The sequence below is a fragment of the Oncorhynchus masou genome, chromosome 11 (genome assembly GCF_036934945.1).
Source record: "Oncorhynchus masou masou isolate Uvic2021 chromosome 11, UVic_Omas_1.1, whole genome shotgun sequence".
Lineage (NCBI taxonomy): Eukaryota > Metazoa > Chordata > Actinopteri > Salmoniformes > Salmonidae > Oncorhynchus > Oncorhynchus masou.
In genome coordinates, this window is record NC_088222.1 from 24,576,817 (window position 1) to 24,648,905 (window position 72,089).

The following is a 72,089-nucleotide window of genomic DNA, read 5'->3' on the forward strand; positions in this document are numbered from 1 at the left end:
ATTTACAAAGTCGAACAACAATGATTATAATGTCACCAAATAGCCATTTAACTACATAATCCTATTAAACTGATACAGTATATACTGTACCTGTACATCTGGTATAATAGAAGCAATTATTGGTACCATGATTGTCTTCAAAATGTTTTTGTTTTTTAATTTACACTAATATTCATGACGAAGATTGGCATTTCCCAGTCACTATAATGGGGGACCTTGCTTTCTGGAAACAACCGCCTGTAGTACCACGGTCGGCCTTGAACTTCATGGCTTCAATGAGAGGGGGGAAGTCGTTCTCCTGGAAGTAATATAAACTACGCATTATACACACACTTCACCATACAAAGCCATCGTTTAGCAGCACCTGCTAAAATATTTTTTAAAGCACAGGATAGGGCTACAATAAAGATATTGCAAACATAGCTAAATGTCCTCACCCTAACCTGTGTTCCTAATTCCTGAAAGCCCCTGTTTGGCCAAGTTTCTATTCAACCCCTTCGTTACACAACCAAACACCCTGACCCTCCTTCAGTTACATTTCTTGCTTGGTAAATTACAGTGGCCTTCCTCTTCACTGTAATTGCTCCAAATGCTAATTGGACTGTGGAAGCAATCCCCTGAAATGCATTGGGGATTTCCACAAGTATGAAGTTAAAAATAACAAGCAAAAAAAGCTTTTAAATTCCAATTGCTACTAGACATCTGGATGGCCTTGCCCTGAATGCATTTTCATAATTAATACAAAGTCTAGAAGAAGGGGCCTTTTTTGATTGAAAGGTCCTTATGCATTCCCCTGGCTAAATACGGCATAGAAAATGTAAACTTGGCATTCACAGAAGATGACATTTGAAACAGCATGCAATATTAATTTAATTTCAAAGTAAGGGCCTAACACAATATATCTGCAAAGCCTATAGCAGAATGTGAAGGGCCAAATGCCCTTTGGAAGTGCTTTTGCTTTTGTTATGCTTCTAGCACTTCAACCCCATCACGAGGTTGCCACTTCTCTCCTCAGAGTATTTACTCTTGCCTCATCTGGCAGTCCTGCATTCTCCAAACAATAATAATGACCTTTTAAAATTAAATAGTTGTCTTTTCCCACCTGGTTGGTGTACACCTAGATGGTTCAAACTATCTTCATCCACCTTCACATTATATCCATGGCTGTGGGAAGATGTATTGGGTTGGGGGTGCTGTCAAAAAAATTGACGCTCATAGAGGAGTAATAAAGGCCTAGTTCACAAATTTTGAATTGAAAATATATGTTTTATGTATTTTTTTATTATTATTTATCAGGGGGTGCTGAAGCACCCGCAGCAGCCCTACTTCCTGCAAGTATGTTTATGCCACATAATATCAGACTTGGAGAAAATTGCTTTGTTAAAATTTTGTTCAAACAGTATGGATTAGAGGGCTGAATTTTTTTGAATTTGAACCTTTGCACTTCACACGTCTTTGACCTATGAAGAGAAGACGCTGATATGAAAACAATGGGGCATATGTCAGAAAAAAGCCATGGGTTTCAGCATGTGGAAAGTGATGCACCAGGTAAAAGGTCTTTGTGACGCTATCCAAACACAGCGCAGGGAAAGCAGATGCTCAGGCCATTAGGAAAAGGGCATATGTTGCTGCCACTGCCTCTGTTCTTGGAAAGTGTAGCAATATGGTTGCAGTGGCTGCTGTTACTGACTGGCGTAACAGAGAGGCAGAGCAGTCTGATGGCGACTGGGCCTGTCCTTTAAGACACCATCTGCTCCACTGAACAATGCTGCTGGCAGGTTCATCTATTGGAGGGAGAGCTGAAGATCAGACAAAGGTTTCAATCCCTCTGCTCTCCAAAGGCCTGATTGAACCACTAACTGTACACCTCAGAGATCTGATAGCCCAGACTGAATGATTCTGGGTTGAGAATAGACCTGTCTGTGTAGGCTGAGGCACTGGTGGCCTTCTGCTCACTGGGTGTTCAGACTTCTCAGGTCCGGCTGTTTACAGCTCTGCTGAATGCAGGCATATCATGTGTGTGCGAACTTCATTTGTCAGTGGAAGCAAAACATTTGAATGTGTTTATTTTTCATCATATTCACTGATATTTCTCATCATTGCAAAGTACAGGAAACAAAAAAGTATTTAAAACAAACTAAGTGTGTTAGGGTGATCATTTCTTACAGGGAAAAAAATGAACATGAAAACGTGTAACTGGTTGGACATAATGTGTTGATTTTGGATGAGGATTCAACTGTAAAATCGTGTTACTTCATGAAACATTTATTTATCCTAATTCCTCCAGCAGAAACCTTTGAGCGGTAATAACGTGTTTCTTTCCACTTGGCCGTGCCGGACAAGCGACAGATAGACCGTAGGCCATAATTATCCTGTTTGCTCAGAGGGCCAACGCATTATATTATATAAATCTCCTTGGGTAAGGAAAGCGCTGAAAGGAAAGTCTTTGTGAGCACTAATGCTACTCTGTGTAATTTGTTGATTATTTGTTTTCTCTGAATTCATCTAGAATGAGAGATTGATGGATTCCCCATGAGAGAGGTAAGTGGTATCATGGACAAAAAATGCAACTGCTACAAATTGCCTGATGTGGGCATAAAGAGGGGTGAAGGAGGGACATAACACCACAGTGTTATGGGGAATCAAACCTTGCACGCACACAGAACTGGCAAGCTCTCTCGAACGGATCCCACACTTTCTACAGGCCCTATGGTGGTGGCATTTCCCTCCTGATATCTCCACCATACAGAGTTGTTTTGTCAACTGTCTCTCTGCCCTACAGCCTGATTTCACTATATTCTCCTCTCTGACATACATGTATCTCTGCCCTACAGCCCTATAGTCATAGCTTCCCTTTTCATCTGTGCTATCTATTATAATCATATTTTGTCATAGTCTACGAATAGGACCCAGACTTTGTCATGAGATCAGGAAAACCTCCAGGCCCCAGAAAAGACGTGTACAACTTTTGCCACAACATTTTTGAACCTGAGGTGCCAACTCTGTACTGTATCATTTATTTCAGTATCTTTCCTCCTACAAGGCATTAATTCACATACCTACACACAGAGCCCACTACATCATTTCAACGTGGATAATGAGGTAATATTTGGTTCAGATGTTATTCAATGAGATTACAACCTACAGTATATCCACCCACTCAAAAATGTGTTATCCCTATACTTTCAACCATCTAAAAGCAAAACCAAATTCCAATGGAAAATCTGTCTTATTTGTTGTTTAGCTAGTCACCTACTGTAAATGTGATATTAATGAGCTTTCAACCATTTCAAAGCCCAGCAAAGTTCAAATGGGAATAGAATCATTTCAAGGTCCTGGAGTGGCCTAGCCAGTCTCCAGATCTCAACCCCACTGAAAATCTTTGGAGGGAGTTGAAAGTCTGTGTTGCCCAGCAACAGCCCCAAAACATCACTGATATAGAGGAGATCTGCATGGAGGAATGGGCCAAAATACCAGCAACAGTGTGTGAAAACCTTGTAAAGACTTACAGAAAACGTTTGACCTCTGTCATTGCCAACAAAGGGTATATAACAAAGTATTGAGAGAACCTTTTTTCATTGACCAAATACTTATTTTCCACCATAATTTGCAAATAAATTCATAAAAAAATCCTACAATGTGATTTTCTGGATTTTTTTTCTTATTTTGTCTGTAATAGTTGAAGTGTACCTATGATGAAAATTACAGGCCTCTCATCTTTTTAAGTGGGAGAACTTGCACAATTGGTGGCTGACTAAATACTTTTTTGCCACACTGTATGTTGGATTCACATCTCTATCTCACCCAAAAAGCTAAGTCATAGAAAAGTACTAAATCAAATCAAACTTTAAATACATTTTTATTTGACTTAGTCCTAATCTTTAACTGTGATTTTTGTTTCAGATGAAGACGTGAATCCAACATAAAATATTTTTTATTTGTAGACAAACTGGAATTAAAGCCAGACTAAGTCAGTGGCACAGATGGAAATATCAAAGCAGAAGATGCATCTCCTTCAAATGTTGATATTTGTCGATCTGACAACTAAACACAATTCAATATCACTAAATAACATTATATTTGAAATCAACCAGAGCTTGAAACCATAGTACTATTATATAGTCTATTTATAGTTGAATTCTGGGTTGAATACAAACAATTGCTGTTGATGGAATAGGCCCAGTGTTTCAAGCTCTGGTTGATTTAAACTGTAATGGTATTTAGTTATATTGAATTGTGTTGAGGCCTAAAGCATCATTGATGACTGATAAAGTATGGCCACATTTAATTTGCTCTGTTAAACCTTCCCTTTGGATTGACTTCAATAGCAACAGTGAATCTCTCAACAATCATTCAACAATCAATCAACGTTATATAAAGTTGAAAATCTGACATTGTTTTAAAGGTACAAATTCAACATATTTTATACAATGTTGGTCTATGTTTGGCTACCATGATGACATAATCCTGTGGTTGAAATTTCACACGCAAAAAAACAGTTGATTACTTTTTGAAATCCAATGTATTTTCCACATAGATTCCACGTCACAATATGTTGAAAATTACATTTGAAACAACGTTGTGTGGCAAACCTCTTCAAGGTTAGGAGCGTTTGTCACAAACTAAGTGGTAAACTGTCACCAAATCACCCAAGAATGAGAGTTCTTTCGAACAGGACAGTACCTGTGTGTTTGTTTCCCCGTCCTGGTCCACCCAGGCCGTAGGCGAGGTCAAGGATAGCAGGGTTCGGTACACGAATCGGGTTCTCGGTAGGTCCAGGTCCAAAACAGTCCAGCTCATACACGGTAAATCCAGCCAATCTCTATTGTCTCTTTCTCTATTGTTCATAGATCCTTCCAGCACTCTCTTCTTCTCTTCCTGGTTTTTCTTGACCCTTTATCTGTGGGTTGGCTCCACCTTCTGAGGGTTCCCCTTGCTTCTGGGACTTGTAGTTTTGGTGGTCGGCCATTTTGTGATCTGTAGTTCTGACAGGGGTGGCCATTTTAGTGATCGGGCAGAGCCCGTTTATTAGTTCTGCTCTCACATATCTGCCAACCCCCTTCTTTGCCACAGTTGATTAAACCAGCTTGTGCCCAGTGGGTACATACATTTGCTGTATTCTAGTAACTCAACCCTAATGATTAATTTGAATAACTATAACCAATGAATCTCAGCTTCACTGCCTCGTCATTTGAAATTATTTCTTAATTTTCTGTGGACATTCCTCAATTCAAAAAAGTGTTTCCTCAACACTAGTATCATACAACCAATTTCTGATATTTTGGCACAAATTCAAGTCATAGGGCGATTTAACTTCTTATGGCTGCAGGGGCAGTATTGAGTAGTTTGGATGTAAGGTGCCCATATCAAACGGCCTGCTCCTCAGTCATAGTTGCTAATATTTGCATATTATTATTAGTATTGGATAGAAAACACTGAAGTTTCTAAAACTGTTTGAATTATGTCTGTGAGTACAACAAAACTCATATAGCAGGCAAAAACCTGAGAAATTACACTTCCTGTTTCTTTCTTTCTGGAGGTGGCAGATTTTCAACCAAGGCATCATTGAAATTACAGCGAGATATGGATGAGTTTGTGGTCAGCCATTTTGTGATCTGTAGTTCTGACAGGGGTGGCCATTTTAGTGATCGGGCAGAGCCCGTTTATTAGTTCTGCTCTCACATATCTGCCATTTACCACTCGACCCCCTTCTTTGCCACACTTCTCTCCCCCTAGATCTGACCCCCTAGGTCGGGCTACCGCAGCAAAATATGCGTGCATGCGGGATAACCCATCCACGTTTCCCATTTCCTTCACTGCTCTGTGTTTCAAGTCAAAATGAAACGGTTGGAGACTCAAAAACCACCGCATCACCCAAGCCTTCTTCTCTTTAGCCCTATGCATCCAGGTGAGTGGGGCATGGTCACTGATGAGGGTGAAGTGGCGCCCCAGCAAGTAGTATTTCAGGCTTTCTAGAGCCCACTTTACTGCCAGCGCCTCTTTTTCAACGACTGAGTAGTTGGTTTCCCGTGGTTCCAGCTTCCTGCTTAAAAACAGGATGGGTGTTCCACCCCTTCTACCTCTTGGGATAGCACTGCTCCCAAGCCGACCTCTGAGGCATCCGTCTGAACCATAAACTCTCTCTCAAAGTCTGGTACCACCAGCACTGGATTACAGCAGAGAGCCTCCTGTAATGTCCTAAATGCTTTGGTGGCCCTTTCATCCCATTTGACCATGTTTGGCCCTCTGGCTCTAGTCATGTCGGTAAGTGGGGCTGCCACTGTGGCATAACTTGGGATGAACTTCCGGTAGTAACCCGTCAGCCCTAGGAAGGCTCGAACCTGCTTCTTATTTACTGGTTTCGGCCATTCTCTAATTGCCTTCACCTTCTTATGTTGGGGTTTGATTAACCCTCTTCCCACAGTGTATCCCAGATACTCTGTTTCCTCTAACCCCACATAACACTTGGTAGGGTTTGCCGTGAGCCCTGCCTTTCTAAGGGCGTCTAACACTGCCTGTACCCGGGGTAAGTGGGATTCCCAATCTGGGCTGTAGATCCCCACGTCATCTAAATAAGCTGTGGGTGAGATATTTACTTCGGCTGTCTCCTGAGTGTGTGTGGGGTATGTGACCATTAGTGTTTCTCTCTCTCTCCATGATTTTAACAGATTTATGTGATAAATCTGTTCCTGGGGCCGTCGACCTGGCTGTCGGATCCGATAATTGACTTCTCCTATTCTCTCCAGTACTTCATATGGTCCTTTCCATGTGGCCAGTAGTTTACACTCTACCGTGGGGATCAGCACTAACACCTTATCTTCCGGTTGAAATTCCCTCAGGGTAGCCTGCCGGTTATAAGTGTGCCGCTGGTGCTCCTGTGCTTGTCTCATGTGCTCTCTGACGATGGGCATGACTGTGGCTATCCTGTCTTGCATTGCCGTGACGTGCTCTATGACACTAATATACGGGGTGGATTGGTGCTCCCAGGTTTCCCGGGCGATGTCTAAGATTCCCGGGGATGCCTCCCATATACCAGCTCAAAGGGAGAAAACCCCAGCGAGGCTTGAGGAACCTCTCTAATGGCAAACATCAGATACGGCAACATGCAATCCCAGTTCTTCCCATCCTTATCGATTACCTTCCTGAGCATTGACTTCAGGGTCCGGTTGAATCTCTCGACCAGCCCGTCCGTCTGAGGATGGTAAACCGATGTCCTCAACTGTTTCACCTGCCACAGTTTACAAAGGTCCGCCATAATTCGGGACATAAAGGGGGTCCCCTGGTCAGTAAGGATCTCCTTTGGAACCCCTAGCCTGGTGAACAAGAGCACTAATTCCTTTGCAATATTCTTGGAAGCCATTGTCCGAAGGGGAATGGCTTCTGGGTAGCGAGTGGCATAATCTAGAATGACCAGAATGTATTGGTGCCCTCTGGCGGATTTGGGTAGTGGGCCCACTAAATCCATCGCTATCCTCTCAAATGGTGTTTCGATTATGGGGAGTGGCTAACGGGCTTCTAACAGCTGGTCGGGGAGCTGTTAACTGGCACTCTGGGCACTCTCCACAATGCCGAGCCACTTCAGCTTGAATTCCTGGCCAGTAAAACCTCCTTACAATCCGGTCTCAGGTTTTATCGATAGCAAGGTGTCCACCCAGAATGTGCCCATGAGCTAGATCCAGTACTGTCCTCCAGGAACCGAGTGGGAACCAACAACTGTTCCACCACATCAACCCCTATTTTCGAGACTCTGTACACCAAACCCTTTTTCATGATGAAGTGGGGAAAACTATTAGGCATCATACCAACATTTATGGGAGTACCATCTACGACCTGCACATCTGCTCTGGCTTGCTGCAGGGTTGGATCCTGGTTTTGGGCCGTCCCAAAATTAGTCAAGCAACCTGCCAGGTCTGCGGGTTCTAGATCGTCGTCCTCTGGATTCAGACCGACCCCAGCCCCACTAGTACCGGGCTGTTCGTTATCAGCGAGGTTTGCCACTTCATCCTCCTCCTCCCCTACTAGCACTTGTGATGTTGTCCCCTAGGAAACCTCTTTTCCTGGCTTTGGTTGAAGGCCCCATGGTTCTTCCTGCTTGGTCAGGGTTGTTGGCTTCTCAAATATGCCATTCTTGTGGCCTAACTTCGCAAAGTTAAGAAAGTCTCTACCCAATATTACATCATATGGCATCTTTGGGACCACACCGACCTCATAATCCAGCAGACCGTCATCTGTTTGTATGCTCACTAAGGCCGTGGGGTACAGACGGGTATCCCCATGAATGCATGTAACACTGATATCCTGTCTTGTATCCAGTTTATGATTCGGCACTAGGCTTGCAACGACCAGGGTTAGCATACTGCCGGAATCCAGCAGTGCTTCAACCTCTTTCCTTTCAACCTTCACCCTGCACATATGTTTGTTTCTTGATCTTTCAAGTACAGTGGTTACAACAGGACATGCATACCGTATATCATCTTCATTTTCACCGAGGTTACATTGCATTGGCTCTCCTTTAATAGGGCAGTAGGCTGCAATATGTCCTGGTTGATTACAATTGTAACAGATAATAGGGGTTCGGGGGAGACCCCTCGACACCCAGTCCCGGTTTCCGTTTTTCCCTTAGTGTCTCGGCCTGATTCTGATTCTTTCCTCATGGCCCCACGCTGCTCTCTTCCCCTCTATATGCTGGGACAGCCTTACCCTGTCCGCTGGTTTGCCCATGCCTGGGGAACGGGAATCTTTCCTCCTGTGCCTGCTCAGCTGTTCCTGCCATACAATACCGTTCAACCAGGCCCACGAGATGGTCGGCGGAAAGTACCTCGTTCTGGCCAACCCATCATCTCACTTCTTGGGGTAGACCTCGCTGAAACTGGTTGAGGGTCTCTGGTCGCAACCATTTCCGTGCCAGGTGAATCAAGTCGAACATCTGTGTTTGTGGGGGTTGTCCCGGTCGGTAGGACCACTGGTGGAAGCGGTGTGCCCTCACGGTATTGGTCACTCCCAGTCTAGTCAGGATCTCTCCCTTTAGTTTATCGTAATCCTGTGCATCTTTCAACTCCAGGTCGAAACACGCTTTTTGAGCGTCCCCTGCCAGGTATGGTGCCAGAAGCCCTGCCCATTCTCCTTTTGGCCACTTCTCCCTCTCTGCCGTCCTTTCGAATGTGGTAAGATATGCTTCCACATCATCCTGCGCTGTCATTTTTTGAAGAAAATGATTGGCCCTCCTGTGGGTATTTGCAGCTGGTAATTGAGCCCCAATTTGGTCCGTTAGACCCTTTAGGCCTTCTCTTAACTCCCGGGTGTTTCTCTCTTGCTCTTCTCTGAGCAGCTGGTTGGTGCGGTGCTGGACCTGTAACGTGTCCTGATACATTCGCATTGCATCCTGATGAGCTATTTGTTGAGCTCTAGTTGCCTCTTGTTGGGCGGCCACCGCTTGTAACAGGGCCTGTATGGCTCCCTCCATACTAATTTTCCTGAGAAACTGTCCTAACCAAACAAAGCCACAAAAAAAACCTGACTCCCCTTTGGAGTGCTAACTGAACATTTTTTTCTTTTTTCTTCTACCTGACCAGTGGTATGGTTAGTCCATTGCACGCATCCTCCACCACGTGTGGCAAACCTCTTCAAGGTTAGGAGCGTTTGTCACAAACTAAGTGGTAAACTGTCACCAAATCACCTAAGAATGAGAGTTCTTTCGAACAGGACAGTACCTGTGTGTTTGTTTCTCCGTCCTGGTCCACCCAGGCCGTAGGCGAGGTCAAGGATAGCAGGGTTCGGTACACGAATCGGGTTCTCGATAGGTCCAGGTCCAAACGCCAACAGGTAAGTCCAAAACAGTCCAGCTCATACACGGTAAATCCAGCCAATCTCTATTGTCTCTTTCTCTATTGTTCATAGATCCTTCCAGCACTCTCTTCTTCTCTTCCTGGTTTTTCTTGACCCTTTATCTGTGGGTTGGCTCCACCTTCTGAGGGTTCCCCTTGCTTCTGGGACTTGTAGTTTTGGTGGTCGGCCATTTTGTGATCTGTAGTTCTGACAGGGGTGGCCATTTTAGTGATCGGGCAGAGCCCGTTTATTAGTTCTGCTCTCACATATCTGCCAACCCCCTTCTTTGCCACAGTTGATTAAACCAGCTTGTGCCCAGTGGGTACATACATTTGCTGTATTCTAGTAACTCAACCCTAATGATTAATTTGAATAACTATAACCAATGAATCTCAGCTTCACTGCCTCGTCATTTGAAATTATTTCTTAATTTTCTGTGGACATTCCTCAATTCAAAAAAGTGTTTCCTCAACACTAGTATCATACAACCAATTTCTGATATTTTGGCACAAATTCAAGTCATAGGGCGATTTAACTTCTTATGGCTGCAGGGGCAGTATTGAGTAGTTTGGATGTAAGGTGCCCATATCAAACGGCCTGCTCCTCAGTCATAGTTGCTAATATTTGCATATTATTATTAGTATTGGAGAGAAAACACTGAAGTTTCTAAAACTGTTTGAATTATGTCTGTGAGTACAACAAAACTCATATAGCAGGCAAAAACCTGAGAAATTACACTTCCTGTTTCTTTCTTTCTGGAGGTGGCAGATTTTCAACCAAGGCATCATTGAAATTACAGCGAGATATGGATGAGTTTTCACTTCCTACGCCGTCCACTAGATGTCAGCAGTCAATAGAACGTTGTCTGATGACTCTAATGTGAAGGGGGGTTGATTGACACAGGAAATAGTCACCACAGCCATGAGTGGACCATGCTTTCACCAGGTGCGTTCACAGGGGAAGGACTTGCGTTCCACCGCTCATATGAAATAATTCTAAATCTTCGGTTGGAACGTTATTCAAGATATATGTAAAAAACATTCTAAAGATTGATTCAGTACATCGTTTGACATGCTTCTACTGACTGTTACGGAACATTTCGTCATGTTATAGTGGATGCGCTTTGTGACTTTGGAATTGTTTACCAAACACGCTAATCAAAGTAGCTAATTGGACATAAATAATGGACTTTTTGAACAAATCAAGCATTTATTGTGGACCTGAGATTTCTATTACTGCATTCTGATGAAGTTCATCAAAGGTAAGGAAACATTTATCATGTATTTTCTGGTTTCTGTTGACTCCAACATGGAGGCTAATTTGGCTACTGTTCTGAGCGTTGTCTCAGACTATTGCATGGGTTGCTTTTTCCGTAAAAGAAAAATTAAATCTGACACAGTGGTTGCATTAAGGAGAGGTATATCTATTATTCCATGTGTATAACTTGTATTATCATCTACATTTATGATGAGTATTTCTGTTGAATCAATGTCGCTATGCAAAATCACTTGATTTTTTGGAAATAGTGAATCTAACGCGCCAATGTAAAACTCAGGTTTTTGATATAAATACGAACTTTATCAAACAAAACATGCATGTATTGTGTAACATGAAGTCCTATGAGTGTCATCTGATGAAGATACTTCAAGGTTAGGGATTAATTTGATCTTTATTCATGCTTTTTGTGAATGCTATATTTTTCTGGAAAATGGCTGTGCTTATTGTGGTTTGGTGGAGACCTAACATAATCGTTTGTATTGCTATTTGAAATTGGACACTTTGTTGGGATTAACAAAGAGAATAGCTTTAAAATGATATAAGACACGTATGTTTTAGGAATTGTAATTATGAGATTTCTGTGGTTTGAATTTGGCGCCCTCTATTTTCACTGGTAGTTGTTATATCGATCCCGATATCGGGATTGTAGCCATAACAAGTTTTAACTGCGGTACTTCAAATATGTTTTGAGTTATCCCAATGGCAAATATATCATATATAACAGCCTCATATATTTGCTATAATGTATCATTATTCCTTTTTACTCAGCTTTTTTACCTACTATGTTTAATCCCTCGGGAGATTAAGAAACAAGTGCAAATATTGTACCTGGTGCAAACGCTTAGTAAATCGGTCACCTAGTGTCCGAGGGTTGAGCCTGTGGGAATCCCATACATTTTAAACTCATGTCAGAGTTTTTCCCTGTGGTATTACCATCCAGGAAAGACAAAACTCTGACAATGTATCATTACACTCATTTGATAGAGTGTAATGGTACATTCAGAGCATACTACTGTATATAGGGTTATCTCTGAGATAACCCCTCCACCACTACTATATCTGTTGAGCTGTATTCATCAGAGCTCCTTCACCAATGCTCTTTCTACCTCACATTGATGCCGGACGGCTACAGCTGATTCTGACTTCTCCACTGCCTCCTCGACACTCATCAATGGATATATTGAGTGTTTTAATGATGTCAGAGTGAACGCCTCATAACCTCAACACCTCAACGTGTCGTCCGAGTCTCAATGGTTGTGGATGAGGTGAGTTTCTCCCTTACTATGTAAAGCACTTTGAGTACCTCAGTTGGTTAAAATCCAATCCATTCCACAGTCAGTGGATAAAGGACTGTGTTATGTTTTGGTTGGGAACTTGGATGCAAAAACATAATTGTTTTTCATGTTGTTTCTTGTGGAGGCTGCTTGCTGATTGCTTTTGTTTTGACGTTAGCCCAACTGGATAAATTCACCCCCTCTGTCAGAACCTCACATTAGCTGAATGTGTTTAACTGTGCTTTGTACTGTATAATGAGCTTGATAAGGAAAGTCTTGTCCATGGCCCTATTCCCATAAAATTAGAGCAGGGAAGCTGGCAGATTGCCAGACACTTGCGCACTGGCCTATCTTGGACTGCCATCTAGTGGCCAGAATAACCTTGCCAGCTCCCATCGCTTACCCTAAAAGAGGAAGATTGGAGAGCCTGTTAACAAACATATTATTAGCTACTCATCTATTGTGCACTGCATTCACAGTAATGATCTGATGCAGGAGTCTATTGATATGCCAATGAGACGATGTTCAACAAAATGTTTAAGCAACTTATTATTCAAAATGTGTGTGTGTGTGCGCTCATGTATGTGTGTGTGTGTGTCTCCATGTCGAAGATCCAGGCCTTCAAATGTCTTACTTGACTATCACAAAGCCTGCCAATTAAATAAAGTGGTGAACATGCTTCTTGACTAGGTGGCTCTGAAAATGTCAGAATCCAACTGCTTTGGGGGATGAGCGAGATGAGGGAAAAGGTCATGTGGGGTTGGAGTAGAAACCAGTTATGTACTATCTGGGTGGACCAACTATACGCCACTGTGTGAGTTAAAAGCCCCATTTAAACCTGGTTCTGACATACGTCTTTGTCTTGATCTTGTCCACATTCTGATTGAGCCCACATTTTTAGACAGGTTTAGATGATTACAGGTCTAGTTGTTTAAAAGACGCATTGAGATCTGATTATGGTCAGATCTTCCTGACCACCTTGAAAGCCCTGTGGCATATGGCGCAGTCACACAACGCCTGGGACCAGACACTTGTCTGTGACTATACGGCTTAAGCTAGAGTCACATGGGATGTTTTCAGACTCTGAACATAGACAGACAGTTCAATCATAGACTCAACCAGACTCGTTCAATTAGGAGAGTGGGAACTAGTAGGTGTCAATCTTTAGGGAGGGATATCTCTGAGACGAGAAAATGGCCATATTCAAGACATGCAGTAAATCACTAATCATTATCGTCGTATCACTCCACTTGGCGAAGGACTCAGATTCAGAGATCCATACTGAACTTCTGGAGAGAGTTTGCTGCACTGAAAGTAAATGGGCTGAATAATTTTGCACGCCCAATTTTTCCGTTTTTGATTTGTTAAAAAAGTTTGAAATATCCAATAAATGTCGTTCCACTTCATGATTGTGTCCCACTTGTTGATTCTTCACAAAAAAATACAGTTTTATATCTTTAGGTTTGAAGCCTGAAATGTGGCAAAAGGTCGCAAAGTTCAAGGGGGCCGGATACTTTCGCAAGGCACTGTATGTTAGCACCTGGTGTAAACGAGGCTACTGACACTTCCCATGCAGAAATGGAGAAACACCATTAACCATAAATGACAGAAAGCACTTACTTTACAAGTTTCTCAACATGATCCTAAAATATAAAACGACTTTTAGTGATACTTTGAAACCACTGCCTTGACTCATGTGTTTCATCATTGGTACTCAACCACACTACAACATAGCACAGTACAGCATATCTGTGGATCCATTGAATCTGTCTGGGTGGACTGACAGGAGAGTCCCAGAGAGTATGTATCCCACAAGGCAGTGGGGCTCTTCGTGGTGCTGTGCAATTCTCCCTGACATTTCCCTCTCTGTTTGTTCTGTCATCACTCCTGGTGTGAGGGGTCCTCTCGCTGACCTGGGTGCCTGAGGCCCTCACTGAAATGTCACTCTCCCTGGGTTCCAACCAAGCGTGAGACAGAGTCAGGACATCAGCACAGGCCTGGAGAGAGGACCAGGTTTCAGGTCAGCGCCTAATAGAGTGCTGTACTGTCGATTATCTTACCCAGTCCTGCCTGGCAAACTGGCACAACTATCAGCTGGTCCTTGACAATGACTTTAATGAACATCAATATCCCACTCCTTTCACTCCTTAAGTGGCCAAGAAATATGATTCCTGTTCCGTGCTGTTTAACCAAATTTAGTTAGATCGAAAAAGCCCTTTAGGTGATTCCATTATAAAATAAAATGTAAATCAATTTAGCCCGCCTCAACAGCTTCAACTACAGCCTCCAAACCTCTTTAGGAAATAATTGGATGGCCTTTTTCATCATCTAGATATCAGCAAGATATTCTATCCAACTTTGGCAAAAGGAATATCTATAGTACAACTTTTGTGACGATAACCAGATCAATCCTCTCAGATCAATCCAATCTCTTTTGGGGCATGAATATTTCTGTCATTTCATACTCTACAGATAGCCATCAAATACTTACACATATAATTGAGTTAGATTCAACTTTGTCCTCAAAATGTACTATTTGAATACTGTTCATTACACAACAGAGTTATCAGAGGATTTGATAATTGAAAATAAAGTAGTCTGTGTGACTTAATTTGAATGTGTAATTTTGAAAATATCTTTGAACTTGCCTGCCAAATTGTTCTGAATCAACACAACATGTATCTACGATGACAACAGTTAACTGATGTAATGTCAGTTTATTGCTACATGAAAGAAACAATTACATCAACAATATACTGTAGTTGAACATAACAATGACAAACCCTTGTCAAATTTAGGAATACAAATGTAGGAACTGTGAATGCCTCAACTTCAGAGTTAAAATATGTTTAGCTGTCACTTTGAATCATAGTTAACAGAAAGCTGAAATAATTGTTTTTCTAAAGGAAATAACAACCGGCAGAAAGCTTAAGAAATATGATTAATCAAAATTTTGCTAAAGAAAAAAAAAATGGAATCTAACAATTTAGATAGGTGAAAAAAACAACAGCTGGAGTCGTTGCTTTTCTCTCAGTCTTATTTGCCTGTACAGTTTTAAAAATATTGGTGACAGTGTCTTTTGAAAATGATTTTCTGGCCTGTGATATGGCCATCACAAATATGTTCAAATAAAGTGTTATAATAATAGAGCACGGGAGAACCCGCGGCCTTTTACCATCATGGCCTTTCTCTTGCATTTCAAAGATCATGGTACTTTATTATCTTTTACCTGATCTATTGCCCTATATTCTACTACATTCCTTTCACATTTCCATAAACTTCAAAGTGTTTCCTTTCAAATGGTACCAATAATATACATATCCATGCTTCAGGGCCTGAGCTACAGGCAGTTAGATTTGTGTATGTCATTTTAGGCGAAAACCAAATCAACATCAAATTCTGAATCAATACCGACAGCTGTTAACTGAACCTATCTCAGAATGAAATTCTATGTCAGTGTATTGTTACATGAAATAAGTAATCTATATTTGTCAAACTTAGGAATAAAAATGCAGGAACTATGACCGCCTTAACTTCAGAGTTAAAATATGTTTAGCTGTCACTTTGTACCATGGATAAAAGAAAGCATAAATTATTGGATTAATTAAGGAATTAACACATGGCAGAAAGCTTAAGGAAAATGATGATTGGTGAGAAAAAAACTGGATAAAAAAAATTGGAATCCAACAAGTGAGATAGGTGAAAACTACAATAGCTAGAGTTTTTGCTGCTTTTCTCTCAGACCTATTTGACTGTACAGTTTTAACATCAGACTTGGTGGCAGGCTCTTTTTTTACCTTTCTGGCCTGTGATCTGGCGACAACAAATATTTTCAAATAAAGTGTTATAATAATTGAGCACGGGATAACACTTGAAAATAGAATGTCAATGATGCTCCTCCAGTTAAATCCTACAACAACAAAACATTCTTCCAAACACTGTCTGGGTACCTTCATATTAACATAGTTATGTAAAATAACAGCATTGTATATGATACAACAACACCAGGTAATTGATATACAACCAATTATTCTTGTTATAGTTATTTTTGAGTTGTACTTCAAGGGATCACACACAGCAACATAGCGGTCAATAGATATCAAGATCAAATTGCCCATAGATAAAGAGAGACATAAATAATTGATATATAGAGAAATCACACAGAAATATTTCCCATAGAACCAGCATGATTCCATTACTGTTACAGCCACTACTGGTATCACAATCAGTCCCACCAGGAGATCTGCCACCGCCAGAGAAAGGATGAGCAGGTTGGTTGGAGTGTGGAGCTTCTTGAAGTGAGAGACGGAGATGATCACCAGTATGTTCAAAAATACTGTAACCGCTGAAATCAATGAGATGAAGATGTACAGTGTTATGTAAATAGATGTCGATAGCAAAGCCTTTCTGCAAGAAGAGTTTTGGTCTGGAAAACAGTATTGGGCATCTTCGTGTTCCTCCATTTGTAATGGGTAAAAATGGGCGAGTTCCTGCTTGGTCCTGTGTGTGACACTGTCAGGTCAACTTTCTGACAAACTCTGAGCTCTGTCTCTCTATTTATCCCAGAGTAACTGACAGACACTCCCCTCCTCAGAGTCTCTCTGCACACACACTACGAAAACATAAACACGTGAGCACAGTAATGCTCGAATAGTCTGATTAGCAAATTTGTGAAACCGTGATGTGATGCATGACAGGAGTGGATGTTGCTGTGTACACACAGCCTGTCGTTCAGCCTTACTGATTAGTTTAGATTAAATAGTTTAATAGCCACATGTACAGTGTACAGTGAAATTATTGAGCTCCGAGCTCCAACAATGCAGGATAAAGTTAAGTAAAACAATGTAAATTATAAAAAAATAACATTTGATATGTTTTAATTGTACTTATTAACAACTGTAGCGATGATACATGTCCACTGGGATGGGGGCATGGTAAAATGTCTGATGGCGGGAGGAACAGCAGAGGGGGTGGAGGAAGACTGGGGTTGGGGGAATGGTAAATGTCCATGGAGAAGCAGCAGAGGGGGTGGGGGAGGAAGACTGGGGAGCAGAGGGGAGAGACAGAGGGCGAAGGTAGCTGACGAGTGACCTCTATTCAGCAGCCTGATGGTCTGTATTTAGAAGATGTTTGCCAGTCTTACAGTTTTTGCATGGTACTCCTATACTGCCAGTGTCTGATTGATGGAAACAGGGAGAACAGGCCATGGCTCGGGTGGCTGGAGTCCCTGGTGATCTTCTTGGGCTTCCTGCGACACCTGGTGTTGTAGGTGCCTTGGATGGAAGGCAGTGTGCACCCAATTGCGTATTTGGCTGAGCGTACCATTGTCTGTATCGCCTGCAGTGCACTTGCTGAAGAAGACACCACAGCAATTTGTCAACCTCAGGATTCTGAAGAAATTTGGCTTGTTCCCGAGGGCCCTCACAGTTTTCTACAGGAGCACCAACGACGGCATACTGCATCACAGCCTGGTACTGCTGTCTGTGGTTTGAATACTTTCAGAATATACTGTATGCACACATTAGGGGCAAGAACAGCTCAAATAAGCAAAGAGAAATGACAGTCCATCATTAATTTAAGACATGAAGGTCAAAAAAAATGTCAAGAACTTTTTAAGTTTCTTCAAGTGCAGTCACAAAAACCATCAAGTGCTATGATGGAACTGGCTCTCACGAGGCCACAGGAAAGGAAGACCCAGATTTACCTCTGCTGCAAAGAATAAGTTCATTAAAGTTACCAGCCTCAGAAATTGCAGCCCAAACAAATGCTTCACAGAGTTCAAGTAACAGACACATCTCAACATCAACTTTTCAGAAGAGACTCCATGAATCAAGCCTTCATGGTCGATTTTAAAATAAAATAAATATATCCCATTTAGCAGACGCTTTTGTCCAAAGCGACTTACAAGTCGGCTGGGGCCACTACTTTTACATATGGGTGGCCCCAGCGGGAATCGAACCCACGACGCTTGGCGTTGCAAGCGCCATGCTCTACCGACTGAGCCACACAGGACTTTCTGCAAAGAGAGTACTGCTAAAGGACAAACATAATAAGGAGAGACTTGCTTGGGCCAAGAAACACGAGCAATGGACATTAGACCAATGGAAATCTGTTCTATGGTCTGATGGGTCCAAATTTGAGATTTTTGGTTCCAACCACCATGTCTTTGTGAGACGCATAGTAGGAGAACGAATGATCCCCACATGTGTAGTTCCCACCGGGAAGCATGGAGGAGGAAGTGTGGTGGTGTTCAAGGCACAGCATTCTGCAGTAATACACCATCCCATCTGGTTTGCGCTTGGGACTATAATTTGCTCTTCAACAGGACAATGACCCAACACACCTCCAGGCTGTGTAAGGGCTATTTTACCAAGAAGGAGATTAATGGAGTGCTGCATCAGATTACCTTGCCACAATCACCCAACCTCAACCCAATTGAGATGGTTTAGGATAGGTTGGGCCGCAGAGTGAAGGAAAAGCAGCCACCAAGTGCTCAGCATATGTGGGAACTCCTTCAATACTGTTGGAAGAGCATTCCAGGTGAAGCTGGTTGAGAGAATGCCAAGAATGCGCAAAGATTTCACCAAGGCAAAGGGTGGCTACTTTGAAGAATCTCAAATGTTAAATATATTTTGATTTAACCCTTTTTTTGGTTACTACATGATTCCATATATGTTATTTCATAGTTGTGATGTTTTCACTATTATTCTACAATGTACAAAATAGTACAAATAAAGAAAAACCCTGGAATGAGTAGGTGTGTCCAAACTTTTGCCTGGTACTGTATATTGTCACGCCTTGGAGCTTGTGGTTACACCCACCGCTCGTCCCGTTGATGGAAATAGAGCGTGTCTATTTGCTTTGATGAAAGCGAGAGTATTGCGCTAGAGTGGAAACTAACTCTGTGTTTTTGGACACCTCCCTGCAAGTGGAGGCCCCGGCATCTGGGAAACTAAGTAAAACACCATCCTGTGTGGATAACCAATGTGACATATGAGAGGTTAGAAATGACCGACTAAGCAATCTTGGTATCAGCTATATAAAAATTGTGCATCGTCTGTAAAGGCTGCTCATCTCAACAGTCAAGATTGTTGGGCTGACTGGGTTCATTACTGCAATAATTAATCAAAATTAAAAAAGATGATTGTTTGAAGAAATGACCAAGTCTCTCTCAGTACTGAATTTCCACAACAGATGTGTCACCACTTTTCCCTGCTCACAAGAGTGCAAGGAAGAGAGGCATGCTCAAGAATGACCACTTGGCGGGTGAATGGATCCCTCGACCTGTTGGTCTCCAACTGACGCTATGTGATTGGATACTTAGAGCTTGTGATTCTCCGATAAAAGTAACATCTCACTCATATTCACATAGAACCGGGGCTGCGCAAGTAACCCAAAGTTTTGGGTCGACTTCTGAATGAAAGATACACTGAACAGTGTTACTTGAGATTTCGTGCATTATAGAGGCTTTCATCTCACCTTCCATCTCAGTCATCAATTATGCTTGTAGTTCCTTCTTCCATTGCTCCATGTCAGTGGGCATGGGGGTTGCCCCTCTCTGGGTTGAATGCAATACAGCCCCAGCACACTGGGCCTCCCCATGGATGTCCGACCACCTCCTTCCAAGGCTCTCCTTCGTTGCATCTGCAAATGACATGTTACGGTTATGACGAAGTTCTTGACTAACTGGCCTGCCACTAACCCATGTAACCAGGTTTCTAGTAGGACTACCTCTGAAGTCGATGTCCGCATCCGCCTGGAAACCCAATTAGGGTTATCTGTATAAGCTAGAGGTATCTGTAAAAATTGGAACGTTTACTTGGCTCATCGAGCTCTAGCGACTCCTTGTGTTGGGCTGGGCACCTGCAGGCTGAACTCGGTCGTCAGTTGGTGTTCCCTCCAACACATTGGTGTGGCTGGCTTCTAGGTTAAGCAGGCGGGTGTTAAGAAGCGCAGGTTAGAAGGATGCATGACTTGACATGCACCTCCCGAGCCTGTTGGGGAGTTACAGCGATGAGACAAGATTGAAATTGGGGAGAAAAGGGGGGTAAAAGAAATAAAATTAAAATAAGCACATTGTGTGAAAAATTATTCATCTGTGGCTACTTTGAAAAAAGAAAAAGAAAACCATTGAATGAGTATGTGTCTCCAAACTTTTGACTGGTACTGTATATGTATAGGAAGTAGAGGCAAGCTCGTCTTCGGAAAACCCTGGAATGAGTAGGTGTGTCCAAACTTTTGACTGGTACTGACTGCAAGATATGTCATCAAATTGAGAAGTGTGTTTTTCTTTATTTTCTCAGAATGGATGTTGTGGCAATGGATGCAAATGCAATGTTCCTCATTTCATGCCATTAAAGATGTTGAGTACATTATTGGTTTAAGCTATTACACCATTGATACTTTTTTATCCACTTTATAATGTAATAATCAAGGAATAATGTAATGGTTATTAATTAATTAATTAAAAACGTTATTTTGTTATGCATGAAGCATATTTTTAATCCTACAGATCTGTCCATGCCGTAAAGCCAAGGTAGGTGATTTAGTTCCACCTGCAGTTATGAAATGTTTGCTCAGGAGTATAATTCATTGGCTGACTCCTCCAACTGACCTGAATGGACTTCTATGAATCTTCTTTAACCCTTATCAAGTCCCACCCAGTTGACTACTAAAAAATGGTGAACGTCCTGAATGGTGCTACCGATGCTAAAACATGCTTTGGGCCAAGATGGACCTCTATCCACCTTGATAATCAGCTCAGACACCTGAGTTCCAGAAAACAGAGGGGGCAACAAGCTAGCGGTGATAGGATACAAAATTAACAGTGAATGATAACAGCCAACCCTCCCATAAAATACCACACTGAAGTTCTCCAGACTTTCCATAATAGAATTAACCAAACAAGATTTGGAAAGATGGCTCTGCGAGACTACAGGAGTCACCAACAACATGTCAATATGTCATGGAAAATGTGCAAAGGGAAATTCAGGAAGTTGATAAGATGGAATAATGTTATGGTGTGTGCTCTTATGGCATGCCATAAGAACATTCCATAGACTTGTAAAATTGTCCATTTGAACTCAATTATGAAATAATTACTGAAGTTGAGGGAGACAGTTACATCATAGGAACAAATATTATTTGACAGAAATCATCCTGTGATTTTCTGACCCAATCTTCATTTTCTGGTTTGTTGTTGTTCTGCAAGACTCTGAAATAATAACACATAGCGCTCAACTAATTAAATGTGTCAAACACGCACGCACACACACACACAATTTCACCCCTGTAGACCTCATTACACCAACAACCTTTGCTCTGTGACTGATGTCACTATGACCATAGCATCTCTAATGGGTAGGTGAACAACTCCTTAATGATGTTCGCTTGACTTTAAGTTTCTCACACCAGAGGATAATGGTATAACCTGTATTCAAAGCTCTGGCATAATGAGGTCCAAAACTCAAAGGAATTATTCCAATTAAAGGTGTTGGAGACAAACTCAAATGCTATACTCCGAGGCATAAACATTCAGAGTTAACCTGACAATGAACCCTAGTGCACCTTTGTAGTTTCATTTGTGGGCATGCACAAGAGTACAACTTTCATTAGGACACTCTCAGTCTGGCTCAGTACAACACTTACCCCTAAAAAAAAGTCTGCACAGGTCAAACATCCCACCTCTGAATCATGCCTCTGTCACAGCTGGGATCTGAACCTTGGTCTCCTGCATGGAAAATGAACATCTTAGGCATAGAGGAAATTTCCACTGATTTTGAAACCACATGCAGGCATACCTCATCACCATCACGAGAGGGTGAGTCTGACTCAACTCTGCTTAACCTCCCCCTTATAGAGGTTTATAAAGGTTTATAAAATGAGGTAACTTTCCCGAAAATTCCATGTTTTCCAGCATTCCAGTTTGGATAATTGTGGAAGATCCTGCTTATACCCTCCTGATTTCGGGTAATTTTCCTACCAGGTTTTCTGGAAAACCAGGGAATTATGTGAAAGTTAGCAGATTTTTGCAACCCTACCCTTACCTCACTCAAATCTCAATCATACACGCCTCTCTATAGTTACTTTATTTAATAATACATTATTTTCATTTCACGGATCATTGTTTATCAACACAGCTAAACAATGATCCAGGATCATCACTGCTAAATTATTATCCAGGGTCAACACAGCTAAATTACAATCCACTGTCAATATAGACACATCTTATATGCTAACTGCTTGTTTCAGAAATGTTGCATTGAATTTAAAATTCAAATCAGGCCTCTGATAAGACCTTCCTAAGATGTGAACTGAAAAGAAGAGGTGTTATGGCACTATACAACCTTGATACTGTGACAGCAACTTATTTATCTATCACCTTCTCCGAAGGGCCCATTGTTTCTATGATAAATAGTTGGGCAACAAGTAAGTGTTCAATAGATTAATCAGTCCAAATAGCAGCCGCACAAACTTTAGTGGCACAACAAGTTCCAACTCCATCTTTCACGTGAATCCCTCCTCACGTGCAGGGGATTCTGGGAACAGTATTCTCCCAAAAAATGGCCCAACAAGATCTCTATGGCGATGCCATAATAAAAGTCACAGATTACAAACCATACATTTCTGATTACAAAACATAGGCATCTTATTGCAAAAGAAGAGCTACAGTCGCCCCCTTCTAGAAAACAAAATGTTCCTGTTTCTATTACCTCAACAGAAGCAGCTAGACTGTGCAGGAGAAATAACTGTCTACTTAGTAAAATGTAAGCAACATATAAAAACAATACCAGTAACATACACATTACAACAATAATTAAATTGTATGCAAGAACAGCCCAAACTCTAGTGGATCATGTGCTGTGTAGCCTTATTTAGAATGGTAAATATATAGGAGATGCTGTACCCACTGTGACTATTAAAACCTACCCTAACCAAAAACCGTGGATAGATGGCAGAATTCGCACAAAACTGAAAGTGCAAACCACCGCATTTAACCATGGCAAGGTGACTGGGAGTATGGCAGAATACAAACAGTGTAGATATTCCATCCGCAAGGCAATCAAACAGGCAAAACATCAGTACAGAGACAAAGTGAAGTCGCAATTCAATGATTCAATCACGAGACATATGTGGCAGGGTCTACATACAATCACAGTCTACAAAAGGAAAACTAGCCATGTCGCTGACATCTTGCTTCCAGACAAGCTAAACACCGTCTTCGCCCACTTTGAGGATAACATAATGCCACTGATGCGGCCCGCTTCCAAGGACTGTGGGATCTCCTTCTCCGTGGCCGATGTCAGTAAGACATTAGGGGAAAGGGAGAAGGGCCGGTTTTGACACCTTAATACACGGTTGTAAATTAGACAGGAGGTGAATCTCAGCCTTTTCACAAAGGCCTGGGCTACCGGCCCAGATGGCATCTCAAGCCGCGTCATCAGAGCATGTGCAAACCAGTTGTCTGGTGTGTTTACAGACATATTTCATCTCTCCCTATTCCAGTCTGCTATCCCAATATGCTTCAAGATGGCCACCACTGTTCTTGTACCCAAGAAAGCAAAGGTAACTGAACTAAATGACTATCATGAAGTGCTTTGAAAGACTAGTGTCATGACTCTCCTTGCAGAGGATCAAAGAACTATATCAGCTTGGTAAATAGCTGACAACAGTCAGACCTTCTTACCGACTGACAGAAGAGGGGAAGAGGGGGTGGGCCGGTTTTGGCACCTTAATACTCGGTTGTAAATTAGACAGGAGGTGAATCTCACCCTTTTCACAAAGGCCTGGGTCCAACAGAGATACCAGAAGAAGACCTTCAACACGTAAATACATGTATTACTTCTTACCCAAAAGAGCGGCAGTTTGGGGCAAGGTATTAGGGTTACTGTGAAAGTAGTTCCCAAAAGTATCCAATTGTTACTTCTCTCTCGCTCTTGAACTCTCCATCTTGTGTAACGAGTGTCATATTGTGTTAGTCCGCTAGGGATCTGTCATCGTATTAAGTTTCTAACCTATATCGTGTGTGTGTATCCTGTGTTATCATTTAGTTTGTTCGTAAATAAATAATCAAAATCAATTTGTGTGATATGGAACGATCAGTAAGACACGGGTTTGTGCAGATTCAAAAAGTATGCGACGTTCAGAATGAGACTGATATGAGGTAATTCATTAATAAGTGACTGTTATCGATATACAGTTGAAGTCGGAAGTTTACACTTAGGTTGGAGTCATTAAAACTCGCTTTTCAAACACTCCACAAATTTCTTGTTAACAAACAAGTTTTGGCAAAGCGGTTAGGGTATCTACTTTGGGCATGACACAAGTCATTTTTCCAATAGGTTATTTAACTTATAATTTAATGTATCACAATTCCAGTGGGTCAGAAGTTTACATACATTAAGTTGACTGTGCCTTTAAACAGCTTGGAAATTTACCCAAAATTATGTCATGGCTTTAGAAGCTTATGAAAGGCTAATTGACATAATTAGAGTCAATTGGAGGTGTACCTGTGGATGTATTTGAAGGCCTACCGTCAAACTCAGTGCCTCTTTGCTTGACATCATGGGAAAATCAAAAGAAATCAGCCAAGACCTCTGAAAATAAATTGTAGACCTCCACAAGTCTGGTTCATCCTTGGGAGGGTGAACGGGTTGAAGCGAGCGGTCGCATCTACACTTCGGTCCGCAGGTAGTATAACTTTTCATTACATTTCATTATAGTACAACGGTTTGATTTGTCTAATCTTAGCAATTTCTTCTTAGCTAGCTACATAGCCGTCTTTGTATCAAAGATAATTGCATAATTATCGTATTTCGTCGTCCTAACGTATCTGCCCAGCAGCTAGCTAAGCAGCTAGCTAACATCCACTGTCCACCAGCACTGTAGAAACTATTACACTCAACTGAACGACTCGATTAGCGTAGTGTCAGCTAGCTACATAGTTGTCTTCGCTGTCTTCGTATCCAAGATAATTGTGTAGTTTAGAGTGTGTAGACTTAGAGTGATTATCTTAATTCACCGAGGTTAGCTAGCCAGCTATTTGTCGTCCTTAACGTAGGAGATGCTGCTAGCTAGCTAGCCAACAGCTAGCCAACCTCTACCGAATTGAACTTCAACTACCCGGTCAACATTCCACGTCGCTCCACAGGTAGTATCACATTTTCATTTCACTTCATTACAGTACAACGGTTTGATTTGTTTGATCGTAGCTAGCCAGCTACATAGCCGTCGTTGTATCTAAGACAATTGTGTAGTCTAGAGCGATTTTCTAGGTTAGCTGGCCAGCTAATGTCGTTCTTTTAACGTAGCTAGCCAGCTAGCCCCCGAATAGCAGCACTGTAGAAACTATTACAGTACAACGGTTTGATTTGTTTGATCGTAGCTAGCTAGCTACATAGCCGTCTTTGTATCTAAGACAATTGTGTAGCCTAGAGTGATTTTCTAGGTTAGCTAGCCAGCTATTGTCGTTCTTTTAAGGTAACGTAACGCAATCAACCTGCTAGCTAGCCAGCTAGCCCCCGAATAGCAGCACTGTAGAAACTATTACACTCGACGGAACGACTTGATTAGTGTAGTGTCAACATCGCAGCCACTACCAGCTAGCCTACTCCAGCAGTACTGTATCATTTCAATCATTTTAGTCAATAAGATTCTTGCTACGTAAGCTTAACTTTCTGAACATTCGAGACGTGTAGTCCACTTGTCATTCCAATCTCCTTTGCATTAGCGTAGCCTCTTCTGTAGCCTGTCAACTATGTGTCTATCTATCCCTGTTCTCTCCTCTCTGCACAGACCATACAAACGCTCCACACCGCGTGGCCGCGGCCACCCTAATCTGGTGGTCCCAGCACGCACGACCCACGTGGAGTTCCAGGTCTCCGGTAGCCTCTGGAACTGCCGATCTGCGGCCAACAAGGCAGAGTTCATCTCAGCCTATGCCTCCCTCCAGTTCCTCGACTTCTTGGCACTGACGGAAACATGGATCACCACAGATAACACTGCTACTCCTACTGCTCTCTTCGTCCGCCCACGTGTTCTCGCACACCCCGAGAGCTTCTGGTCAGCGGGGTGGTGGCACCGGGATCCTCATCTCTCCCAAGTGGTCATTCTCTCTCTCTCCCCTTACCCATCTGTCTATCGCCTCCTTTGAATTCCATGCTGTCACAGTTACCAGCCCTTTCAAGCTTAACATCCTTATCATTTATCGCCCTCCAGGTTCCCTTGGAGAGTTCATCAATGAGCTTGATGCCTTGATAAGCTCCTTTCCTGAGGACGGCTCACCTCTCACAGTCCTGGGCGACTTTAAACTCCCCACGTCTACCTTTGACTCATTCCTCTCTGCCTCCTTCTTTCCACTCCTCTCCTCTTTTGACCTCACCCTCTCACCTTCCCCCCCTACTCACAAGGCAGGCAATACGCTCGACCTCATCTTTACTAGATGTTGTTCTTCCACTAACCTCATTGCAACTCCCCTCCAAGTCTCCGACCACTACCTTGTATCCTTTTCCCTCTCGCTCTCATCCAACACTTCCCACACTGCCCCTACTCGGATGGTATCGCGCCGTCCCAACCTTCGCTCTCTCTCCCCCGCTACTCTCTCCTCTTCCATCCTATCATCTCTTCCCTCTGCTCATACCTTCTCCAACCTATCTCCTGATTCTGCCTCCTCAACCCTCCTCTCTTCCCTTTCTGCATCCTTTGACTCTCTATGTCCCCTATCCTCCAGGCCGGCTCGGTCCTCCCCTCCCGCTCCGTGGCTCGACGACTCATTGCGAGCTCACAGAACAGAGCTCCGGGCAGCTGAGCGGAAATGGAGGAAAACTCGCCTCCCTGCGGACCTGGCATCCTTTCACTCCCTCCTCTCTACATTTTCCTCCTCTGTCTCTGCTGCTAAAGCCACTTTCTACCACTCTAAATTCCAAGCATCTGCCTCTAACCCTAGGAAGCTTTTTGCCACCTTCTCCTCCCTCCTGAATCCTCCTCCCCCTCCCCCCCCCCTCCTCCCTCTCTGCAGATGACTTCGTCAACCATTTTGAAAAGAAGGTCGACGACATCCGATCCTCGTTTGCTAAGTCAAACGACACCGCTGGTTCTGCTCACACTGCCCTACCCTGTGCTCTGACCTCTTTCTCCCTCTCTCTCCAGATGAAATCTCGCTTCTTGTGACGGCCGGCCGCCCAACAACCTGCCCGCTTGACCCTATCCCCTCCTCTCTTCTCCAGACCATTTCCGGAGACCTTCTCCCTTACCTCACCTTGCTCATCAACTCATCCCTGACCGCTGGCTACGTCCCTTCCATCTTCAAGAGAGCGAGAGTTGCACCCCTTCTGAAAAAACCTACACTCGATCCCTCCGATGTCAACAACTACAGACCAGTATCCCTTCTTTCTTTTCTCTCCAAAACTCTTGAACGTGCCGTCCTTGGCCAGCTCTCCCGCTATCTCTCTCAGAATGACCTTCTTGATCCAAATCAGTCAGGTTTCAAGACTAGTCATTCAACTGAGACTGCTCTTCACTGTATCACGGAGGCGCTCCGCACTGCTAAAGCTAACTCTCTCTCCTCTGCTCTCATCCTTCTAGACCTATCGGCTGCCTTCGATACTGTGAACCATCAGATCCTCCTCTCCACCCTCTCCGAGTTGGGCATCTCCGGCGCGGCCCACGCTTGGATTGCGTCCTACCTGACAGGTCGCTCCTACCAGGTGGCGTGGCGAGAATCTGTCTCCTCGCCACGCGCTCTCACCACTGGTGTCCCCCAGGGCTCTGTTCTAGGCCCTCTCCTATTCTCGCTATACACCAAGTCACTTGGCTCTGTCATAACCTCACATGGTCTCTCCTATCATTGCTATGCAGACGACACACAATTAATCTTCTCCTTTCCCCCTTCTGATGACCAGGTGGCAAATCGCATCTCTGCATGTCTGGCAGACATATCAGTGTGGATGACGGATCACCACCTCAAGCTGAACCTCGGCAAGACGGAGCTGCTCTTCCTCCCGGGGAAGGACTGCCCGTTCCATGATCTCGCCATCACGGTTGACAACTCCATTGTGTCCTCCTCCCAGAGCGCTAAGAACCTTGGCGTGATCCTGGACAACACCCTGTCGTTCTCAACCAACATCATGGCGGTGGCCCGTTCCTGTAGGTTTATGCTCTACAACATCCGCAGAGTACGACCCTGCCTCACACAGGAAGCGGCGCAGGTCCTAATCCAGGCACTTGTCATCTCCCGTCTGGATTACTGCAACTCGCTGTTGGCTGGGCTCCCTGCCTGAGCCATTAAACCCCTACAACTCATCCAGAACGCCGCAGCCCGTCTGGTGTTCAACCTTCCCAAGTTCTCTCACGTCACCCCGCTCCTCCGCTCTCTCCACTGGCTTCCAGTTGAAGCTCGCATCCGCTACAAGACCATGGTGCTTGCCTACGGAGCTGTGAGGGGAACGGCACCGCAGTACCTCCAGGCTCTGATCAGGCCCTACACCCAAGCAAGGGCACTAGATAATCTGGACCCTCTGTTCCTAAAATTATCAGCCGCCATTGTTGCAAACCCTATTACCAGTCTGTTCAACCTCTCTTTCGCATCGCCCGAGATCCCTAAAGATTGGAATGCTGCCGCGGTCATCCCCATCTTCAAAGGGGGTGACACTCTAGACCCAAACTGTTATAGACCTAAATCCATCCTGCCCTGCCTTGCTAAAGTCTTCCAGTGCCAAGTTAATAAACAGATCACTGACCATTTCGAATACCCACCGTACCTTCTCCGCTGTGCAGTCCAGTTTTTGAGCTGGTCACGGGTACACCTCAGCAAAGCTCAAGGTACTAAATGATATAATAACCGCCATGGATAAAAGACAGTACTGTGCAGCTGTCTTCATCGACCTGGCCAAGGCTTTCGACTCTTTCAATCTTATTGACAGACTCAACAGCCTTGGTTTCTCAAATGACTGCCTCGCCTGGTTCACCAACTACTTCTCAAATAGAGTTCAGTCTGTCAAATCAGAGGGCCTGTTGTCCGGACCTGTTCAATTCAGAGTGTTCATGCCAGTCGCAAAGTCGCAAAGACTCCTTCACTCACGCTGCCATTGTTGTTTTTATTTGCTTTTACACACCTGTATTTCTACTTGAACATCACCATCTGCTCATCTATTACTCCAGTGTTCATTTGCTAAATTGTAATTACTTTGCTACTGTGGCCCTTACTTCCTCACGCCATTTGCACACACTGTACAGATTATAGACTTACTTTTTTTTCGATTGTGTTTTTGACTGTACGCTTGTTTATTCCATGTGTAACTCTGCGTTGTTGTTTATGTCGCACTGCTTTGCTTTGTCTTGGCCAGGTCGCAGTTGTAAATGAGAACTTGTTCTCAACTAGCTTACCTGGTTAAAGAAAGGTGAGCGCAACATAGCTTCTGCGTGTAAATCAGCTAGAAAGATGTGTCGGCATCGAGTAATTGTCTCTGGCCCCCTCCCAGTTAGGGGGAGTGATGAGCTCTACAGCAGAGTCTCACAACTCAATCGCTGGTTGAAAACTGTTTTCTGCCCCTCCCAAAAGTTAGAATTTGTAGATAATTGGCCCTCTTTCTGGGACTCACCCACAAACAGGACCAAGCCTGACCTGCAGAGGAGTGACGGACTCCATCCAAGCTGGAGGGGTGCTCTCATCTTATCTACCAACATAGACAGGGCTCTAACTCCTCTAGCTCCACAATGAAATAGGGTGCAGGCCAGGCAGCAGGCTGTTAGCCAGCCTGCCAGCATAGTGGAATCTGCCACTAGCACAGTCAGTGTAGTCAGCTCAGCTATCACCATTGAGACCGTGTCTGTGCCTCGACCTAGGTTGGGCAAAACTAAACATGGCGGTGTTCGCCTTAGCAATCTCACTAGGATAAAGACCACCTCCATTCCTGTCATTATTGAAAGAGATTATAATACCTCACATCTCAAAATAGGGCTACTTAATGTTAGATCCCTTACTTCAAAGGCAATTATAGTCAATGAACTAATCACTGATCATAATCTTGATGTGTTTGGCCTGACTGAAACATGGCTTAAGGCTGATGAATTTACTGTGTTAAATGAGGCCTCACCTCCTGGCTACACTAGTGACCATATCCCCCGTGCATCCCGCAAAGGCGGAGGTGTTGCTAACATTTACGATAGCAAATTTCAATTTACAAAAAAAAAAGACGTTTTTGTCTTTTGAGCTTCTAGTCATGAAATCTGTGCAGCCTACTCAATCACTTTTTATAGCTACTGTTTACAGGCCTCCTGGGCCATATACAGCGTTCCTCACTGAGTTCCCTGACTTCCTATCGAACCTTGTAGTCATAGCAGATAATATTCTAATCTTTGGTGACTTTAATATTCACATGGAAAAGTCCACAGACCCACTCCAAAAGGCTTTCGGAGCCATCATCGACTCAGTGGGTTTTGTCCAACATGTCTCTGGACCCACTCACTGTCACAGTCATACGCTGGACCTAGTTTTGTCCCATGGAATAAATGTTGTGGATCTTAATGTTTTTCCTCATAATCCTGGACTATCGGACCACCATTTTATTACGTTTGCAATTGCAACAAATAATCTGCTCAGACCCCAACCAAGGAACATCAAAAGTCGTGCTATAAATTCACAGACAACACAAAGATTCCTTGATGTCCTTCCAGATTCCCTCTGTCTACCCAATGACGCCAGAGGACAAAAATCAGTTAACCACCTAACTGAGGAACTCAATTTAAACTTGCGCAATACCCTAGATGCAGTTGCACCCCTAAAAACTAAAAACATTTCTCATAAGAAACTAGCTCCCTGGTACACAGAAAATACCCGAGCTCTGAAGCAAGCTTCCAGAAAATTGGAAAGGAAATGGCGCCACACCAAACTGGAAGACTTCCGTCTAGCTTGGAAAGACAGTACCGTGCAGTACCAAAGAGCCCTTACTGCTGCTCGATCATCCTATTTTTCTAACTTAATTGAGGAAAATAAGAACAATCCGAAATTCCTTTTTGATACTGTCGCAAAGCTAACTAAAAAGCAGCATTTCCCAAGAGAGGATGAATTTATCACTTTAGCAGTGATAAATTCATGAACTTCTTTGAGGAAAAAAATATGATTATTAGAAAGCAAATTACAGACTCCTCTTTAAATCTTCAAAAGCTCAGTTGTCCTGAGTCTGCACAACTCTGCCTGGACCTAGGATCAAGAGAGACGCTCAAGTGTTTTAGTACTATATCTCTTGACACAATGATGAAAATAATCATGGCCTCTAAACCTTCAAACTGCATACTGGACCCTATTCCAACTAAACTACTGAAAGAGCTGCTTCCTGTGATGGACCCTCCTATGTTGAACATAATAAACGGCTCTCTATCCACCGGATGTGTACCAAACTCACTAAAAGTGGCTTCTCTTGAAAAAGCCAAACCTTGACCCAGAAAATATAGAAAACTATCGGCCTATATCGAATCTTCCATTCCTCTCAAAAATCTTAGAAAAGGCTGTTGCGCAGCAACTCACTGCCTTCCTGAAGACAAACAATGTATACGAAATGCTTCAGTCTGGTTTTAGACCCCATCATAGCACTGAGACGGCACTTGTGAAGGTGGTAAATGACATTTTAATGGCATCGGACCGAGGCTCTGCATCTGCTCCTAGACCTTAGTGCTGCTTTTGATACCATCGATCACCACATTCTTTTGGAGAGTTTGTAAACCCAAATTGGTCTACACGGACAAGTTCTGGCCTGGTTTAGATCTTATCTGTCGGAAAGATATCAGTTTGTCCCTGTGAATGGTTTGTCCTCTGACAAATCAACTGTAAATTTTGGTGTTCCTCAAGGTTCCGTTTTAGGACCACTATTGTTTTCACTATATATTTTACCTCTTGGGGATGTTATTCGAAAACATAATGTTAACTTTCACTGCTATGCGGATGACACACAGCTGTACATTTTGAAACATTGCCCTTGCCCTTGCTAGAAGCATGTGTTTCAGACATAAGGAAGTGGATGGCTGCAAACTTTCTACTTTTAAACTCGGACAAAACAGAGATGCTTGTTCTACGTCCCAAGAAACAAAGAGATCTTCTGTTGAATCTGACAATTAATCTTAATGGTTGTACAGTCGTCTCAAATAAAACTGTGAAGGACCTCGGCGTTACTCTGGACCCTGATCTCTCTTTTGAAGAACATATCAAGACCATTTCAAGGACAGCTTTTTTCCATCTACGTAACATTGCAAAAATCAGAAACTTTCTGTCCATAAATTATGCAGAAAAATTAATCCATGCTTTTGTCACTTCTAGGTTAGACTACTGCAATGCTCTACTTTCCGGCTACCCGGATAAAGCACTAAATAAACTTCAGTTAGTGCTAAATATGGCTGCTAGAATCCTGACTAGAACCAAAAAAAAAATTTGATCATATTACTCCAGTGCTAGCCTCCCTACACTGGCTTCCTGTCAAAGCAAGGGCTGATTTCAAGGTTTTACTGCTAACCTACAAAGCATTACATGGGCTTGCTCCTACCTATCTCTCTGATTTGGTCCTGCCGTACATACCTACACGTATGCTACGGTCACAAGACGCAGGCCTCCTTATTGTCCCTAGAATTTCTACGCAAACAGCTGGAGGCAGGGCTCCATTTTTATGGAACGGTCTGCCTACCCATGTCAGAGACGCAAACTCGGTCTCAACCTTTAAGTCTTTACTGAAGACTCATCTCTTCAGTGGGTCATATGATTGAGTGTAGTCTGGCCCAGGAGTGGGAAGGTGAACGGAAAGGCTCTGGAGCAACGATCCACCCTTGCTGTCTCTGCCTGGCCGGTTCCCCTCTTTCCACTGGGAATCTCTGCCTCTAACCCTATTACAGGGGCTGAGTCACTGGCTTACTGGGGCTCTCTCATGCCGTCCCTGGAAGGGGTGCGTCACCTGAGTGGGTTGATTCACTGGTGTGGTCATCCTGTCTGGGTTGGCGCCCCCCCCTTGGGTTGTGCCATGGCGGAGATCTTTGTGGGCTATACTCAGCTTTGTCTCAGGATGGTAAGTTGTTGGTTGAAGATATCCCTCTAGTGGTGTGGGGGCTGTGCTTTGGCAAAGTGGGTGGGGTTATATCCTTCCTGTTTGGCCCTGTCCGGGGGTGTCCTCGGATGGGGCCACAGTGTCTCCTGACCCCTCCTGTCTCAGCCTCCAGTATTTATGCTGCAGTAGTTTATGTGTCGGGGGGCTGGGGTCATTTGTTATATCTGGAGTACTTCTCCTGTCCAATTCGGTGTCCTGTGTGAATCTAAGTGTGCGTTCTCTAATTCTTTCCTTCTCTCTCTCGGAGGACCTGAGCCCTAGGACCATGCCCCAGGACTACCTGACACGATGACTTCTTGCTGTCCCCAGTCCACCTGGCCGTGCTGCTGCTCCAGTTTCAACTGTTCTGCCTTATTATTATTCGACCATGCTGGTCATTTATGAACATTTGAACATCTTGGCCATGTTCTGTTATAATCTCTACCCGGCACAGCCAGAAGAGGACTGGCCACCCCACATAGCCTGGTTCCTCTCTAGGTTTCTTCCTAGGTTTTGGCCTTTCTAGGGAGTTTTTCCTAACCACCGTGCTTCTACACCTGCATTGCTTGCTGTTTGGGGTTTTAGGCTGGGTTTCGGTACAGCACTTTGAGATATCAGCTGATGTACGAAGGGCTAAATAAATAAATTTGATTTTGATTTGATTTATGAGAAAAAATAATAATAAAATAAAAAATGTGGGGCTTATGTCATACCACTACAGGTGTGTATGGCTCGGTAGCAATTGGAAATACTGTTAGGTATACTGTCAAAAAACACATTGTTTGGACTGTGTAGAGCAAGGCTATCCAACCCTGTTCCTGGAGAGCTACATGTTGCAATTTACACTCAACTTCTTGCACTACACAACTGAGTTAGACCTAGAAGTTATCTGATGTAATTAAACTTTACATTTGTTAAAAGTGTTGTGTCCCCATTGGGCCACTAAAGGGGTGACGTTAAACAATTTATGAAATGATTCATGAAGTCCTCAAAATGTACTTTATTTTACAGTACTTAAATACCTTACATGCCTGGACAGGAGTTGGCACCTCTCAGTTTTTGACCGTTTCGTTCATAAACCCATTTACCAGGATCCGGTACCTCACAGGCATGAAAAACAATTTTCCCTGTTTACAATAGAAAAATTCTACAACAAAAAAAAGCAATCATAGTTCAAGGAATTGATTTGTGTTGGGCAGGATCAGGTTCATGATTGGACATGATTTGGAAAGGCACACACCTGTCTATATGAAGTCCAACAGTTGACAGTGCATGTCAGAGCGAAAAACAAGCCATGAGGTCGAAAGAATTGTCCTAGTGTGCCGAGACAGCATTGTGTCGAGGCACAGATCTGGGAAAAGGTACCAAAACATTTCTGCAGCATTGAAGGTCCCAAAAACACAGTGGCCTCCACAATTCTTAAATGAAATAAGTTTGGAACCACCAATACTCTTCCTAGAGCTGGCTGCCTGGCATAACTGAGCAATCAATGGAGAAGGGCCTTGGTCAGGGAGGTGACCAAGAACCCGATGGTCACTCTGACAGAGCTCTAGAGTTCCCCTGTGGAGATGGGAGAAACTTCCAGAAGGACAACCATCTCTGCAGCACTCCGCCAATCAAGCCTTTATGGTAGAGTGGCCAGACGGAAGCCGCTCCTCAGTAAACGACACATGACAGGCATCTAAAGGACTCTCAGACCATGAAAAACAAAAGTATCTGATCTGATGAAACTAAGATTGAACCAATTGGCCTGAATGCCTAGTCTGGAGGAAACCTGGCACCATCCCTATGGTGAAGCATGCTGGTGGTAGCATCATGCTGTGGGGATGTTTTTCAGTAGCAGGGACTGGGAGACTAGTCAGGATCGAGGGAAAGAGAAAAGTAGAGAGAGAAAAATACAGAGAGATCCTTGATGAAAACCTGCTCCAGAGCACTCAGGACCTCAGACGGGGGCGAAGGTCCACCTTCCAACAGGAGAACGACCCTAAGCACACAGACAAAACAACAAAGGAGTTTCTTCGGGACTAGTCTCTGAATGTCCTTGAGTGGCCCATCCATAGCTCATAGCCATAGCCCGGACTTGAGCCCGATCGAACATCTCTGGAGAGACCTGAAAATAGCTGTACAGCTACACTCCCCATCCAACCTGACAGAGCTTGAGAGGATCTGCAAGAAGACTGTGAAAATCACCCCAAATACAGTTGTGCCAAGCTTGTAGCTTCATACCCATGATGACTCGAGGCTGTAATCGCTGCCAAAGGTGCTTCAACAAAGTACTGAATCAAGGGTCTGAATGCTTATGTAATTTCTTTTTTTTTAGCAAAAGTTTTCAAAAACCTCTTTTTGCTTTGCCCATTATGGGGTATTGTGTGTAGATTGATGAGGGAAAAAAAAAACAATTTAATACATTTTAGGATGAGGCTGTGACTAAGCAAAATGTTGAAAAAGTCAAGGGCTCCGAATACTTTCCGAGTACACTGTAACTAGAATGAGATTCACTTCATATCATCTCTCTCCCTCTTTGCTCTGATAGACATGAAAATACAACTCTCATCTCTCCAGTGTTGAGCTTCATCACATATTTGCTTATAGAATTGTTACAGAATTCCCTGATTAATTGAAATAGGCTACATATGACAGTTGTACTGTATAATTTCAGCTTCCTGTTCAGAAACAATTTCAATAATTCCCAATACTAAACCAGCAAGTGTCCTATAATTTAGACACAGAGGATCAAGAACTTAAAAAAAAAATAGACTACCTTTGGATTGTCTGTAGTCCAACCACAGGTCGTGCCTTAAGGCCTTTTGCAATATCGGAAAGCAAATGGATCCTCTTGAAAAGTGAAGACTAATCTGTCTGTAGGCTACACAGTTATTAACTTCCAAGTCGGGCTATTGAGCTAAAAGCATTGTTTTACAAAGTAAAACAAGAGAGAGATAAGCTTTTGGCCTGAGCGCATTGCCCGTCGCTGGTCAATGAGTTTAAGCATCATTTGGTGAGTCAGTGAAACGCAAAATCTTTTTTAGGACTATAATTTCGTGCTCATCTTGTACATTATGTGTGTCTCCACACACCTAGGCCTAGGCCATTGAGGAATTCAAGACAATGTCGTTTTTAAAGATCTCAGATTCTCAGTTTGTCAGTGTCAAAGTAGCCTGTCATTTAGATCATTTGGGAGGTGTTGAAAAGTATTCTAAAATGATGTAGAATTTGAAATGTGTTTATAAAACGTCACATTTTCCACAAACCCTGAGGCTTCAAAAATGATCCCCGTGTGCAACTCCTCCAAGCCTTCGACTCTACTGCTATATGCCAGTACTCAAAATCGATGGTTATGCATACAATGCTGGTCACCCCCCTGTCGGGATCACTTTTTGCTCCGGCACCTCCCAATTTACAAATGAAACACTGCACAATCCTATAACCATAAAATGTTGTTCATAAAACCTACGGCATAACTTTTGCTTATTTAGGGAGCCATTTATCATAACAGCATTGTAAATGATACAACAACTCCAGGTAATGGATATACAACAAATGATTCTTATTATTGTTATTTTAGAGTAGTACAATAATGGATCAACAACAGAAACATAGAGGTCAATAGATGTATGACAGGATTGAATGTTTCTGAGGTCATCTAGCCTGTCACTCAGCATGTCAGTTGGCCAGTTTCTTCTTCGAGTTAAGGGAGACTTTGATTCAGTTACATCATGGGGACAAATACTATTTGTCAGACATCAGAACAACCACACTGTACTCTGAACCAATCACCTTATTACAAAAAAAAGTGACTTAGAAATGTGATTTTCAGTTCAGTTATATCAATCAAATCACGTGATTACCTTGTAAAATAAAATTTCACCCCAAAAAATATAGATATTTTGAATAATTCACTATAGCCCATTTAATCAAATTTGCCCTCCTCAACAGCTTCAACGGTAGCTCCCAAACCCTTGGCACTAGGAACATTTATAATGCAAGTCTACCTACTGCACTGTGACAATTAACATGCCTTGCACAAACTCCTGTCATAAATTTCTATTTTAGGGCATTATTATTTATGTCATAATTGCATGTAGTTACATTTTACCATCAAATTCTTACACAATACACCATTCATTTACACCTGGACGTTGTATTGTATCATGCAGTATTGTAGAGGTAACTGACAAAATAATGGAAACACTTTATTATACATTTATTTCAACAAGGAACACAGACTGAGATCAAGGTCTCTTTTACAGCGTATACATGTTTATACATACAGTTTAGGTACAATGATTAAAAAACGAAACAAGACAAACAAAACGATCACAGACAACACAAAACAAACAGATGACATTTACTAACAGCACAAGAACTTGCATTACCCGAAACAGTTACAAGCAATATAAAAATAAAAATGCTCCAATAAATATTTAAAATGAGCAACAGGGGGGCAAGAGTCTCAAGTTTAAGTTTCGTCTGAAGGCTATTCCATAAGCAAGGAGCGTAACAGGAAAAGGCAGCCATACCCAACTCTGTGGAAACCGCATGGGCCTCAAGTGTAATCCATGCTTGAGACCTGGTTTTAGGAATTCTAATTCTAATATTGATGAGTGATGATAAATAAGAAGGTAACTTTTTCAGAAGTGCTTTATAGACAAACACGAGAGCATGTTGTTCTCGTCTCACGGACAGCGAAGTCCAATCCACATTTTGATATTACACAGTGGTGAGTTCTGTAGCTAGCACCCGTAATAAACCTAAGTGTGCAATGATAAGTAGCATCCAGCGATTTAAGTGTTGATGCCATAGTATGCATGTAAATAATATCCCCATGATCTAGAACAGACATAAAAGTAGCTTGCACAATTTGTCTTCTATTTGTAGAGGACAAACATGTCCTGTTTCTATAGAGACATATTCATTTTGGAAATAAGCAATTACAACAACAATATAGTTTCAAATAACATTATCAAATTTGTCAAATTTAGGAATAAAAACAGAATTAGAAACGCCTTAACTTGAGAGTTAAAATATGTTTAGCTGTCACTTTGAACCATGGATAAAAGAAAGCATAAATTATTGGATTAATTAAGGAATTAAGAAATGTCAGAAAGCTTAAGTAATTTAATGATTGGTGAGAAAAAAACTGAATAAAAAAAATTGGAGTCCAACAAGATAGATAGGTGAAAACTACAATAGATAGAGTTTTTGCTGCTTTTCTCTCAGTCTTATTCACCTGTACAGTTTTAACACCAGACTTGGTGGCAGCCTCTACTGAAAATACCTTTCTGGCCTGTGATCTGGCGACCACAAATATTTTCAAATAAAGTGTTATAATAATAGAGCACGGGACAACCATTGTAATTACAAGGTCAATGATGCTACTCCAGTCATATTCTTCAAAAATAAAACATTCTTCGAAACACCTTCTAGGTACTTCTACATTGACAGCTATTTTTATAAAAGCAGCATTGTATATGATACAACAAAACCATGTAATGGATATACAACATGTAATTCTTGTTATTGTTATTTTAGAGTGGTAAAATAAGGGATCACACACAGCAACATAGCGGTCAATAGATATCAATACCAAATTGCCGAGAGATAAGGATAGAATGAAATAACTGATGTAGACATAAAACACACAGAAATATTTCCCCAAAAACCAACATGGTTCCATTACTGCTACGGTCCCTACTGGTATCACAATCAGTCCCACCAGGAGATCTGCCACAGCCAGAGAAAGGATGAGCAGATTGGTTGGAGTGTGGAGCTGCTTGAAGTGAAAAATAGAGATGACCACCAATATGTTCAAAAAGACTGTAAGCGCTCCAATCGATAAGAAGAATATGTACAGTGTTATGTAAATCGATGTTGATAGCAAAACCTTTCTGCAAGAAGAGTTATGTTCTGGAAAACAGTTCTGAGCATCTTGATGTTCCTCCATTTGTAATAAAGGATAAAAATACTGAGGTCCTGCTCTTGCTTAGTCCTGTGTGTGACTCTGTCAGGTCAGCCTTCTGACAAACTCTGAGCTCTGCCTCTCTATTTATCCCTGAGTGACAAACATACACTCCCCCTCCTCAGAGTATCTCGGCACACAAAAACACCACCAAAGCATTTAGTGTTAGGAAATGTAAAACTTGTATTGGAAGTTTAAAAAAGCATCTGAAGTTTGTAATTTGTAATTACAAATGCTGATGCTCCAGATACTAAACTAGTCTAAAGAAGGCCAGTTGTGTTGCTTCTTTAATCAGAACAACAGTTTTCAGCTGTGCTAACATAATTGCAAAAGGGTTTTCTAATGATCAACTTGGATTAGCTAGTTCAACGTGCTATTGGAACACATGGTTGCTGATAATGGGCCGCTGTACACCTATGTAGATATTCCATTAAAAATCAGCCATTTCCAGCTACAATAGTAATTTACAACATTAACAATGTCTACACTGTATTTCTGATCAATTTGATGTTATTTTAATGGACAAAGAATGTGATTTTCTTTCAAAAACAAGGACATTTCTAAGTGACCCCAAACTTTTGAATTGTAGTGTATATTTGGGCTCTCGAGTGGTGCAGCGGTCTAAGGCACTGCGTCTCAGTGTAAGAGGCGTCACTACAGACCTTCGATTCCAGGCTGTATCACAACCGGCTGTGATTGGGAGTCACATAGGGCGGCACACATTTGGCCCAGCATCTTACTTGTTAGTTTTTAGCCTTGGTAGGCCGTCATTGTAAAGAAGAATTTGTTCTTAACTGACTTGCCTTGTTAAATAAATAAACAGTGTTGGAAAAAGTACTCAATTGCCATACTTGGGTAAAAGTGAAGATACCTTGATAAAAATGACACACCTAAAATTGAAAGTCCCCCGGTAAAATACTACTTGAGTAAAATAAAAAATATATATTTGGTTTTAAATATACTTAAGTATCAAAAGTAAATGGAATTGCACGAATATACTGAAGTAAAAGTATAAATATTTTCAAATTCCCTATATTAACAAAAACCAAACGGCACAATATTCTTATTTTTTGTTATTGATGGATAGCCAGGGGCCACACACCAACACTCAGACATAATTTACAACCAAAGCATTTTTGTTTAGTGAGTCCGCCAGATCAGAGGCAGTACAGATGACCAGTACAGATGACCACTGATAAGTGTGTGAATTGGACCATTTTCCTGTCAAAATGTAACAAGTACTTTTGGGTGTCAGGAAAATGTATGGAGTAAAAAGTACATACTTTTCTTTTGGAATGTAATGAATAAATAGTAAAATACAGATACCCATTAAAAAACATGTAATAATATAACTAGCTGTAATTTTTACTGTAGCTTGCAAATCTTCCTTTTTTCCACAGCTGTCACAAATCCTGTTATGCCACAGCTGTAACGGCTTTCTTCACATGAAGAAGAGTCAGACCAAAATGCGACGTGGCTATTTAGATTCATGTTTAATAAAAAAACAACTAAACACAAACACTACAAAACAAGAAACGTAACACGAAATCCGAAACAGCCTATACTGGTGCAAAGTAACACAGAGACAGAAACAAGGACAATAACCCACGACGCGCTCAAAGAATATGGCTGCCTAAATATGGTTCCCAATCAGAGACAACGATAAACACCTGCCTCTGATTGAGAACCACTTCAGACAGCCATAGACTAAGCTAGAAAACCCCACCAAGCTACAATCCCAATACCTGTGAAAAACCCCAAGACAAAAACACACCACATACCAAAACCCATGTCACACCCTGGCCTGACCAAATAAAGAAAACACAAAATACTAAGACCAGGGCATGACAGAACCCCCCCCCAAGGTGCGGACTCCCGGCCACACACCAAAACCCATAGGGGAGGGTCCGGGTGGGCGTCTGTCCACGGTGGTGGCTCCGGCGGGGGACGTGGACCCCACTCCAACAAAGTCTTAGTCCATCTTCCTCTTGTCCTTAGATAGGCAACCCTCGCCGCCGACCTTGGCCTAGTAGCCGTCACCAAGGACCCCACTGGACTGAGGGGCAGCTCGGGACTGAGGGGTAGCTCGGGACTGAGGGGTAGCTCGCCACTGAGAGGAAGCTCGGCACTGAGAGGAAGCTCGGCATTGAGAGGAAGCTCAGGCAGGTAGTTAGCTCTGGCAGATCCTGGCTGGTTGGCGGTTCTAGCAGATTCTGGCTGACTGGCAGATCTGGAAGAGTCTGGCTGACTGGCGGATCTGGAAGAGTCTGGCTGACTGGCGGATCCTGGCTGACTGGCGGATCTGGAAGATCCTGGCTGACTGGTGGATCTGGAAGATCCTGGCTGACTGGCGGATCTGGAAGAGTCTGGCTGACTGGCGGATCCTGGCAGACTGGCAGCTCTGGCTGCTCCTTGCAGACTGGCAGCTACTTGCAGACTGGCAGCTCCTTGCAGACTGGCAGCTCTGGCTGCTACATGCAGACTGGCAGCTCTGGCTGCTCCATGCAGACTGGCAGCTCCTTGCAGACTGGCAGGTCTGAACAGGCGGGAGACTCCGGCAGCGCTGTAGAGGCGGAAGGCTCTGGCAGCGCTGAACAGACGGGAGCACCTGTACGGATGAGACGGAGAGACAGGGGGCTGCCACCGGAGGGCTGGTGCGTGGAGGTGGTGACGGATAGACCGGACCATGCAGGCGCACTGGAGCTCTTGAGCACCGAGCCTGCCCAACCTTACCTGGTTGAATAATGTAAGCCGGCCCAAGGAGACGCACTGAGGACCAGATGCGTAGAGCCGGCTTCATGGCATTTGGCTCGACGCTCATTCTAGCCCAGCCGATACGCGGAGCTGGAATGTACCGTACCGGGCTATGCACCCGCACTGGGGACACCGTGCGCACCACAGCATAACACGGTGCCTGCCCGGTCTCTCTAGCCCCCCAGTAAGCACAGGAAGTTGGTGTAGGTCTCCTACCGAGCGTCACCATACTCCCTGTGAGCCTCCCCCCAAGAAATTTTTGGGGCTGATTCTCGGGCTTCCATCCGCATCGCCATGCTGCCTCCTCATACCAGCCCCTCTCTGCCTTCGCTGCCTCCAGCTCCTCGTTGAGCTGCTCCTGTTGCCTCTTCTCCTGCTGCACCTTGGGGCGGCTACACTCCCCTGGTTTAGCCCAGGGTCCTCTCCCGTCAAGGATTTCTTCCCAAGTCCAGAAGTCTTTATTTTGCTGCTGCTGCTGCTGCTGCTTGTTGTCACGCCGCTTGGTCCTGTTGTGGTGGGTGATTCTGTAATGGCTTTCTTCACGTGAAGGAGAGTCGGACCAAAATGCGGCGTGGCTATTTAGATTCATGTTTAGTAAAAAAACACAAAATACTAAGACCAGGGCGTGACAACAGAAACCTTGACTTAACTTCTATTTCCTTCCATTTAATTTAAATTGTTGTTTTTTGGCAAGTTGTTGTTATTATAATGTGTCTTTTTGTCTGGATGTAGTACACTTTGTACAACTCTCGTTTGTCCATGTTTCTTTGAGAGCCTATGAATTGTAAAATGTTGTGATACTCAACTCATCCTGTGCTATACACTTTTTTCTAACATCTCAAATTCATGTCACTTTACTTAAAGGTAAATTGCAGCAGTTTTATCGCAATATCAAATCATTTCTAGATAACCACTAGGCTATTAAGGTACTTAATTGTTATCGGCCCAACGCTCTAGCCTAGTGGTTAGAGCGTTGTGTTGCTGGATTGAATCCCCGAGCTGACAAGGTAAAAATCTGTTATTCTGCACCTGAACAAGGTAGTTAAAACCCAATGTTCCTAGACTGTCATTGTAAATAAGACTTTTTTCTGAACTGACTTGCCTACTTAAATAAAGGATAAATAAATCAAAATGAAACCTTACTGTGATTGTTTTCAATTATAATAGTCAAAAATAAACAAAAATAGCTTCTTAGCAAAGAGAAATGTCTCAAGCAAGAATTTATCTAGGACCATCTGGGAGGGATCTGAGTGGGGAGTGGAAACCTGAAAATGAGCTGTTATTGGCTTCCTTATTGGTCTATTAACTAATTTCCCCTCTATCCCACCAAAACAGGCTGACATTTCAGGTGGTCTTTTCAGACAGTTCTTACACTAAAATATTGCATTTTCACAATTTCACAGTACTATTCCAACCTCAATTTTACAGTATTAAGTAATATCTCTGTGTTGTGTGCTTATATTCTTCCATTTATATATTCCAGGTCATTTTATGAATCATAAATAAATAATAGTTATATATATATATATAATGTTTGTAACATTGACAAATGTGGGACCAATAAGTCATAAACGGTTAACAACTAAACGTTATTATAAAGTGTTTCCCATAATTTCATATTCTTACACTTTACACTCAACTTTTTGCACTACACAATTGAGTTAGACCTAGAAGTTATCTGATATAATTGAGTAACTTTACATTTGTAATAATAATAAAATAAAAAATGTGGGGCTTATGTCATACCACTACAGGTGTGTATGGCTCGGTAGCAATTGGAAATACTGTTAGGTATACTGTCAAAAAACACATTGTTTGGACTGTGTAGAGCAAGGCTATCCAACCCTGTTCCTGGAGAGCTACATGTTGCAATTTACACTCAACGTCTTGCACTACACAACTGAGTTAGACCTAGAAGTTATCTGATATAATTGAGTAACTTTACATTTGTTAAAAGTGTTGTGTCCCCATTGGGCCACTAAAGGGGTGACGTTAAACAATATATGACATGATTCATGAAGTCCTCAAAATGTACTTTATTTTACAGTACTTAAATACCTTACATGCCTGGACAGGAGTTGGCACCTCTCAGTTTTGGACCGTTTCGTTCATAAACCCATTTACCAGGATCCGGTACCTCGCAGGCATGAAAAACAATTTTCCCTGTTTACAATAGAAAAATTCTACAACAAAAAAAAGCAATCATAGTTCAAGGAATTGATTTGTGTTGGGCAGGATCAGGTTCATGATTTGCCAACATTGTAGCCTATATAGACTAACACGTGGCCATTGTTGTGGAGAGAGAGTAGCGGGTCTATATCTCTCACATACAGTGCATTCAGAAAGTATTCAGACCCCTTGAATTTATTTACATTTTGTTACATTACAGCCTTATTCTAAAATTGATTAATTAAATGTTTTTCCTCATCAATCTACACACAATAGCCAATAATGACAAAGCAAAAGCAGGTTTTTAGAAATGTATTAAGTATTAAATATCTTATTTTTAAATAAGGTTTGCTTGAAATTTAGCTCATGTGCACCCTGTTTCCATTGATCATCTTTCAGATGTTTCTACAACTTGATTGGAGTCCACCTGTGGTAAATTCAAGTGATTGGACATGATTTGGAAAGGCACACACCTGTCTATATGAAGTCCAACAGTTGCCAGTGCATGTCAGAGCAAAAAACAAGCCATGAGGTCGAAAGAATTGTCCTAGTGTGACGAGACAGCATTGTGTCAAGGCACAGATCTGGGAAAAGGTACCAAAACTTTTCTGCAGCATTGAAGGTCCCAAAAACACAGTGGCCTCCACAATTCTTAAATGGAATAAGTTTGGAACCACCAATACTCTTCCTAGAGCTGGCTGCCTGGCATAACTGAGCAATCAATGGAGAAGGGCCTTGGTCAGGGAGGTGACCAAGAACCCGATGGTCACTCTGACAGAGCTCTAGAGTTCCCCTGTGGAGATGGGAGAAACTTCCAGAAGGACAACCATCTCTGCAGCACTCCGCCAATCAAGCCTTTATGGTAGAGTGGCCAGACGGAAGCCGCTCCTCAGTAAACAACACATGACAGGCACCTAAAGGACTCTCAGACCATGAAAAACAAAAGTATCTGATCTGATGAAACTTAGATTGAACCCATTGGCCTGAATGCCTAGTCTGGAGGAAACCTGGCACCATCCCTATGGTGAAGCATGCTGGTGGTAGCATCATGCTGTGGGGATGTTTTTCAGTAGCAGGGACTGGGAGACTAGTCAGGATCGAGGGAAAGAGAAAAGTGCAGAGAGAAAAATACAGAGAGATCCTTGATGAAAACCTGCTCCAGAGCACTCAGGACCTCAGACGGGGGCGAAGGTCCACCTTCCAACAGGAGAACGACCCTAAGCACACAGACAAAACAACAAAGGAGTGTTTTCGGGACTAGTCTCTGAATGTCCTTGAGTGGCCCATCCATAGCCCATAGACTTAGCCCGGACTTGAGCCCGATCGAACATCTCTGGAGAGACCTGAAAATAGCTGTGCAGCTACACTCCCCATCCAACCTGACAGAGCTTGAGAGGATCTGTGAAAATCACCCCAAATACAGTTGTGCCAAGCTTGTAGCTTCATACCCATGATGACTCGAGGCTGTAATCGCTGCCAAAGGTGCTTCAACAAAGTACTGAATCAAGGGTCTGAATGCTTATGTAATATCTTTTTTTTAGCAAAAGTTTTCAAAAACCTCTTTTTGCTTTGCCATTATGGGGTATTGTGTGTAGATTGATGAGGGGAAAAAAACAATTTAATACATTTTAGGATGAGGCTGTGACTAAGCAAAATGTTTTAAAAGTCAATGGCTCTGAATACTTTCCGAGTGCACTGTAACTAGAATGAGATTCACTTCATATCATTACTGCAACTCGCTGTTGGCTGGGCTCCCTGCCTGTGCCATTAAACCCCTACAACTCATCCAGAACGCCGCAGCCCGTCTGGTGTTCAACCTTCCCAAGTTCTCTCACGTCACCCCGCTCCTCCGCTCTCTCCACTGGCTTCCAGTTGAAGCTCGCATCCGCTACAAGACCATGGTGCTTGCCTACGGAGCTGTGAGGGGAACGGCACCGCAGTACCTCCAGGCTCTGATCAGGCCCTACACCCAAACAAGGGCACTGCGTTCATTCACCTCTGGCCTGCTCGCCTCCCTACCACTGAGGAAGTACAGTTCCCGCTCAGCCCAGTCAAAACTGTTCGCTGCTCTGGCCCCCCAATGGTGGAACAAACTCCCTCACGACGCCAGGACAGCGGAGTCAATCACCACCTTCCGGAGACACCTGAAACCCCACCTCTTCAAGGAATACCTAGGATAAGATAAAGTAATCCTTCTCACCCCCCCCCTTAAATTATTTAGATGCACTATTGTAAAGTGGCTGTTCCACTGGATGTCAGAAGGTGAATTCACCAATTTGTAAGACGCTCTGGATAAGAGCGTCTGCTAAATGACTTAAATGTAATGTAAATGTAATATCATCTCTCTCCCTCTTTGCTCTGATAGACATGAAAATGCAACTCCCATCTCTCCAGTGTTGAGCTTCATCACATATTTGCTTATAGAATTGTTACAGAATTCCCTGATTAATTGAAATAGGCTACATATGACAGTTGTACTGTATAATTTCAGCTTCCTGTTCAGAAACAATTTCAATCATTCCCAATACTAAACCAGCAAGTGTCCTATAATTTAGACACAGAGGATCAAGAACTTAAAAAAAAAAATAGACTACCTTTGGATTGTCTGTAGTCCAACCACAGGTCGTGCCTTAAGGCCTTTTGCAATATCGGAAAGCAAATGGATCCTCTTGAAAAGTGAAGACTAATCTGTCTGTAGGCTACACAGTTATTAACTTCCAAGTCGGGCTATTGAGCTAAAAGCATTGTTTTACAAAGTAAAACAAGAGAGAGATAAGCTTTTGGCCTGAGCGCATTGCCCGTCGCTGGTCAATGAGTTTAAGCATCATTTGGTGAGTCAGTGAAACGCAAAATCTTTTTTAGGACTATAATTTCGTGCTCATCTTGTACATTATGTGTGTCTCCACACACCTAGGCCTAGGCCATTGATGAATTCAAGACAATGTCGTTTTTAAAGATCTCAGATTCTCAGTTTGTCAGTGTCAAAGTAGCCTGTCATTTAGATCATTTGGGAGGTGTAAAAAGTATTCTAAAATGATGTAGAATTTGAAATGTGTTTATAAAACGTCACATTTTCCACAAACCCTGAGGCTTCAAAAATGATCCCCGTGTGCAACTCCTCCAAGCCTTCGACTCTACTGCTATATGCCAGTACTCAAAATCGATGGTTATGCATACAATGCTGGTCACCCCCCTGTCGGGATCACTTTTTGCTCCAGCACCTCCCAATTTACAAATGAAACACGGCACAATCCTATAACCATAAAATGTTCTTCATAACACCTACGGCATAACTTTTGCTTATTTAGGGAGCCATTTATCATAACAGCATTGTAAATGATACAACAAAACCAGGTAATGGATATACAACAAATGATTCTTATTATTGTTATTTTAGAGTAGTACAATAACCGATCATCAACAGAAACATAGAGGTCAATAGATGTATGACAGGATTGAATGTTTCTGAGGTCATCTAGCCTGTCACTCAGCATGTCAGTTGGCCAGTTTCTTCTTCGAGTTAAGGGAGACTTTGATTCAGTTATATCATGGGGACAAATACTATTTGTCAGACATCAGAACAACCACACTGTACTCTGAACCAATCACCTTATTACAAAAAAGTGACTTAGAAATGTGATTTTCAGTTCAGTTATATCAAACAAATCACGTGATTATCTTGTAAAATAAAATTTCACCCCAAAAAATATAGATATTTTGAATAATTCACTATAACCCATTTAATAAAATTTGCCCTCCTGAACAGCTTCAAACCCTTGGCACTAGGAACATTTATAATGCAAGTCTACCTACTGCACTGTGACAATTAACATGCCTTGCACAAACTGCTGTCATTGTGTAAATTTCTATTTTAGGGCATTATTATTTATGTCATAATTGCATGTAGTTACATTTTACCATCAAATTCTTACACAATACACCATTGAGTTACACCTGGACGTTGTATTGTATCATGCAGTATTGTAGAGGTAACTGACAAAATAATGGAAACACTTTATTATACATTTATTTCAACAAGGAACACAGACTGAGATCAAGGTCTCTTTTACAGCGTATACATGTTTATACATACAGTTTAGGTACAATGATTAAAAAACTAAACAAGACAAACAAAACGATCACAGACAACACAAAACAAACAGATGACATTTACTAACAGCACAAGAACTTGCATTACCCGAAACAGTTACAAGCAATATAAAAATAAAAATGCTCCAATAAATATTTAAAATGAGCAACAGGGGGGCAAGAGTCTCAAGTTTAAGTTTCGTCTGAAGGCTATTCCATAAGCAAGGAGCGTAACAGGAAAAGGCAGCCATACCCAACTCTGTGGAAACCGCATGGGCCTCAAGTGTAATCCATGCTTGAGACCTGGTTTTAGGAATTCTAATTCTAATATTGATGAGTGATGATAAATAAGAAGGTAACTTTTTCAGAAGTGCTTTATAGACAAACACGAGAGCATGTTGTTCTCGTCTCACGGACAGCGAAGTCCAATCCACATTTTGATATTACACAGTGGTGAGTTCTGTAGCTAGCACCTGTAATAAACCTAAGTGTGCAATGATAAGTAGCATCCAGCGATTTAAGTGTTGATGCCATAGCATGCATGTAAATAATATCCCCATGATCTAGAACAGACATAAAAGTAGCTTGCACAATTTGTCTTCTATTTGTAGAGGACGAACATGTCCTGTTTCTATAGAGACATATTCATTTTGGAAATAAGCAATTACAATAACAATATAGTTTCAAATAACATTATCAAATTAGTCAAATTTAGGAATAAAAACAGAATTAGAAACGCCTTAACTTGAGAGTTAAAATATGTTTAGCTGTCACTTTGAACCATGGATAAAAGAAAGCATAAATTATTGGATTAATTAAGGAATTAACAAATGGCAGAAAGCTTAAGTAATTTGATGATTGGTGAGAAAAAAACTGGATAAAAAAAATTGGAGTCCAACAAGATAGATAGGTGAAAACTACAATAGATAGAGTTTTTGCTGCTTTTCTCTCAGTCTTATTCACCTGTACAGTTTTAACACCAGACTTGGTGGCAGCCTCTACTGAAAATACCTTTCTGGCCTGTGATCTGGCGACCACAAATATTTTCAAATAAAGTGTTATAATAATAGAGCACGGGACAACCATTGTAATTACAAGGTCAATGATGCTACTCCAGTCATATACTTCAACAATAAAACATTCTTCAAAACACCTTCTAGGTACTTCTACATTGACATTTATTTTTATAAAAGCAGCATTGTATATGATACAACAAAACCATATAATGGATATAGAACATGTAATTCTTGTTATTGTTATTTTAGAGTGGTAAAATAAGGGATCACACACAGCAACATAGCGGTCAATAGATATCAATACCAAATTGCCGAGAGATAAGGATAGAATGAAATAACTGATGTAGACATAAAACACACAGAAATATTTCCCCAAAAACCAACATGATTCCATTACTGCTACGGTCCCTACTGGTATCACAATCAGTCCCACCAGGAGATCTGCCACAGCCAGAGAAAGGATGAGCAGATTGGTTGGAGTGTGGAGCTGCCTGAAGTGCAAGATAGAGATGACCACCAATATGTTCAAAAATACTGTAACCGCTCCAATCGATAAGAAGAATATGTACAGTGTTATGTAAATCGATGTTGATAGCAAAACCTTTCTGCAAGAAGAGTTATGTTCTGGAAAACAGTTCTGAGCATCTTGATGTTCCTCCATTTGTAATAAAGGATAAAAATACTGAGGTCCTGCTCTTGCTTAGTCCTGTGTGTGACTCTGTCAGGTCAGCCTTCTGACAAACTCTGAGCTCTGCCTCTCTATTTATCCCTGAGTAACAAACATACACTCCCCCTCCTCAGAGTATCTCGGCACACAAAAACACCACCAAAGCATTTAGTGTTAGGAAATGTTAAACTTGTATTGGAGTTTAGAAAAAGCTTCTGAAGTTTGTAATTTTTAATTACAAATGCTGATGCTCCAGACACTTAACTAGTCTAAATAAGGCCAGTTGTATTGCTTCTTTAATCAGAACAACAGTTTTCAGCTGTGCTAACATAATTACATTACTAGTCTTTTAAAATGATCAACTTGGATAAGCTAGTTCAACGTGCTATTGGAACACATGGTTGCTGATAATGCGCCTCTGTACACCTATGTAGATATTCCATTAAAAATAAGCCATTTCCAGCTACAATAGTAATTTACAACATGAACAATGTCTACACTGTATTTCTGATCAATTTGATTTTATTTTAATGGATAAAGAATGTGATTTTCTTTCAAAAACAAGGACATTTCTAAGTGACCCCAAACTTTTGAACTGTAGTGTATATTTGGGCTCTCGAGTGGTGCAGCGGTCTAAGGCACTGTGTCTCAGTGCTAGAGGCATCACTACAGACCTTCGATTCCAGGCTGTATCACAACCGGCTGTGATTGGGAGTCACATAGGGCGGCACACATTTGGCCCAGCATCTTACTTGTTAGTTTTTAGCCTTGGTAGGCCGTCATTGTAAAGAAGAATTTGTTCTTAACTGACTTGCCTTGTTAAATAAAGGTTAAATAAATAAACAGTGTTGGAAAAAGTACTCAATTGCCATACTTGGGTAGAAGTGAAGATACCTTGATAAAAATGACTCACCTAAAATTGAAAGTCCCCCAGTAAAATACTACTTGAGTAAAGTAAAAAATAAACATTTGGTTTTAAATATACTTTAGTATCAAAAGTAAATGGAATTGCACGAATATACTGAAGTATATTTTAAATTATATACTGAAGTATAGTTTTCAAATTCCCTATATTAACAAAAACCAAATGGCACAATTTTCTTATTTTTTGTTATTGATGGATAGCCAGGGGCCACACACCAACACTCAGACATAATTTACAACCGAAGCATTTTTGTTTAGTGAGTCCGCCAGATCAGAGGCAGTACACATGACCAGGGATGTTCTCCTGGTAAGTGTGCGAATTGGACCATTTTCCTGTCAAAATGTAACAAGTACTTTTGGGTGTCATGGAAAATGTATGGAGTAAAAAGTACATACTTTTCTTTTGGAATGTAATGAATAAATAGTAAAATACAGATTCCCCAAAAAACTACTTAAGTACTTTACACCACTGTAAAAAAAAAAGAAGAAGTTTTTAATACAGTATATTAGTGAATTGGGTCATCAGATACATGGGCGGTCTTGTTTGTCATTTGTGGTCTTCTGTAGTGTCACGCCTTGGTCATTGTATTTTGTGTTTTCGTTATATATTTGGTTAGGCCAGGGTGTGACATGGGTTTATGTATTGTATTTTCGTATTGGGGTTTGTAGTATTTGGGATTGTAGCTGATTAGGGGTGTGTGTGTTAAATAGGTTTGGCTGCCCGAGGCGGTTCTCAATCAGAGTCAGGTGATTCTCGTTGTCTCTGATTGGGAACCGTATTTAGGTAGCCTGGGTTTCGCTTTGCATTTCGTGGGTGATTGTTCCTGTCTCTGTGTTAGTTTCACCAGTCAGGCTGTAATAGGTTTCACGTTCCGTTTGTTGTTTTTGTATTTATTAGTTATTCATGTATAGTTCGTTTGTTTGTTTCACTAATAAACATGAGTAACCTACACGCTGCATTTCGGTCCGACTTTTTTGCAACAAACGAAGAACGCCGTTACAGAATCACCCACCAAACACGGACCGAGCAGCGTGTCAACAGGCAGGAGCAGCCCAAAGAGGAGCCGCGTATTAAGGATTTCTGGACATGGGAGGAAATCCTTGACGGAAGAGGACCCTGGGCTAAACCAGAGGAGTGTAGCCGCCCAAAGGTGCAGCAGGCGAAGAGGAAACAGGAGCTACACGAGAGGCAACAGAAGCAGCTTCAGTGGGAGAGGCTACACCATTTGGAGAATTGGACATGGGAGGAGGAACTGGACGGAAAAGGACCCTGGGCTCAGCCTGGTGAATATCGCCGCCCCAAGGAGGAATTAGAAGCGGCTAAAGCATAAGAGGCGCTGGTATGAGGAGGCAGCACGGCGACGTGGATGGAAGCCCGAAAAGCAGCCCCAAAAATTTCTTGGGGGGGGGCTATCAGGGAGTATGGCTGCGTCAGGTAGGAGACCTGCGCAATCTCCCTGTGCTTACCGGGGGACTAGAGAGACCGGGCAGGCACCGTGTTATGCAGTGGTGCGCACGGTGTCCCCAGTGCGGGTGCATAGCCCGGTGCGGTATATTTCAGCTCCACGTATCGGCCGGGCTAGATTGAGCGTCGAGCCAAATGCCATGAAGCCGGCTCTACGCATCCGGTCCCCAGTGCGTCTCCTTGGGCCGGCTTACATGGCACCAGCCTTGCGCTCGGTGTCTCCGGTTCGCCTACATAGCCCAGTGCGGGCTATTTCTCCTCACAGCACTGGCAGGGCAACTGAGAGTATTCAACCAGGTAAGGTTGGGCAGGCTCGGTGCTCAAGAGCTCCAGTGCGCCTGCACGGTCCGGTCTATCCAGTACCACCTCCACACCCCAGCCCTCCGATAGCAGCTCCCAGCACTAGGCTTCCTGTGCGTGTCCTCGGCCAAATACCACCAGTGCCAGCACCACGCATCAGGCCTTCAGTGCGCCTCGCCTGTTCAGCGCAGCCAGCGCTTTCTCCCTCTCCTGCCCTGTCGGAGCCTTTCTCCTCTCCAGCGCTGCCGGAGCCTCCTGCCTGTTCGGAGCAGCCTGAGCTGCTAGTCTGCATGGAGCAGCCAGAGCTGCCAGTCTGCAAGGAGTTGCCAGTCTGCATGGAGCAGCCAGAGCTGCCAGTCTGCAAGGAGTTGCCAGTCTGCATGGAGTTTCCAGTCTGCATGGAGTTGCCAGTCTGCATGGAGTTGCCAGTCTGCAAGGAGCTGCCAATCTGCAAGGAGCTGCCAGTCTGCATGGAGCAGCCAGAGCCGCCAGTCAGCATGGAGCAGCCAGAGCCGTCAGTCAGCATGAAGCAGCCAGAGCCGTCAGTCTGCCAGGATCTGCCATTCAGCCAGACTCTTCCAGATCTGCCAGTCAACCAGACTCTTCCAGATCTGCCAGTCAGCCAGACTCTTCCAGATCTGCCAGTCAACCAGACTCTTCCAGATCTGCCAGTCAACCAGACTCTTCCAGATCTGCCAGTCAACCAGACTCTTCCAGATCCGCCAGTCAGCCAGGATCTGCCAGATCTGCTAGTCAGCCAGGATCCGCCAGTCAGCCAGGATCCGCCAGTCGGCCAGGATCTGCCAGTCAGCCAGGATCCGCCAGTCAGCCAGGATCTGCCAGATCTGCTAGTCAGCCAGGATCCGCCAGTCGGCCAGGATCCGCCAGTCAGCCAGGATCTGCCAGATCTGCCAGTCGGCCAGGATCTGCCAGTCGGCCAGGATCTGCCAGTCGGCCAGGATCTGCCAGTCAGCCAGGATCCGCCAGTCAGCCAGGATCCGCCAGTCAGCCAGGATCTGCCGGATTCAACTGCCTGGCTGGGCTTCATCTCAGTACTGGGCTTCTTCTCAGTACTGGGCTTCTTCTCAGTCCCGAGCTGCCCCTCAGTCCCGAGCTGCCCCTCAGTCCCGAGCTGCCTCAGTCCCGAGCTGCCCCTCAGTCACGAGCTGCTCCTCAGTCACGAGCTGCTCCTCTGTTATGTAGGGTTCTGGGTGAGGACTATTCGGCCATGGTCGGCGGTGAGGGTAGATTATCCCAGGACGCGAAGGGGAGGAACAATGACATTTATGAAGTGGGGTCCACGTCCGGAGCCGGAGCCGCCACCATGGACAGACGCCCACCCGGACCCTCCCTATCGTTTTGAGGTGCGTTCGGGAGTCCGCACCTTAGGGGGGTTCTGTCACGCCTTGGTCATTGTATTTTGTGTTTTCGTTATATATTTGGTTAGGCCAGGGTGTGACATGGGTTTATGTATTGTATTTTCGTATTGGGGTTTGTAGTATTTGGGATTGTAGCTGATTAGGGGTGTGTGTGTTAAATAGGTTTGGCTGCCTGAGGCGGTTCTCAATCAGAGTCAGGTTATTCTCGTTGTCTCTGATTGGGAACCGTATTTAGGTAGCCTGGGTTTCGCTTTGCATTTCGTGGGTGATTGTTCCTGTCTCTGTGTTAGTTTCACCAGTCAGGCTGTAATAGGTTTCACATTCCGTTTGTTGTTTTTGTATTTATTAGTTATTCATGTATAGTTCGTTTGTTTGTTTCACTAATAAACATGAGTAACCTACACGCTGCATTTCGGTCCGACATTCTTGCGACAAACGAAGAACGCCGTTACACGTAGTCCCTTCCGTACAGATAAGCAGTTGTTGGTGGAGAATTGTTTTTCTAGCAGCTCCGTATATTGTCGTTTGACTTCCATTATGTTTGTTCAGTAGGTGTTTTGCCACCATGTATTGGTCATTGTTGCTGCTCCTATGTGCCCCTTACTTGTCAGAGTGAAGGCCTCTCACCTCTGTTTTGAACCAGGATTTATGATTGTGGGATGTGACAAAAGTGCTGGTTGGAATGCAGTTTTCCTCGCAGACACTGATGTAAGATGTTTCCCTGTCTGTGTTGTCATGTATGTTGGTATTGTCTTCTTTGAAATTGTCCTAATCGTTGGAGTCCAGGCATGCCTCTAAAATCTTGTGGCTGACATCCTTGTCGGGATTTTCACCTAAACTGTATTTGCTATGCCTAGCTAAAAGACAGTATACTCACTGCCTTCCTGAAGACAAACAATGTATACGAAATACTTCAGTCTGGTTTTAGACCCCATCATAGCACTGAGACGGCACTTGTGAAGGTGGTAAATGACATCTTAATGGCATCGGACCGAGGTTCTGCATCTGTTCTCGTGCTCCTAGACCTTAGTGCTGCTTTTGATACCATCGATCACCACATTCTTTTGGAGAGATTGGAAACCCAAATTGGTCTACACGGACAGGTTCTGGCCTGGTTTAGATCTTATCTGTTGGAAATATATCAGTTTGTCTCTGTGAATGGTTTGTCCTCTGACAAATCAACTGTACATTTCGGTGTTCCTCAAGGTTCCGTTTTGGGACAACTATTGTTTTCACTATATATTTTACCTCTTGGGGATGTTATTCAAAAACATAATGTTAACTTTCACTGCTATGCGGATGACACACAGCTGTACATTTCAATGAAACATGGTGAAGCCCCAAAATTGCCCTTGCTAGAAGCATGTGTTTCAGACATAAGGAAGTGGATGGCTGCAAACTTTCTACTTTTAAACTCGGACAAAACAGAGATGCTTGTTCTAGGTCCCAAGAAACAAAGAGATCTTCTGTTGAATCTGACAATTAATCTTAATGGTTGTACAGTCGTCTCAAATAAAACTGTGAAGGACCTCGGCGTTACTCTGGACCCTGATCTCTCTTTTGAAGAACATATCAAGACCATTTCAAGGACAGCTTTTAACCATCTACCTAACATTGCAAAAATCAGAAACTTTCTGTCCAAAAACGATGCAGAAAAATGTATCCACGCTTTTGTCACTTCTAGGTTAGACTACTGCAATGCTCTACTTTCCGGCTACCTGTATAAAGCACTAAATAAACTTCAGTTAGTGCTAAATACGGCTGCTAGAATCCTGACTAGAACCAAAAAATTTGATCATATTACTCCAGTGCTAGCCTCTCTACACTGGCTTCCTGTCAAAGCAAGGGCTGATTTCAAGGTTTTACTGCTAACCTACAAAGCATTACATGGGCTTGCTCCTACCTAGCTTTCTGATTTGGTCCTGCCGTACATACCTACACGTACGCTATGGTCACAAGACGCAGGCCTCCTAATTGTCCCTAGAATTTCTAAGCAAACAGCTGGAGGCAGGGCTTTCTCCTATAGAGCTCCATTTTTATGGAACGGTCTGCCTACCAATGTTAGAGACGCAAACTCGGTCTCAACCTTTAAGTCTTTACTGAAGACGCATCTCTTCAGTGGGTCATATGATTGAGTGTAGTCTGGTCCAGGAGTGGGAAGGTGAACGGAAAGGCTCTGGAGCAACGAACCGCCCTTGCTGTCTCTGCCTGGCCGGTTCCCCTCTTTCCACTGGGATTCTCTGCCTCTAACCCTATTACAGGGGCTGAGTCACTGGCTTACTGGGGCTCTCTCATGCCGTCCCTGGAAGCGGTGCGTCACCTGAGTGGGTTGATTCACTGATGTGGTCATCCTGTCTGGGTTGGCGCCCCCCTTGTGTTGTGCCGTGGCGGAGATCTTTGTGGGCTATACTCAGCCTTGTCTCAGGATGGTAAATTGGTGGTTGAAGATATCCCTCTAGTGGTGTGGGGGCTGTGCTTTGGTAAAGTGGGTGGGGTTATATCCTTCCTGTTTGGCCCTGTCTGGGGGTGTCCTCGGATGGGGCCACAGTGTCTCCTGACCCCTCCTGTCTCAGCCTCCTGTCTCAGCCTCCAGTATTTATGCTGCAGTAGTTTATGTGTCGGGGGGCTAGGGTCAGTTTGTTATATCTGGAGTACTTCTCCTGTCCTATTCGGTGTCCTGTGTGAATTTAAGTGTGCGTTCTCTAATTCTCTCCTTCTCTCTTTCTTTCTCTCTCTCGGAGGACCTGAGCCCTAGGACCATGCCCCAGGACTACCTGACATGATGACTCCTTGCTGTCCCCAGTCCACCTGGCCGTGCTGCTGCTCCAGTTTCAACTGTTCTCCCTTATTATTATTCGACCATTTGAACATCTTGGCCATGTTCTGTTATAATCTCCAGCCGGCACAGCGAGAAGAGGACTGGCCACCCCACATAGCCTGGTTCCTCTCTAGGTTTTGTCCTAGGTTTTGGCCTGTCAAGGGAGTTTTTCCTTGCCACAGTGCTTCTACACCTGCATGTGTTGCTGTTTGGGGTTTTAGGCTGGGTTTCTGTACAGCACTTTGAGATATCAGCTGATGTACAAAGGGCTATATAAATAAATTTGATTTGATTTAATGATGGCCATGAAGATTAGGCTAGTAAACCTTTATATCCATGTAAAGGTGGAGAACTGTAGAATATAGTGGACTGGTACATATTTGTGTGATACTTACAGGCTCAAATACATCACACACATCTGTTATTGTTTTTTCATCTGGCTGTTAACCCTTTGAATCCTTTAAAAAATATTTGTAACGGTTTTCTACTGGGGAAAAAGAGGTGGACCAAAACACAGTGTGGTTACTTGTAAACATCTTTAATAAAGATGAACAATCTACAAAACAAGAAATGTGAAGAAACCGAAACAGCCCTATCTGGTGCAACAAACACAGAGACAGGAACAATCACCCACAAAACAGGCTACCTAAATATGGTTCCCAATCAGAGACAATGACTAACACCTGCCTCTGATTGAGAACCATATCAGGCCAAACATAGAAATAGACAAACCAGACACCAACACTAAAACAAGGAAAACACACCCGAATGATGGTCAGAACGTGACAATATTGTTTCAAACAGAGGGTTCAGGGTTAATTGTCCTATTATGAAGTTATGTAGAGCAATTGTAAAATAAAAAACAACGTCCTCATATTTTCAGGCATGAGTTTCATGACTTTCACTGTAGTGTTTTCCCCCGCCGGCGGACACGGACAACTCCCCAGAGCCAGGCACTTATTTTGGTACAACTTGTGTCCATCTAAGACAAACAAACACATCTTTATTGAAAATGTTCTTGCATTTGACCTTTTAAGATGTGTAGTTGGATTGCCTCGCTCAAGATGCATTCAATGGTACAGTTCACTCTGCATTACACGGAAGTGAAGTTTATGAAACAAGCTGGTATACTACCGCTTACATCCATCGGATTGGAAGCAGCTAACTGAATCCAGCCATATGTCAAACATATGTCAGACTTTTTATTTTGTTTAAACAGCCTATTCGTTTTTGCCAGCTCAAGATGTTTAACTCCCCAAAGACATCAATGGTCCATTTCTTCACTGTATGTTTGACAGTCTTGCAGGTTTTTCGTTCCTGTCTGTATGAGGGAATGAGTTGGATCATCACATATTCATACTTTCCGAGAGTGGCGTGGTATGCCCCTTTAATGATGATGTAACAATCGTCCAGATTTTCCCATTTTCTTGTGGGGCATTTTGCCCGTTTTTTAAAATCTGGGCAGATCGTAGCTCAGACTTTTGTGGTTGGAAACCCCTAGAATGATGAATGCAGAATTCAGGTATTTCCTTTCCTACTCTGTAACTTTGACATCCAGAAGCTGTCGTGTCATCTGCGCACAGGCTTGCTGTGGTATATACACACCAGCCAGTGAATGATGTGCTGCAAGTAAGTTTTATAATTCTGAATTCCTCCTGTAGCTAGCTGGCTATGCATTGATGGGGGCACAGTGAGCTCATGTCATGCCTATGTAGCAGACATGAGCCGTTTATGATCACGTGAGGAGGTAGCCTCGCCTGCGAACTTCAAAACCAGTGTCTGCCCTCAGTCCAAGGGGGAATTTCCTGAATTTCCTAAAGATATTGGTTGCTCACATGGGAGACCCGGGTTCATATCCTGCCTATTACAATGGCACCCCAAGTTGGGCACTCTCTCATGGGGGAGGAGGTCAAAGGGGGGGGTAAATATAGAGGACATGAGTCGGTCATTATCAAGTGATGAGATAGCCCTGCCTGCAAACTTCAAAACCAGTGTCTGCCCTCAGACCGGGTTCATATCCTCCATGTTAAGTCACTAAAGGTGTGAATGGCTAGCTAGCTAGTGGCAGTATTGTCAAGTATACTGTCATCAAAACACATTGTTTGGACTGTATGAAGCAGGGCACTCCAACCCTGTTCCTGGAGAGCTACATGTTGCAATTGCAACATCAACTACTGAGTTACCTGACCAACTACCAATCAAAAAAACAAAATAATAATATAGCTCGCTGTTACCGTAGTCTGCACACATTGAGGAGTGCCAATAATGATGAAACCTTGATTTTGGTTAAATGTATTTTGTATTAAATAATTGTAAGATTTTGGTTGGTTCCATTGAAATATTAATAAAGTACAGCATTTCTCACATGTTGGTATTTTGAGTTTATCTCTATAATTATATTGTTTGTATTGTTTGTGCATTGCCAGTCAGGGGTACCAATAATTTTGGAACACACTGTATCATAAGGCTTTATAAAAATGGCCTGGACTTCATAGTTTACAGGGCACATCAGGCCTGCAAGTACGGTTGAAAAATTCCCCCAACCTTCCCGAAAAAATCTTCCAACCAGGATTTCTGTAAGACCTTGGACATTTACCAGAATTTTGCAAGACTAACTGTAAGTGATGTGTAATTCGTATTGGAATCTAGCCAGCCTTAGGCTATCCAACAGTTGAAATGTTTTATTCACTCACAACCTGCATGTATAATGACTGCCAGGGTTAATAACAGTGAGAGGAAACTACCTAAGCCAGTTAAACTGGAACAACCATTTCAGTAACGGGTGCACAAATTCAATGATTAGATTAGTTTAGAATTTTTTTAAATCTTTGTGTAACATACAATTTAATCAATCAATTGCTCAATGTACATGCACCCAGACCCTACCACAGCAAAAATCTATGTTGTAAGTCTAATGACTTTACCTTGCAAAAAGTCCTGTGATTGTGCTTTCATTTGGGGCATTATTATTTGTCATTTTTTCACATTGTTACATTTTAACATCAAATTCACCAAATTCTTACAAAATACACCATTGATATAGACCTGGACAGTATATGTTATCAAACAGTATTGTACATTACTACACATTGTGTCGCCATTGAGCCACTAGAGGGTGGTGTTAAATAACATCTGGATTGATTCATGACATCCTCAAAATGTACTTTACTTTTAGAATATTTACATACTATTTATCATTAAATAACATGGAACAAACACAGACTTTGGTCTTTGGAATGTACATCCCAAAATGACTAAAATGTCTTTATAACAAGCTTATGCCTTTGGCAATTAACATGTCATTACAATCCAATACAGCTAAATCATGCTGTATCAACACCACATTCTGAATCAACACCAAATGTATCTATAATAACAACAGCTAACTGAGATAAGTAATGTAAGTATATTATGAAAGAAACAATTACAACAACAGTATAGTTAGAAAATAACATTATCAAATCTGTGTTTGTCAAACTTTTGAATAAAAATGTAGGAACTATAAACGCCTTAACTTTAGAGTTAAAATATGTTTAGCTATCGCTTTGAACCATGGATAAAAGAAAGCATAAATTATTGGATTAATTAAGGAGTTAAGAAATGGCAGCAAGAGTAAGTAAGTTAATGATTGTAGAAAGAAAAAATGTAGAAAAAAAATTGAAATCCAACAAGTGAGATAGGTGAAAACTACAATAGATAGAGTTTTTGCTGCTTTTCTCTCAGTCTTATTCACCTGTACAGTTTTAACACCAGACTTGGTGGCAGCCTCTTTTGAAAATATCTTTCTGGCCTGTGATCTGGCGACGACAAATATTTTGAAATAAAGTGTTATGATAATATAGCATGGGACAACCATTATAATTACAAAATCAATGGTTTTATTCCAGTTAAATCCTTCAAAAATAAAACATTCTTCAAAACACATTTTGGGTACCTGTAGAGTTACAGAGTTATTTGCAATAGCAGCATTGTATATGCTATACCAACACCAGGTAATCAATATCCAACAGATCATTCTTGGTATTGTTATTTTTGAGTGATACAACAAGGGATAACACACAGCTACATAACGGTCAATAGATATCAAAACCAAATTGCCCAGAGATAAAGAAATAACGAAGTAACCGATGAAGAGAAAAAACACACAGAAATATTTCCCAAAAACCCAGCATGATTCCATTACTGCCACAGTCACTACTGGTATCGCAATCAGTCCCACCAGGAAATCTGTCACAGCCAGAGAAAGGATGAGCAGGTTGGTTGGAGTGTGGAGCTGCTTGAAGTGATAAATCGAGATGATCACCAGTATGTTCAAAAAGACTGTAACCGCTGAAATTAATGAAAACAAAATGTACAGTGTTATGTATATAGATGTCGATAGCGAAGCCTTCCTGCAAGAAGAGTTATGGAAACAGTGTTGATCATCTTTGTGTTCCTCCATTTGTAAGAAAGGGTAAAAATTCTGAGGTCATGCTCCTGTTTGATCCTTTGTATGACCCTGTCAGGTCACCCTTCTGACAGACTATGAGCTCTGCCTCTCTATTTATCTCTGTGTGACTGAGAGAAACTCCCCCTCCTCAGAGTTTCTCCACACACCCACACAACTAAAACATACATACTGTAAGTGAGCACAAAAAAATTACAAACGGTCAGAAAAACAAATAATTTGTGGAACCATATTGAGTTCAAACACAGCAATATAGTGGTTAATAGATGTATGACAAGTCTGATGATTTTAATCTGGAAAAAAATAGTATGGTCTATGTTTTGGTGACTCAAAGGCTATTTGACATGGGAAATAGGATGACGGTTTTGGGTGATGTCAGTGCTCAGCTTGGACTTCACACTACTTCACAACCTCAAAAGACATGACGGGACGGCATGTCAGTTAGCCAGTGTATAGGAATGTTGACAGTAGGGATGTTAATAAGATGGCATAACCTCATGCTATATGCACTAACGAGCACGTAAATCTAAATGAATAGTGCCATTATAGGAAAACTCAATATACAGTGCATTCGGAAAGTATTCCGACTGCTTCCCATTTTCCACATTTGTTACGTTACCGACTTATTCTAAAATTGATAAAACACACTTTACACACAATACCCCATAATGACAAAGTGAAAACAGGTTTGCTTTTTATTATGTTTTTTCCCTTGTTCCCCAAATTTTTACTGATTGTATTTAAACTTAAATAAAAAATTTAAATACCTTTTTTTGTTATTCACTTTTGGATTTGCCATTTTTTATTTTAAGACTTCTCCTTTTTACTTTATTTCGAAAATTTGCTATGAGACTGGAATTTCTGCAAATTTACTACAAATAAACAATTTAAATACATTATTCAAGTAAGTATTTCGAAAATTTGCTATGAGACTGGAAACTGGGCTCAGGTGCATCCCGTTTCCATTGATCATCCTTCAGATGTGTCTACAACTTGGGAGTCCACCTGTGGTAAATTCAAATGATTGGACATGATTTGGAAAGGCACACCTCTCTCTATATAAGGTCCCACAGGTGACGGTGCATGTCAGAGCAAAAACCAAGTCATGAGTTTGAAGGAATTGTCCGTAGAGCTCCAAGACAGGATTGTGTCAAGGCACAGATCTGGGGAAGGGTACCAAAACATTTATGCAGCATTGAAGGTCCCCAAGAACACAGTGGCCTCCATCATTCTTCAATGGAAGAAGTTTGTAACCACCAAGACTCTTCCTAGAGCTGGTCACCTGGCCAAACTGAGCAATCGGGGGAGAAGGGCCTTGGTCAGAGAGAGCCTTGGTGACCCAATGGTCACTGACAGAGTTCCAGAGTTCCTCCGTGGAGATAGGAGAACCTTCCAAATGGACAACCGTATTTGCAGAACTTCATCAATCAGGCCTTTATGGTATATTGACCAGACGGAACCACTCATCAGTAAAAGGCACATGACAGCCTGCTTGGAGATTGCCAAAATGCACCTAAAGGACTCAGACCCTCAAATCAAATGTATTTATAAAGCCCTTCGTACATCAGCTGATATCTCAAAGTGCCGTACAGAAAGACAGCCTAAAACCCCAAACAACAAGCAATGCAGGTGTAGAAGCACGGTGGCTAGGAAAAATCCCCATCGAAAGGCCAGACAGAACCTATGAAGAAACCTAGAGAGGAACCGATGAGGGGTGGCCAGTCCTCTTCTGGCTGTGACGGGTGGAGATTATAACAGAACATGGCCAAGATGTTCAAATGTTCATATATGACCAGCAGGGTCAAATAATAATAATCAGAGTTGTTGTCGAGGGTGCAACAGGTCAGCACGTCAGGAGTAAATGTCAGTTGGCTTTTCATAGCCGATCATTCAGACGATGAGAAACAAGATCCTCTGGTCTGATGAAACCAAGATTGAACTCTTTAGCCTGAAAGCCAAGCGTCGCGTGTGGAGGAAACCTAGCACAATCCCTACGGTGATGGCAGCATCATGGGGTGGGGATGTTTTTCAGTGGCCGGGACTGGGAGACTAGTCAGGATCAAGGGAAAGAAAAGATGTACGGAGCAAAGTATAGATAGATCCTTGATGAAAACCTGCTCCAACGTGCTCAGGACCTCAGACTGGGGCATAAGTTCACATTCCAACAGGACAACAGCCAAGGCAACACAGGAGTGCAGTGTTGCAGGTTAGTAACTACATGATTTGGGACTATGTTCATTGTTGTTTAGGGTAAGGGGGAAGGTCAGTTGTACAACTGAATGCCTCTTCCACATTTAACCCAACCCTCTCTGAATCAGAGAGGTGCGGGGGGATGCCTTAATCAACATCCACAGCGCCTGGGGAACAGTGGGTTAACTGTCTTGCTCAGGGGCAGAACAACATCTTTTTCCATTGTCAGCTCAGGGATTTGATCCTGTAACCTTTCTGTTACCGGCCCAATGCTCTAACGTTAGCTAACGTTACATAACCTGTGCGATCTGACATATTGTTTACTTAGCTAGGTTCATTATTGACCTAGTTAGCTAGCTACGTGTCTTAAGTGTACTCTTAGATAGCTAGCTAACGTTAGGTGGCTGGCTCCCTAGCTGACGTTATTACTTGTGTCCCAGAACCATTTGCTTTGCTAGTTAGATCCTAATGTTAGCTAGATAACATTGAACCTGGTTGGTAGCTTTCAGCATTTTCATGCAGGGTAGTAACACCATGATTTGGCACTGTGTTCATTGTTGTATAACTAGCTAATGTTAACTGGCTGGCTCGTTAGCTAACGTTACGTGACGTGTGTGATCTTACACGTTGTTTACCTAGCTAGGTTCATTGGTTACCTAGCTAGCTACCTAAATGTCTTAACCTCTAAGTGTACAACACCCATTGAATATGGCTGGTGTCAGTAAACGTTGGCAAAAAAAGCGTAATGAAATTGTTGCCAGCAAAGCTGGTTAGGCTGTTTTCATGTTATCTAGAAGTAAACAAATCATCAAGTGTGTGATCTGAACGCTCGGAGAGCGAACGAGATGGGTGTATAGTCGTAGCCAAAAGTTTTGAGAATGACACAAATATACATTTTCATAAAGTTTGCTGCTTCAGTGTCTTTAGATATTTTTGTCAGATGTTACTATGGAACACTGAAGTATTTTTATTTTTTTACTTTTATTTAACTTGGCAAGTCAGTTAAGAACAACTTCTTATTTTCAATGACGGCCTAGGAACAGTGGGTTAACTACCTGTTCAGGGACAGAACTACAGATTTGTACATTGTCAGCTTGGGGATTTGAATTTGCAACCCTCCGGTTACTAGTCCAATGCTCTAACCACTAGGCATTTCATAAGTGTCTGTGACTACTGCAAGCAAAGGGGGCACATGAAGTTAGACTGCCCTAAACTGAGAAGGATGGGCCAACACAAAGAACAGAGCCCTTAAAAATCAATACCACTACCGAAGGCACCAGGCTCAGTCACAGAGGGTCTAGTTATTGGGTAATGACCTTGCTGGGGATCAGATGTGTGTGGCCCGGTGGTGAGTCAAGTACCTGTAGACACACAGGAAACAGAGGCATTGGAGAGGAAATATCCTGGTATATTCCTAGCCTGTGTAGTGACTCGCTCTCAGATGCAGGCCAAGCAAGTATCGGCAGATATTTCAAAGGATTGAAGGAACCCATCAACTCAGTTAGCAGACACCTGGTTTGCTAAGATATGGGAAGTCCTGGACCCCCTACAGCACAAGTGGGAGTTTCTTGTTGAGGAGCAAAGGAAGGATCCTACCCCATGGCCCCTCTGATTTAAACTGTGTCATTCTTCATGGAGGATCAGGACATAGCAGCGGGTTCCCTCCGGTACTCCCTGTTCACTCATGACTGCATGGCCAAGCACGACTCCAACACCATCATTAAGTTTGCCGACGACACAATGGTGGTAGACCTGATAACCGACAATGATGAGAGGTCAGGGAGGGAGGAGGGAGGAGGTCAGAGACAACATCCTCTCCCTCAACATGATCAAGACAAATTAGATGATAGTGGACTACAGGAAAACGAGGGCCAAGCTCACCCCCATTCTTATCGACCGGGCTGTTGTGGAACAGGTCGAGAGCTTTAAAACCTCTCTGGGAAAGGGTCTAGTTTCCTGAATATCCGCCTGACTTACATGCCCAAAGTTAACTGCCTGTTACTCAGGCCCAGAAGCCAGGATATGCATATAATTTGTAGCATTAGATAGAAAACACTTTGTTGTTTCTAAAACTGTGATGACTAAAACATGATGACTCCTTGCTGTCCCCAGTCCACCTGGCCGTGCTGCTGCTCCAGTTTCAACTGTTCTCCCTTATTATTATTCGACCATGCTGGTCATTTATGAACATTTGAACATCTTGGCCATGTTCTGTTATAATCTCCAGCCGGCACAGCGAGAAGAGGACTGGCCACCCCACATAGCCTGGTTCCTCTCTAGGTTTCGTCCTAGGTTTTGGCCTTTCTAGGGAGTTTTTCCTTGCCACAGTGCTTCTACACCTGCATGTGTTGCTGTTTGGGGTTTTAGGCTGGGTTTCTGTACAGCACTTTGAAATATCAGCTGATGTACGAAGGGCTATATAAATAAATTTGATTTGATTTAATGATGGCCATGAAGATTAGGCTAGTAAACCTTTATATCCATGTAAAGGTGGAGAACTGTAGAATATAGTGGACTGGTACATATTTGTGTGATACTTACAGGCTCAAATACATCACACACATCTGTTATTGTTTTTTCATCTGGCTGTTAACCCTTTGAATCCTTTAAAAAATATTTGTAACGGTTTTCTTCTGGGGAAAAAGAGGTGGACCAAAACGCAGTGTGGTTACTTGTAAACATCTTTAATAAAGATGAACAATCTACAAAACAAGAAATGTGAAGAAACCGAAACAGCCCTATCTGGTGCAACAAACACAGAGACAGGAACAATCACCCACAAAACAGGCTACCTAAATATGGTTCCCAATCAGAGACAATGACTAACACCTGCCTCTGATTGAGAACCATATCAGGCCAAACATAGAAATAGACAAACCAGACACCAACACTAAAACAAGGAAAAACACCCGAATGATGGTCAGAACGTGACAAAATTGTTTCAAACAGAGGGTTTAGGGTTAATTGTCCTATTATGAAGTTATGTAGAGCAATTGTAAAATAAAAAACAACGTCCTCATATTTTCAGGCACGAGTTTCATGACTTTCACTGTAATGTTTTCCCCGCCGGCGGACACGGACAACTCCCGAGAGCCAGGCACTTATTTTGGTACAACTTGTGTCCATCTAAGACAAACAAACACATCTTTATTGAAAATGTTCTTGCATTTGACCTTTTAAGATGTGTAGTGGGATTGCCTCTCTCAAGACGCATTCAATGGTACAGTTCACTCTGCATTACACGGAAGTGAAGTTTATGAAACAAGCTGGTATACTACCGCTTACATCCATCGGATTGGAAGCAGCTAACTGAATCCAGCCATATGTCAAACATATGTCAGACTTTTTATTTTGTTTAAACAGCCTATTCGTTTTTGCCAGCTCAAGATGTTTAACTCCCCAAAGACCTCAATGGTCCATTTCTTCACTGTATGTTTGACAGTCTTGCAGGTTTTTCGTTCCTGTCTGTATGAGGGAATGAGTTGGATCATCACATATTCATACTTTAATGATGATGTAACAATCGTCCAGATTTTCCCATTCTCTTGTGGGGCATTTTGCCCGTTTTTTAAAATCTGGGCAGATCGTAGCTCAGACTTTTGTGGTTGGAAACCCCTAGAATGATGAATGCAGAATTCAGGTATTTCCTTTCCTCCTCTGTAACTTTGACATCCAGAAGCTGTCGTGTCATCTGCGCACAGGCTTGCTGTGGTATATACACACCAGCCAGTGAATGATGTGCTGCAAGTAAGTTTTATAATTCTGAATTCCTCCTGTAGCTAGCTGGCTATGCATTGATGGGGGCACAGTGAGCTCATGTCATGCCTATGTAGCAGACATGAGCCGTTTATGATCACGTGAGGAGGTAGCCTCGCCTGCGAACTTCAAAACCAGTGTCTGCCCTCAGTCCAAAGGGGAATTTCCTGAATTTCCTAAAGATGTTGGTTGCTCACATGGGAGACCCGGGTTCATATCCTGCCTATTACAATGGCACCCCATGTTGGGCACTCTCTCATGGGGGAGGAGATCAAAGGGGGGGTAAATATAGAGGACATGAGTCGGTCATTATCACGTGATGAGATAGCCCTGCCTGCAAACTTCAAAACCAGTGTCTGCCCTCAGACCGGGTTCATATCCTCCATGTTACGTCACTAAAGGTGTGAATGGCTAGCTAGCCAGTGGCAGTATTGTCAAGTATACTGTCATCAAAACACATTGTTTGGACTGTATGAAGCAGGGCACTCCAACCCTGTTCCTGGAGAGCTACATGTTGCAATTGCAACATCAACTACTGAGTTACCTGACCAACTACCAATCAAAAAAACATAATAATAATATAGCTCGCTGTTACCGTAGTCTGCACACATTGAGGAGTGCCAATAATGATGAAACCTTGATTTTGGTTAAATGTATTTTGTATTAAATAATTGTAAGATTTTGGTTGGTTCCATTGAAACATTAATAAAGTACAGCATTTCTCACATGTTGGTATTTTGAGTTTATCTCTATAATTATATTGTTTGTATTGTTTGTGCCAGTCAGGGGTGCCAATAATTTTGGAACACACTGTATCATAAGGCTTTATAAAAATGGCCTGGACTTCATAGTTTACAGGGCACATCAGGCCTGCAAGTAGGGTTGAAAAATTCCCCCAACCTTCCCGAAAAAATCTTCCAACCAGGATTTCTGTAAGACCTTGGAAATTTACCAGAATTTTGCAAGACTAACTGTAAGTGATGTGTAATTCGTATTGGAATCTAGCCAGCCTTAGGCTATCCAACAGTTGAAATGTTTTATTCACTCACAACCTGCATGTATAATGACTGCCAGGGTTAATAACAGTGAGAGGAAACTACCTAAGCCAGTTAAACTGGAACAACCATTTCAGTAACGGGTGCACAAATTCAATGATTAGATTAGTTTAGAATTTTTTTAAATCTTTGTGTAACATACAATTTAATCAATCAATTGCTCAATGTACATGCACCCAGACCCTACCACAGCAAACATCTATGTTGTAAGTCTAATGACTTTACCTTGCAAAAAGTCCTGTGATTGTGCGAATCTTTCTTTTGGGGCATTATTATTTGTCATTTTTTCACATTGTTACATTTTAACATCAAATTCACCAAATTCTTACAAAATACACCATTGATATAGACCTGGACAGTATATGTTATCAAACAGTATTGTACATTACTACACATTGTGTCGCCATTGAGCCACTAGAGGGTGGTGTTAAATAACATCTGGATTGATTCATGACATCCTCAAAATGTACTTTACTTTTAGAATATTTACATACTATTTATCATTAAATAACATGGAACAAACACAGACTTTGGTCTTTGGAATGTACATCCCAAAATGACTAAAATGTCTTTATAACAAGCTTATGCCTTTGGCAATTAACATGTCATTACAATCCAATACAGCCAAATCATGCTGTATCAACACCACATTCTGAATCAACACCAAATGTATCTATAATAACAACAGCTAACTGAGATAAGTAATGTAAGTATATTATGAAAGAAACAATTACAACAACAGTATAGTTAGAAAATAACATTATCAAATCTGTGTTTGTCAAACTTTTGAATAAAAATGTAGGAACTATAAACGCCTTAACTTTAGAGTTAAAATATGTTTAGCTATCGCTTTGAACCATGGATAAAAGAAAGCATAAATTATTGGATTAATTAAGGAGTTAAGAAATGGCAGCAAGAGTAAGTAAGTTAATGATTGTAGAAAGAAAAAATGTAGAAAAAAAATTGAAATCCAACAAGTGAGATAGGTGAAAACTACAATAGATAGAGTTTTTGCTGCTTTTCTCTCAGTCTTATTCACCGGTACAGATTTAACACCAGACTTGGTGGCAGCCTCTTTTGAAAATATCTTTCTGGCCTGTGATCTGGCAACGACAAATATTTTGAAATAAAGTGTTATGATAATATAGCATGGGACAACCATTATAATTACAAAATCAATGGTTTTATTCCAGTTAAATCCTTCAAAAATAAAACATTCTTCAAAACACATTTTGGGTACCTGTAGAGTTACAGAGTTATTTGCAATAGCAGCATTGTATATGCTATACCAACACCAGGTAATCAATATCCAACAGATCATTCTTGGTATTGTTATTTTTGAGTGGTATAACAAGGGATAACACACAGCTACATAACGGTCAATAGATATCAAAACCAAATTGCCCAGAGATAAAGAAATAATGAAGTAACCGATGAAGAGAAAAAACACACAGAAATATTTCCCAAAAACCCAGCATGATTCCATTACTGCCACAGTCACTACTGGTATCGCAATCAGTCCCACCAGGAAATCTGTCACAGCCAGAGAAAGGATGAGCAGGTTGGTTGGAGTGTGGAGCTGCTTGAAGTGATAAATCGAGATGATCACCAGTATGTTCAAAAAGACTGTAACCGCTGAAATTAATGAGAACAAAATGTACAGTGTTATGTATATAGATGACGATAGCGAAGCCTTCCTGCAAGAAGAGTTATGAAAACAGTGTTGATCATCTTTGTGTTCCTCCATTTGTAAGAAAGGGTAAAAATTCTGAGGTCCTGCTCTTGTTTGATCCTTTGTATGACCCTGTCAGGTCACCCTTCTGACAGACTGAGCTCTGCCTCTCTATTTATCTCTGTGTGACTGAGAGAAACTCCCCCTCCTCAGAGTTTCTCCACACACCCACACAACTAAAACATACATACTGTAAGTGAGCACAAAAAAATTACAAACGGTCAGAAAAACAAATAATTTGTGGAACCATATTGAGTTCAAACACAGCAATATAGTGGTTAATAGATGTATGACAAGTCTGACGATTTTAATCTGGAAAAAAATAGTATGGTCTATGTTTTGGTGACTCAAAGGCTATTTGACATGGGAAATAGGATGACGGTTTTGGGTGATGTCAGTGCTCAGCTTGGACTTCACACTACTTCACAACCTCAAAAGACATGACGGGACGGCATGTCAGTTAGCCAGTGTATAGGAATGTTGACAGTAGGGATGTTAATAAGATGGCATAACCTCATGCTATATGCACTAACGAGCACATAAATCTAAATGAATAGTGCCATTATAGGAAAACTCAATATACAGTGCATTCGGAAAGTATTCCGACTGCTTCCCATTTTCCACTGTCAGGATTTGGCCAGGGTTGTTCCGGGTTTTGGTCACTAGATGCCCCCATTGTGCTTTTTGACCTTATGTTTTTTCCCTTGTTCCCCATTATTATTTGCACCTGTGCCTCGTTTCCCCTGATTGTATTTAAACCCTTAGTTTCCCTCAGTTCTGTGCTCTGTGTTTGTATGTTAGCACCCAGCCCTAGTGTTCTGTGTATTCTTGTCGATTCCGGTGGATGCTCTTGTGGAATTCTGTTTTTGTTTTTGAGTATCTCTTGAGGCTTTTTGTGCTATTCCTACCACCTTTTGGATTTGCCATTTTTGTATTTAAGGACTTCTCCTTTTTACTTTATTAAATTCACCGTCTTAAGTACTGCTGTGTCTGCCTCATCTTCTGTGTTCTGCTGACTATTCGTGGCTCAGTTGGTTAAGTGACTGTTTCTCACTCCGGAGACCCAGGTTCGTAACCGGGTCCTGACATTCCACATTTGTTACGTTACCGACTTATTCTAAAATTGATAAAACACACTTTACACACAATACCCCATAATGACAAAGTGAAAACAGGTTTGTATTAATTTCTGCAAATTTACTACAAATAAACAATTTAAATACCTTATTCATGTAAGTATTTCGAAAATTTGCTATGAGACTGGAAACTGGGCTCAGGTGCATCCCGTTTCCATTGATCATCCTTCAGATGTGTCTACAACTTGGGAGTCCACCTGTGGTAAATTCAAATGATTGGACATGATTTGGAAAGGCACACCTCTCTCTATATAAGGTCCCACAGGTGACGGTGCATGTCAGAGCAAAAACCAAGTCATGAGTTTGAAGGAATTGTCCGTAGAGCTCCAAGACAGGATTGTGTCAAGGCACAGATCTGGGGAAGGGTACCAAAACATTTATGCAGCATTGAAGGTCCCCAAGAACACAGTGGCCTCCATCATTCTTAAATGGAAGAAGTTTGTAACCACCAAGACTCTTCCTAGAGCTGGTCGCCTGGCCAAACTGAGCAATCGGGGGAGAAGGGCCTTGGTCAGAGAGAGCCTTGGTGACCCAATGGTCACTGACAGAGTTCCAGAGTTCCTCCGTGGAGATAGGAGAACCTTCCAAATGGACAACCGTATCTGCAGAACTTCATCAATCAGGCCTTTATGGTATATTGACCAGACGGAACCACTCATCAGTAAAAGGCACATGACAGCCTGCTTGGAGATTGCCAAAAGGCACCTAAAGGACTCTGACCCTCAAATCAAATGTATTTATAAAGCCCTTCGTACATCAGCTGATATCTCAAAGTGCCGTACAGAAAGACAGCC

The 72,089-nt window shown here is 42.4% G+C and overlaps 5 protein-coding genes across 5 annotated transcripts; all 5 read right to left on the reverse strand.

Annotated features, from left to right (window-relative positions):
• Positions 1-15,895: 15,895 nt before the first annotated feature.
• Positions 15,896-16,840, reverse strand: LOC135547830 (trace amine-associated receptor 13c-like). The gene has a single exon (XM_064977058.1). The coding sequence runs from the start codon at positions 16,838-16,840 to the stop codon at positions 15,896-15,898; it is 945 nt and encodes a 314-aa protein (XP_064833130.1).
• Positions 16,841-22,068: 5,228 nt separating this feature from the next.
• LOC135547831 (trace amine-associated receptor 13c-like) lies at positions 22,069-39,383 on the reverse strand. The gene is made up of 2 exons (XM_064977059.1): positions 38,718-39,383; positions 22,069-22,107 (listed from the first exon to the last, which is right to left on the reverse strand). Exons 1-2 carry the CDS (start codon positions 39,381-39,383, stop codon positions 22,069-22,071), a joined length of 705 nt encoding a protein of 234 aa, XP_064833131.1.
• A 9,628-nt stretch (positions 39,384-49,011) lies between these two features.
• Positions 49,012-50,087, reverse strand: LOC135547832 (trace amine-associated receptor 13c-like). The gene is made up of 2 exons (XM_064977060.1): positions 49,422-50,087; positions 49,012-49,041 (listed from the first exon to the last, which is right to left on the reverse strand). Exons 1-2 carry the CDS (start codon positions 50,085-50,087, stop codon positions 49,012-49,014), a joined length of 696 nt encoding a protein of 231 aa, XP_064833132.1.
• Positions 50,088-57,880: 7,793 nt separating this feature from the next.
• Positions 57,881-61,849, reverse strand: LOC135547833 (trace amine-associated receptor 13c-like). Its single transcript, XM_064977061.1, has 3 exons — positions 61,835-61,849; positions 60,914-61,414; positions 57,881-57,961 (listed from the first exon to the last, which is right to left on the reverse strand). Exons 1-3 carry the CDS (start codon positions 61,847-61,849, stop codon positions 57,881-57,883), a joined length of 597 nt encoding a protein of 198 aa, XP_064833133.1.
• A 3,068-nt stretch (positions 61,850-64,917) lies between these two features.
• Positions 64,918-70,601, reverse strand: LOC135547834 (trace amine-associated receptor 13c-like). The gene is made up of 3 exons (XM_064977062.1): positions 70,587-70,601; positions 69,668-70,168; positions 64,918-64,977 (listed from the first exon to the last, which is right to left on the reverse strand). Exons 1-3 carry the CDS (start codon positions 70,599-70,601, stop codon positions 64,918-64,920), a joined length of 576 nt encoding a protein of 191 aa, XP_064833134.1.
• Positions 70,602-72,089: the final 1,488 nt, after the last annotated feature.

What these genes read in the sequence shown, in the direction of transcription:
- LOC135547830 (XM_064977058.1), bottom strand. Translation starts at nt 16,840, where the DNA reads ATGGAGGAACACGAAGATGCCCAATACTGTTTTCCAGACCAAAACTCT.
- LOC135547831 (XM_064977059.1), bottom strand. Translation starts at nt 39,383, where the DNA reads ATGGAGGAACATCAAGATGCTCAGAACTGTTTTCCAGAACATAACTCT. An exon ending in CCAGATCACAGGCCAGAAAG is followed by an intron (nt 22,108 to 38,717) that starts GTATTTTCAGTA and finishes TTTTCCATGCAG; the next exon opens with GAGACCAAGGTTCAGATCCC.
- LOC135547832 (XM_064977060.1), bottom strand. Translation starts at nt 50,087, where the DNA reads ATGGAGGAACATCAAGATGCTCAGAACTGTTTTCCAGAACATAACTCT. An exon ending in CCAGATCACAGGCCAGAAAG is followed by an intron (nt 49,042 to 49,421) that starts GTATTTTCAGTA and finishes ATGTCTCTATAG; the next exon opens with AAACAGGACATGTTCGTCCT.
- LOC135547833 (XM_064977061.1), bottom strand. An exon ending in ATAACTCTGTAACTCTACAG is followed by an intron (nt 57,962 to 60,913) that starts GTACCCAAAATG and finishes TGTTTGTCTTAG; the next exon opens with ATGGACACAAGTTGTACCAA.
- LOC135547834 (XM_064977062.1), bottom strand. An exon ending in ATAACTCTGTAACTCTACAG is followed by an intron (nt 64,978 to 69,667) that starts GTACCCAAAATG and finishes GTGTGTCTACAG; the next exon opens with GTACTTGACTCACCACCGGG.